We start from the raw sequence: 72,089 nt of genomic DNA on the forward strand, positions 1-72,089 counted from the left end.
CTGGCGACCAGTCACCAGCGGTGTTCCTCAGGGTTCAATTCTAGGGCCAGTCCTGTTCAATATATTTATCAACGATCTGGATGCAGGAGTTGAATGCACCATTAGCAAGTTTGCTGATGATACCAAACTGGGAGGTGCTGTTGACTCTCTTGAGGAACAAGAGGCCTTGCAGGTGGATCAAGATAGATTGGAGCATTGGGCTATGATTGATGGGATAAAATTGAACAAGTCAAAATGCCAGATTCTGCACCTGGGACGGAGTAATGCTGGGCACAAGTATAAACTGGGAGAGGAGTGGCTGGAGAGCATCCCTGCAGAAAGGGATCTGGGGGTGCTGGTCGACAGCAGGCTCACTATGAGTCAGCAGTGTGCCCTGGCAGCCGAGAGGGCAAACTGCATCCTGGGGTGCATCAAACACAGTACAACCAGCCAGTCAAAAGAGGTGATTATCCCACCATATTTAGCATTGGTGCGGCCTCATGTCAAGTACCGTGTGCAGTTCTGGGCCCCACAAATTAAGAAGGATGTGAAGGTCCTTAAATGCATCCAGAAGAGGGCAACAAAGCTGGTGAAAGGGCTGGAAGGAATGTCCTATGAGGAGTGGCTAAGGACTTTGGGCTTGCATTGTTTGGAGAAAAGGAAGCTGAGAGGCGACCTCATTGCTCTCTACAGCTTCCTGAGGAGGGGAAGCGGAGAGGGAAGTGCTCTCCCTGGTATCCAGTGACAGGATGCGTGGGAATGGTTCAAAATTGCACCAGGGGAGGTTCAGACTTGACATTAGGAAGCATTTCTTTACCGAGAAGGTGGTCAAACACTGGAACAGGCTTCCTAGAGAGATGGTTGATGCCCCAAGCCTGTCAATGTTTAAGAGGTATTTGGACAATGCCCTTAATAACATGCTCTAACTTGGTCAGCCCTGAATTGGTCAGGCAGTTGGACTAGATGATCATTGTAGGTCCCTTCCAACTGCGATAGTTTAGTCTAGTCTAGTCTAGTCTATTCTAAACCCAATACAGAAATATATCCTCCTATGCCAGACAATTGGCACGGGCTCTTCTCCTGTGATTACCCATGAATCCCTAATGACACACGGCCACCGTGAAGAACATGGTTCCCATCAGCACATTGTCTAGCAGGCGGGAAAGGCAGTTTCTCAAACGGCTTCTCACCTGGTGTGCTTTCAGTGCAATGGCTGAAAAAATAAGGTAAGTCACAGTTGAAAGTACTTGAAGAATATAGTTAGACATGACAGTAACTTTAGCACGTTTCTTGCCACCTCTCAACCATCACTTAGTGGCTCTCGAATGAGAACAGAAGCCTACCCTGTAAGCATTTCTAATCCACCTCCGGACACTCATTTAAGGTCCCTTGTTTGCCTTTGCCCTGGAGCAGATACGGAGTACCCAGACAGTTGGCTATGGATCGAAGGCAATTTAAGGAACCACCAACTCCAAATTAGGCAGGTCTCTGGCTGTAGCAGCATCCTTGGCGTTAACACACAGCATCACACTGAACGTGGCAAGACAGAAATGAAACTGTGAGTGAGCTAGTGCTGGGGGATGTACATACCTTAACTTGTTAACCTACAGGCTTGATGCCCAAATACCTCTTGAGATATAACCCTGATGACTTCTTTGTTGTGTTATATTAATTTTTTCACTGTGCCCAATGTGCAGACCATAGGATTTGTGTGGCTATGAGGACAAATCACTCACCCAGTGACCTTGTCTTGATAATCTTTTTTTTGACACAAAATAAATCTGAAATAGGCAGACATTCACCTATATACTTACATTATATTCCTAGAGTTTCAAGGAAATGTTAGATTACTGCATACGTACTGCTAAACTTTCGTTATTCTAACGAATAAGGAAAACAATATTCCACAATGTGGCCTTCTTAGCAGGGAGCTCTATGCTCAGCCAGTATAGATGAATTATGCTTGACTAGTAAACGTGTAAAGGAGCAAACTAAACAGCAGTTTCTTCTAAATAGTAACACCACAATTAACACAAGTGTTTCTCCATTCCTCTACAATATAGCTGCTTGTGAAGTCCACTTATAATAATGACATCTGATGACTTGCAGGCCAAACACAAAATAGTTATTCCATTGTTTTATATGAAGTAGAGGATAATTATTTTTGGAATTTTTATTAACAGACCTAGAAGCTGCAGTAGTTTATGCTTCTACTGACTCAGGTATATCTTGAGGCATCAAAAATGGTGGATAAAGGAGCAGTTTGGTTTACATTTTCTTTCCACACTGCTACTGCAGAGCTGGAGAGAGCTGACTCCCACTGCTCCTACAAAGTGATGTTATCCTTACAGCTACTTGTGTCGGCCAAGCCATATGGACCATGCATTTGAAGACTGACCTCTGTTCAGGTTATATTTTCACAAAATTTTAAAAACAACGGGTTCATTTCCTTTTGTTTATCTATTCCCTTGTTCAAATAAAAGAAGTTGAAATAATATGAAACATGTCAAGTTTTGCTATCAGTTGGACTAACTTACATAGGCATAGAACTATTCTAAGTATTTAGAGCCTTTAATTAGTATGTTTTCATAAATGGACATTTCTAATCTCTTTGGACTTTCAAGCAGATGTTTTTGAATTACAATCATTCTATTTCAAAAGACATCACTGGGCTTATTATAATATTTAAATAGTACATTCCTTTTGATCACGGTATTGTGACATACCTCAGACATCTTCATTGTTTGTGCTATTTCTTCAGAGCCCCAATGAAAGATGATATCGTGTTGGCCCTGAATCAAGTGGTTATGCTGGGCACTGCTCTGTGTTATGCAGTGTTTATTAAAATCAACCCTATAAACAATTTAAAGCTATTATTATTACACAGGAGGCCTTTAAATTAATTTGTGCTGACAGGGAAACTACAAACTCTGACCTGCTTCAGCAGTTTGCCTGAGAAAGCAAGAGCAACTTTTCAAATATCACATAGAAAATAAATAATTATGTTTTATAGTACCTGTTCCAGAAATTACATTTGAGTGAAGAAAATATTCAACCAAAATAGCAAGCGTGACCAGAAAGAAAGTACCGGGTACATTTCAAAGGGACTGGTCAGTTCACTTCCATTTCACTTCAGTTCAAATCTACCCTTTACATGACATATTACACACTATTATAGATGTGAGACTCCTCATCACTGCTGCAATACTATATTTAATAGAATTACTGGCACAACTGGGCTAAAAAGGAAGTGTTATTTCTGAACTGCCATTTGTATGCTTCTATTTCCCAGGAGAAACACATCTATTCTCTGAGGAAGAGGAGAAACAAACCTTTTAAAAATAAAAATGTTTTATGATTATTAGCTATTGTCTCTTGATATGAGTCAAAATTCTTATATGATAACAAGCATTCAAGATATATGAAAGGATAATTTTCATCTGAAATAAGCTTATCTCCACTCCAAGTAGTCTGAGCCTTAATTCAATAAACACTTAAGTGTTTGGTCAAGTTCAGAGGAATTTAGACGTGTGTGTCAGTCCCCTGCTGAAAAAGGTTGCTGTCCTCAATCTCCAAATATTTTTTTTTCTGTCTTGTTTAGCATCATTGCCAATGCTGTAGGTTTCAGACTCAGAGGCTGGAATGGGCACAATATGCACACAGTAAATTTAGTCAAAGGGGGTATTTCACTGCAATAGTCCAGACACTGGCCTGCAAATAGAGCAATGTCTTCGAAGATGTGAAGGCACCAGTGGTATCTGGCCTCTGTCACATGTATTTCTGTTTGCCTATGTATTTTACACAGAATGTATAATTAACCCTTCAAGGCATACAGGACATTAGACTTTCAATTCCTCTCTGCCTTTTTAAAATGTAAAAGAAAGGTCTGAACATACTCTTTTTTTCTGCTCTTTATAAACTTCAGAAATATCAGAAACAGGAGGTTTTACTAGAAAATAAGTTAAGTGTATTTGTTTAACAAGAAGTTAAACAAAAACGTCCTTTACTCAAAATGTTCATTTGTTCAGTCTTTGATAACAACACATTTTAAGCAGTCTGATTAACATCCTTTACTCTGAAAACCTCCCAGCTTCCAGTCATTCCTCAAACGTCATTTCATTGCCTCTCTATTCATTTATCAAGTTTTCTAGGCAATGGAAGACCCAAAGTTCTTACCAGTAAAAAAGGTGTAGAAAAATAAAAACGTATTTTGTGCAACACATTTGGCAAAATAACGACAGTTAACTCTACAGGTTGGGCTTTTCGCTGGTTAAATTCAGAGGCTGATTATTGTTATTGAAGAGTTCAGCAGTCATGACAAACAGATATGAAATTATTTCATTTCTTCCTTGAAATCTCACTGGATCCTGAACTAACATCAAACTCAGGATGAATTCATGGGGACTAATGAAAAGTAATTTTGTAATTTATGAACAGAGTGCAGATCCATCCTTGAAGCATATGTACAAACACATGGCCATGCCCCAGTGCAAATTTCAAACAAAAAATATGTTTCATAAGAAACAGCCAATTTGCTCATTTCTAGAGAACTGGCAGCCACTTTGACTTGCTGAAAGATCCAAAAAATATAAGTGCTGTGTTTAATCTAGCTAACAAAAAACAGGGATAAACTTTCCTAGACTAAAATTGTAAACTAGATGCAAATTGACAATAGGAGTGGAACTTTAATGAAGTACGGTATTCCCCACTGCTGAGGAAGTTAATTTGATGGATAATGCCATTCATTTACACATGGATTCATTTGCTGACTTCCTCCAGTGCAATGGCACTAGCTACCCTGTTGGAAGTCAGCAGTCAGGAAGGAGGGTTTTTTAAAAAATCATCTAAGAGAATTAGGAACAAACAAAAAAAGGAAAATCAATGGGACTGACACTTCTGAATCTCCCCAATGAGCAGTGGAAAGTTTTAAGCAGAAAGACTGAAACTTGAGAAAGTATTTCTCTAAGGCAGGTGGAAGTGAATCTACGATGCTCTAAGGCTACACAGCAGCCTGCCTAGTGCAATGCCACATGGGCGTATGGGGTCTATCGGTGAACTACACTCATCTCATTGGAGTAAGCCCAGCACAATTTGGAGGAGTTGAGGAACAAAGAGGACGAGTCTGACTTCTACAGTCACAAATTCCCAAGCTTTTTCCAAGCCAGCCCAACCATGACCTGCCCATTACCATTTTCTTCCAGTCATTCTATAGAAGCCCTTACAAAGCATTCAACAAAGCTGTGACCAAGCCCTTAGCTCTCTCTTGGCAGAGATCAAATCAATAGCACAGCAAATAAATTACTGAGTCAACAATGTAAATGAATTTCTCACTATATTAACTGCCTGACTATTGACTATGCCCTGCTTTATGCTATTTCAATCATCTTCAGGCAATGAAGCTCCAACTTGCTTGGCTGCTCGGTTTCCCTACCAAAAAAGAAAGCACAGAGTTTATTAATATCTCTGTGAATTACATTTGATTTTGGATTGTTTTCCATGCTATGTTATTTATTGTGCATAGGGTGAACAGGAACCTACTGGAATGGAGTTCCAGCATTTTAACAGCAGCAGCTGAGGAGAATTTAGGTTTTTTTACAGATGGTAAAATACATGTTTTCTATTTTTTTTATTTGAACAAAACAAAGGGAAGATTGAGAGAGAGGAAAAAGTAAAAATGAGAAAGAGAAAGACTTTTATTAGAGTCTTATGAAAACAGTTTGCCATGCATATTTTGTTTCAAAATGTATTAACTGTAGTCTACCAAGATCAGATCAAACTACAGCATAAAAAGAGCGCATTCGTTTTCTCTGTATTCGGCAGGATTATTCATATTTGTTGTTTCATCAGACACTGTTAACATAATAAATTACACATGTTACACTAACTGGCCTTTGCCAACATTCCTAAATTAGTCTTCAAAGAAACATCTAAACGATCTTCCACTGTAAAGGGAAGGAAATGCTGAATGTACAGTGCATTAAAAATAACAGAGCGGCATGATAAATGTCTGCATGCACATTCGTTTTTGCTAGCCCAGTCTGCCCAGAGACCTTTCATTGGCAGGGCTCTGTAGAGCCCAACTAGACCAACAGTGATATATTTGCCCAGGAAGTCCTTGGTTTAAGTAATGTCACCACTCTGATCAGCTGCAAAAGTGCCAATCTAAAATCCACAGTGGCAGAACAAACTTTCGAGAACAAAGGCTTGCCAGGCAGGCAGGTGCTGAGAAATATTAGACTGCTGCTGTATTGTTTAACCCCCTTACACAGTGATGAAAGAAACACTGTATGTGTCACTGAAGGCGATGATAATAAAACCTAATGATAGTAATAATGAATCCCCACTGTATGTCTGCAACCGGCTTTGCTCTGGCTCACGCCAAATCAGCTACCATTTCAAATTATTCCTGAACACAGGTGCTTTTTGAGGTAAGAATAGCAATTTATGCTTTTTCTATGTTCACACAAGTTAATATTAAAGCTGGTTTATAAGTGAGAAGACACTCAACGCTCCTATTCATGTTTGCTGGTAGATTTAGCTCGAGTGACAGAAACAGTTATTATACATGCCATCCCTTCACTCTTACTGGTGACTTACTGTCCTGTAGCAAGGACGGCTGAACAGAGCAGGAACTCAGTCCAAAACTACCACAATTCACAGCCCAGTCTACAGCCAAAACTGGTGACAGTCTCTGAATATGAGAGTCTCATATTCACAACTTGAATATGCCGTGCTCAGCTCCCCTTGCTTCACAAGCACCTGTCTCTTGGAGAAGGTGAAGATCAGTTGCAAGAATCACCCGTAGCTCTTACCTAACCAGACACACGCACGAATGAGAGCCCTTTATGTTGTCTACAGCTGTCATTTGACAAGACATGAATGCAAGCTGTATTTCAAAAGGCACACCTACAGTGCTGAATAAAACAGTCAGCCTTGGTCTCAAGACCAAATAGTGCAGACTATCGTGCCTCTATACTGCTTATGCTTAGCTCTCTCTAGACTGGATGTAGACAGTGTGATTTTACAGCATTAAACGTAGCTATGAATTGTAAGATGCAGAATGGGAACACACAGAAACATTTAAGAATGCACAACTTGCTGGAATCATGTTGGAAGACTGCATTAGCCGGCCTCTGAGTCTTGTCCACCCATCCCATCTGGAGACAGCTAACCCCACCTCACAGCATGGAGGAAGATGTTAGATCCAAAACAGAGCCAAAGTACATGCTAGAAATAAGGCAGGGTGGACAATCAGTGAAACAAAGTTACACTTTTGCTCATCATTTAGTACTGTTGCCATGGGGTTTGCACCATTTTAAATACACTCCTCTATAGCGTAATACCTCTACATTGGAATGAATGAATACAAACAAAACAGTGACAAATTATATGTCCAAGATATATCATTGATGCAAATACACCCTACAAAGCAAACCAGTTATGCTCAAGCATATAGGCAAGGAGTTTACTAATGAAAATGGACTTAGGTGTATACTGAAAATGTTTTGCTGCATCTGATCTTAACCTCCTGCAAGTAAGAAAAGAGATGTAGCAGGTTTTTCCATTCCATTCCATACACCAGAACAACTGGATCTTTTCAAGCTATTCTGGGAGCTCTAAGGTTGGGAGCTGACACCACTAAAGGGGTGAAATCCTTCAGCTGATTTCAAGAGTTTTTATTTTTTTATATTGGAAGAGAAAATAATTAACACACCATTCCCACCCATTCTGTCTGAGGTTTAAGGACATGGGCACAGACTATCCTCCTCACTCAGTGCTCCCTGTAACCTTTTCTAGGAGGAAGGAGGTGGGAGCAAACAGTCTCTATCAGCAAAACGTCCACACCATGAAGACACAGGTTAGCCTTGGGACTAGCAAATGTAGGATCTGTTGATTATTTCTTGTGTTGCTGTATCATTGTGTGCTGAAGCACATTAAAAGGAGAGTCAAAACCAGTGTTTGATTTTTGAAAACTCAGGATAGGAGGTTTTATTTCATGTTCAATTCCTACGGTAAAAGTCAAAGAAAATTTTTTACAAAAAATACTTTTGTCATGCGTTAAGTGCCACGGATAGGAGTCATCCCCATAGGAGTAGGAGTCATTGCACAAAAGTGAAGCTGAGTAGGAGTCATTTCACCTAAGTCTTGTGAAAAGTTAGACTCAGGCTCTTAATCCTCCCAGTACCCTTTATCATCTATAGTGGTGAGGTGGGGAGAGAGGAATCCTACCAGACAGAAAACCTGTTCAAAAACAGCCATCTAAGAGAAACGGGACGAATGAAAATCAGGAGATGCTTGTCTCTAACTTGACTATGTCTTCACCTAAGCCAGGTGACCAGCTGAGCCCACATATCTGACTCCGAGGTTCTTAAAGCAAATAAGAGAAACATGTCTTTTTTTAATACTTTCACTAAAGCTAAAAATATCAGTGATGTTTTGATGTTGGGAAGAGCAACAAAGGGAAAGCATTGAGAAGTGTTAGGATTGCCTACAAATGGACACATGCTGGAGTATTAACATCCAGTTCTTGTTTCCTCATTTCACAAAAGAGGTAAAAAATTGGACAGCACGTGGAGGAGAGCCACAGAAATTATTGGAAACCTTGGAAAAGGGCCTTACAGTAAGATTAAAGGGGTTCAATGTGTTGAGTTTAATAAAAACATCTAGTGACGATTTCAGTGATTACAATGTGCAAGTATCACCACAGGGAGAAAACACTGAGCAGTAACAGCAGCATTCTCATCTCACAAAAAAAGGCATAATGAGAGGTGATAGCTGGAAGTGAAAGCCAGACAAATTCAGGCAAGAATCAAAACACACATTTTTAAGAGGGAGAGTGATAACCATTGGACTGCACTGCCAAAGGAAGTGATGGATTCTCCAACTACCGATGGCTTCAGATCTAGACTGGACGTCTTTCTAGAAGATAAGCCTTAGCCAAACACAAATTGCTGGACTTGATGCAAGGCTAACTGCGTTAAATTAAATGGCTTGTGTCATTCAGGAAGTCAGACAAAATAATCTAAGGGCCTTTTCTGGCTTTAAAAAATCTATGGATCTATAAAGTACAACTGTGTAACTGTGAATTCTCGTCCAACAATAACACATTTTGATAAAATAAGATTTCCATAGTCCAGTGCTACATTAGCGGACACTATTCCAAGAGATCAGACTATAGTTCTAAAATTGAAAATGAATAAAGCATGACGACACGGTGATATTAATAACAATACCGATTCTCCATGTGTTTACAGGGTCAGTCAATAGAAATTGCAGCAAAGTCAGTGGAATTTTAGCGCCATAAAATTAGTATGAGAAAATAGGCTTCAGTTTTCCAGAACGGTCTCTGAATGTCATGGAAGTAAATTGAAAAATCACATCTATTCAGTTAACATTTGAGGGAGGAAGGGGGTATTTTTTGGCTATGCTTATTCCAGTCAATTAAAGAGTGACAGGGCGCCAGCCCAGGCACTGAAATTTGATCATCTACACTGTTTAACAGTTAGGGCAGTTCTTGGCACAGTTTTGCCTCTGGCCAACTAACACTTTCTGAAACAACTCTTTGCATCATTCAGGAGTTAGCATGGGCCAAGGACACCCCTAGCAAGGAGTCTGGATGTACCCATGCCTCTTCGGGGGAGAACAGAATATGGTAACATGAACATTGCCCCACTATCCCATTTAGCCTGCAGTTCAGGAAACAGCTCCTGGCATTAAATGCTTAGCAATACAGACGCAGACAGTGAGTTCAAAGTGTCAGCTGCTCTTCAGGAAAAGAGCTCAGCGCTCAATTCCTTCCCTATCACTGCTTCAAAATTATATATGTTTTATGTATTTTAATTTCATATATGAATTATATTGATCTATCTCTGAAGAAAATCAGCACTGTCAAAACTGTTCAACTGTCCTTAAAACCAAAAAGGCAGCTTCCAAAATAGACAACTGCAAATTCAACCATAACATTAACTTTTTGAAGTGACATATAAGGGTCAGATCCAATTAAAAAACAAAAGTGACTAAAACAAGGCACCGTTAACACTTAAATTCTGGGTCTTTCAACCTCAGAGTGGAATCCGAAGACAAAATTAGAGACCTGTTAGGCACACAGAGTTAAGCACCACGGAAAAATCACTCAAAAACCCCACACATTGAGAAGGGAGCCATTATATTGTCTTGAGCATAGAAGAGCATCAGAATACCAACCCTTCCCTAGAATTTAAATACAGGGATATAAGTGAATGCCTCTATCTACTCATAGCTTGGGATCTGCTCCTCAAGGCATACTGCTCTAATCATTTTGCTTCCCAAAACAACCACTCAAGGTTTGCTCTTTCATATTACAGCAAGAGGAGGCAGCCTAACATTAATATAATAATGAAGTAGCTAGATCTTTTGCTTGATAAATGGGAATGTCCTGATCTGGAGATAATTTTGGCTCAGGTTAGGAACTAGGAGAGTTCCTTAACCACAAAGCTACTGCTTACAGTATACAGCTGTCCTGCTGAAGTAGCCTTACTTCCCAGCATGATTACAAGTTTCATGAGGTTGGGAAGGAGCCTTACAGGAGCAAACACAGTTATCATCAGGGCAAGAATACCAATCTAGGGATGGATGCCCAGTGCTCTGGCCCCACCTGAGCTTTGAGGCTACATGTAAGTGTTCAATTCAATGGGCTAAAGCCCAGGCAGAACTGGAGTGAATAAAACCATGAAAAGAATGAAAAGGAAACATCAAGCTCAGTCCAGGTAAAGAAAAGGCTTAATAAAGGTAAAGGCATGATGAATTTGGCATATCCCTTTCCTTAATACTGTTCTAATTTTAAATAGTCTATTGTACTGCGCTGTTGATAGCCTTGTGTGAGCCAGCTAACGTTCAGCCAACTCAGCTGCATGATCAGTAAAGAGACAATGCTACCACACACAGGGTTATTTGGATTAGTGAATACCATACGCAAGTAAATCATCTGCCAGATGGCATCGGAAGAAAGCTGCAACTCTCTCACTTTCATTTCCACAGCAGCAAACAATGTTCCGTGTTTAAAATAAACTCTTCCAGATGAGTAAAAGATAAACTTTGTGGTGCTTTTTCTTGGTCTTCTCTTTGACTTCAGCTTTTTCCCTTAAAAAAAAAAACCCAACACAAAACCAAAAAAAAAACCAACCCACCTACTCTGATTGGTTACATTAATGAAAAATCCCAGTTTAGACCACCATAGTACAAAGCTGTCCCTCTAGGCAGCATCAAAATTCCATGCTAGTTACTGAACAAAAGGCAAAAATGAAATACAATATTTTCACTCATCAACTTCTGTCAACAGAACCCTTAAAAATGAACACCTACCACATTAAGCCATTTCCTGTCATTTTATGGGGTTTCCACAGTGAAGAACTGTGCCGCTTTGTTGAAACATGGTTGTTTTCACATTTTCTGCAGTTTTAATTTTTTTTTTTTAAAACAGCAAATATCTAGAATTAAACAAAAAAAAAGCAACCTCAGAAATAGAAACAAAATAACTATCATCAAAGCTTTTTAATTATTCTTCTTGAGTTTTTAGGTTGCCTCTCTTGCATTTACAGATGACGGCTCACTATCTCTTATTCTGTTCTACTGTCCCAGGACCCCAGTCTTAGCTGTGCTTCTGATACAGTTAGTTCATAATATCATCCAGCCTCCATAGATAATGTGAAATTATGATTTTTTTGGAAGTCTCGGCTTACAGCAAAATATTATGGACAAACACCTCCATAAAGCAGGCTTACATTGTTTTTCAGTACCTGCGGAGATGCATTGGAGACACATTTGGGCCTCTGAAGATTTGCAGGAGGGCAGACTGAATATAAGGAAAACAATGCTCCTGTCTCTTCCTTCTCCCTCCTCCCAAGTATTTTCAAAGCCAGGTGAAGTCTCAAGCAACTGGAACTACCAATGTCTTCAACTGGACCTGTAGGATATCCGCCCTTCAGAAGACCAAATGAAGCATTTTTCAACCTGCTGATTTACCCACGGGCTACATCTACAGTGCTGTATAGACAGACTTCAGGGCAGGTTGAAGTCTAAAATACCTATCCATATACACTGGAGAAGGTGTTGCTATTTGTGAACGAGTATACAAAAGGATACAAAACCTACTTGTTGACGTGCACGTAGGTTCTGGGTCTCCAGGTGTGTCACTTGCCTTTCTTCAGATGCTGTTCACGACCCATTTCTTGAAGTATCTATAAAGACCCTGACATTGCTTGTCTCAAGGGCAGATGGGATTTAGAGAGCAGATGGTCATGAAGTGACTTAGGAGGGGCCAAGGACACTGACCTACTGTTGGAAAAGGTTGCAACAGGACTTAGATAAACCGAAATAACATCACTCATCACCAAACTGCAGTCCAGGAGGCAAACTGACAAGCATTCCAACAGCTACAGAGATGGGCTGACATTTCTGAAGCATGTTGCAGGATACTTAATATATACCTAACACCACCACCCCACCCTTAATTTGTGAAGTATTTTTTGAAAAATGCCACACATACACATAAAGCCTCATTCATCAACCTTGAAAGAATCATCATCCATCTGGCTGTAAGAGTCCTACTGCCCAAACCTAAAGTCAGGAGATCAATATCAGCAAAAATATTTAGGTGTCTGACTCCCAACACTTTTAGTGGGACCAGGATTTCACACTGCTTGTTTTGGCCATGAAGCAGATGGCAAGAAATGCTCAGTACCTTGCTAAAGTGAATATTATAGATTTCAAGCATGTGACACCCTCCTGAATGTTTCATGGCAAATAAGCTATCGATTCCTTCCCTATCCAAATAAATTAAGTTTCTTTCGCATTACCTGAAAAGAAGTGATCATTCTTAAATATAGAAAGAAAGGGCTATCAACCTTGTTAGGTGGTCAGTGTGCCAGCCTTCCCCAAAAAAAGCAATTGGGAAAGCACTCCGTTCTCCATGTTACATAGGGCATTTGGAATCAATTCAATATTCAAATTAATTTCTCTGATCTGAATCCAATTACGACAGGTGTGAGGCTGCTAGTGGTAGCTAAAGCGGTAAGTAAAAAGTCTAGAGGGAGGTTGTCATTTTCTGTTATGAGAAATAGCAGCACCATTCTGGGACAGATCAAAAATAATAATTCAACTGCGGAGGCCTCCTGGATCGTTTGCAAGTCAATTACCCTCTAAGTGATTAGTTTGGAAAAAGTTATGTGAAAAAGGGAACAGGCCTCCCATTTTAAAATTATTTGTATGACTCTTGCAAGTTGTTTATTTTCTTTATAGCCTTAGGTGGAAAGAAATTAAGTGTGCTTGAAGTGGGAATTACCCACATATTTCAGCAAAAGCATAATCACACCGCACATTCACAGGGCTCAGGCTTTGAAGCCTGTGAAGCATGCACTTAGTAGGAAGCTTAGGCAAAGCAGGCAACTGCTAAAGAAAGAGAGGAGAGTTTAAATACTTCTGGTTTTATTGCATAATGGAAAAACTGATCATTTATCTCATTAAGATGGAGAATTTTTACTGGAGAACCCCTGCTGGGTTTATAAGCTTGCCTGCTGCATTGACTGTAGTAACTGAAAGAGCAGTGTTGTCCCTTTGCCTGGGGATAGATGTTGGCCTTTGTGGCAAGGTAAGGAAGGCAAATGGGTGACAGATTCAGAGTATTTTTTTTTCAAATGTACATAAGTCTCCCTTGTCTTAAACAGATGTGGCATATAAAATAAATATATGCAACTGCAATTTAGTTCACTTGCAGAAACCTCAGCTCTAATAGCTACATGTGTGCAGGGAGGACTGGTTTATAGCTAGGGCCTGGGACTGAGAATCAAGAGAAAGAAAGAAATTTTTTAAAAAAAGGAAATTATTTCTTTCTTAAACTCTTGGTCCATCCATGAGGGAAGTTAGTTACAGGGGCACTTTCAAAAGCACCATAGCCAAAGATTAATAAATTATTATCACAGAATCATAGAATCGTTTAGGTTGGAAAAGGCCTTTAATATCATCGAGTCCAACCGTTAATCTAACCCTGCTAAGTCCACCACTAAACCACGTCCCTAAGTGCCTCATCCACACGTCTTTTAAATACCTCCAGGGATGGTGACTGAACCACCTCCCTGGGCAGCCTGTTCCAGTGTTTAACCACTCTCTCAGTAAAGAAATTTTTCCTAATATCCAGTCTAAACCTCCCCTGGCGCAACTTGAGGCCATTTCCTCTTGTCCTGTCACTCGTCACTTGGGAGAAGAGACCAACACCCACCTCTCTGCAACCCCCTTTCAGGTAATTGTAGAGAGCGATGAGGTCTCCCCTCAGCCTCCTCTTCTCCAGGCTAAACAACCCCAGTTCCCTCAGCCGCTCCTCATCAGACTTGTGCTCCAGACCCCTCACCAGCTTCGTCGCCCTTCTCTGGACACGCTCCAGCACCTCAATGTCTTTCTTGTAGTGAGGGGCCCAAAACTGAACACAGGATTCGAGGTGCAGCCTCACCAGCGCCGAGTACAGGGGCACGATCACCTCCTTACTCCTGCTGGCCACACTCTTTCTGATACAGGCCAGGATGCCGTTGGCCTTCTTGGCCACCTGGACACACTACTGGCTCGTATTCAGCCGGCTGTCAATCAACACCCCAGGTCCTTTTCCGCCAGGCAGCTTTTTATGCTGAAGCAGTTAAAAAATGTTCTCATTAAGGCACTTGAAGCCTGTTTCTCTCGACTGTTACATGGAGATGTTTCCTGCCCTCGGCTGTGCCTGTGTGTTCTCCGGTTGCACAAGCAGAGAGTGGGTATGTCTGCCTGGATGCAGCTTTAAGCAACCGAGCTCAAGACTGAGCTCAAGCCCAACAGATCTGCCCCCAAGCCCAACATCTCATCATGTACCAAACAGGCTGAGGTGGCAGGTGACACTCTCGTCCTAACAACCCACTCTACTCTCAGTCCCGTGGTAAATCCTTGACAGCTCTTCATGTCAGTCTTTAAAAATAAGGGATTAAATTGCAACTGCACATGCATCTGCACACACACATTCTTATAGTCTTATTTTAAAATAACCCTTTTAGAGTACAGTTAGTCTGAAATGTTGTGGCCATACAAAATTTGATCAGTGAGAAATGGGGCCATTTGGAAGCATTTCTATTCACTGCTGGGACTGGCATAAGGGTGGAAAGTTTGCAAATAGTCAAATTTAATTGATGCTGTGGCCCTCCACATCTCAGCTATGGCAGTGAAGAGGCACTTCACCTGTGAAAAGCAAAAGGGCAGGGGCTATGTCCTCAGGAGTTGCTGTGCCCTGGACACATACCAGTTTCTAAATCCCCAGGACACAGGTACCGAGCGCTGGCCCAACACTGCTGATGGACCAAATATCAAACACTCATATTCCGACAATTTATCTAAGATAGCTGAAGGTACGCTTTGGCTTTTGAAAGAGTGGCTTCGTAACATTTATGTTTATCACAGACCTCAACAAAATCTTAAGTTCAGCTGTGGCTTCCTTGCGTATCTGTAATGTCTCGCTAGCAATGGGATCAGCCTCTGTACCTGCCCATGAAAGCTGCACTTCCATGGGCTTTACATGCTATCCCTGGTCACTGTCTGCTTCTTTAACTCCTTACTTTTTCCTTTTACAAGTCTAATTCTTCATGGGAAAGAAGTTTAATTCGAGGGTGGCAGTGTTCATATGGTAGTCATGGTGGAGGGAGGCATCTGCAGTGCGTCCCATTTTTGGCTGCATGCTCTCGGTATAAATGGTTTATAGAATAGTAACATACAGAGCTTGCCACATCTTTCTGGAGGCACTGTAATACTGGGGTGAAGCGTTAAGGTGCTACCTCCTCTTAAAGCATCCTCTACCAGCTCCAAGAGGAGACATTCAGCAGGCCATCCTCAAATCATACACAAATATCGGAGCTTACTAAGATTCTGTAGAGTAGGGTAGAGACACTTCCTTAGCCAAAACGCTTGGTTCTAACCTAGAATGAGCCAGCATTACTAACTGCTTGTTGAAATAAGGGCTCCTCTTCGGTTTTGCACTTCTATTTTGCAAGACCTGTTAACCTATGAGGTCTCCAGTTCCTCAATGCTACTAGAATAATGAAGGCATCACATAAACAAACATTAACAGCAATCTCAAGAGAGTAATCAAAGCTTTCTGGTCCACAGAGGCTAAATTACATTCAGCCTCAGATGTTGAAAAAAGCTTACCTTTTGGTAAGTTCCTAACAATCCATCCTTTCAAATTGTTTTCAGGCAATATTCATACAGGCACATAATAGTCCATTAAGAGTATCATGTGATCACTCTCCTACTCTGGAATGAGGGCTGTAATTTAGTTATGATTGCAGGAATGTAATCCCTTTCTAACAACGGCTCTCATTTCTGCTATGTTTCAAAAGAAAATGAAAACAAGCACCTGGTAGATGTATGAAGCATTACATGTCACACAGCCATATTACACGACTGGTACATCTTATTCCGCATCTCCTACTTCAGTACAAATCCACCTCTGCTCTTCAGACAGTTTCAGTGCAGTTCTTTACTACAGTATTTTCAGACTAGCCATCTTCTCCATTTTCCACCCTTGCATCCAAGGATTTCTTTGCAAGAGGTATGCACGTGTTTCAGCAGTGAAACAATACGGTAGCATTCCTTCAGTATTGCTACAGTAGTATTGAAAACACAAACCCGAGTTTGGCTCAGCTTCTCTGTATCTCTTTACAGACAAGTTCATATTAATAAACTTTTAATTCTTTAGCTAGCTGTTTAAAGGTGCTTCATGCAGCTATTTACAAGTATTCAGAATGAAAATCTGAAATGCAACACCGAAGATCAAAGCAGAATCTTCTCTAAGCATGTTACACAACTCCCTCAGGCATTACTTAGAGAACTTTGTTCAATGCTCAGAGTATACTTTGACAACACACCCATCTCTACACCTTGCCTTACAGCAAGCAGTGCAAAGCTCAACATGTTAACAAGATTTTAAAAACCTGCTCCATTCCGTGGCTCGCCTTGTGATTTTCTGGAATGCCACCTTCTGCCCCCACCCAAGTCACTCGCCCAGAGTAGAGTCTCACTGGTGAAGGGTAAAGATAGATCAGGTCCACTCCAGTGTGCAAAAGTTAAAATATGCTGAGTCTGAGTAAACAACCAAAGAAAGAATCTCAAAAATTTGGTTGGCTGCTACCTGAAGTCCAGAACTAATATGGATTTATAAGTAGGTAAAAAGGATCTACTGAATACATAATTTATTATTGATACTCCTCTCCTTGAGTAATAATTATTAAGAGAGATCACTCTAAATCATTCCTTCATATTTATTCTATGTATCTTAACTGCTAGAACATTTTATTAATGTAGAAAAAACCAAGTAGTCATAAATGTCGGTATGAACCTGTAAGTTGTATGAATTAAAAAAGAATAAAACAGTACAGCTTCATGTTATACCCATGTATTTATTTGGAGCCCATTTTATCTCCAGCAACCTTACATGACAGGCTCCCTAAACCAATACAGGTGAATCTTCTGCTTTGAAACAAGGCTACTGTGTAAAGACTGTGGGTTTCTGATACGTCTTCCACAGTGAAAGAATGAATGCTAAGTCTTTTTTTAAAAGATTTTTATTATAATCAGTAAGCTGTGTGAGACAGACTTATCTAGTCTCATTACTGAGTTGAAGTGCCATCAGTCAAGCCAAACACACACTGAAAAGCATATTCTCTTCAATCTAATCTGTGTGAGGTCTTGTGAACTTCGTATGCACACGATTCGTCACACACAAAGCCCTATCAAGACCATAATACATCTGTCAACTACATTTTTAATGAAACCCAAGATGTCTGCAGATCAAGAAACAGCAAGTTCAGCACACATGAAAATAAAAATACAGCTTGCACAACCAAGAGTATATACTCATTGAATAGCAGCAACATCACTAAAAGACATTGACTCTGTGCTTCACAGCTGAACTGTACATGGCTCAACAGTTTTGTTCACTGAAATGTGGGGCTGACAAGTCTTTGAACAGCACTCAGACACCTAAATGATTACAGTGTAAGATACCAGTAAAACTGTTTATTTCATTTTTCGTTGTGATGTCTCAAAAAAAAGAACAATCCTATTATTATTATGATCTATTTCCAAAACCTTTTTACAGGAGGAGTGTTCCACCATCAGTACCCTGCATTGTCCAGCCCAAGTACAAGTAGTGGAACATGACAAATATGCACATGTATTGCAAAACACAGTTTTTGTTTAATTTTTATTTGTAAAACATGAGTTTCCAAGCAGATTCAACCAGAAATTATATTCACAGCCTCAAACTCTATTTCAGACTTCTTTTGAATGCCTGTGTCTACTTAATAAAGATTGTCCTTTATTTCAAAACAGAGTTCCAGCATAAAACACTCCTCTAATACTTATTGAGCAAAGTAATCTGTATTCCCACAGCATTTAAAGTGAGAATTACACTGTTGCAAATATGTATTGCATAGTTATCTGCACTCTTTTAGCAGATACCCCCTGGCACTTACTTCAATAAACCAACCATCACTTCACTGATATCCCACAACTTCCTCGCAACCAAGTCATCCATGGCTTTGGGCAGGAGTTCCTCCTCTTTGCAGTCCCCAAAGTATTTTCCCGACACGCCTTCGACATCAGGAGAAGAGGCCAAATAAATAGAAGTCTGGGCTCCTTCCAAAGGTGTTTTGAAGAAAGCCCATGACACCAAGTTGAATAGAGGTTTTGCCAGCAAAGGAATATTCACATATCTGCCTAGATTTGTTCTGACAATCCCAGGATGAAGTGAATTGACGGTGACTCCTGTCCCTTCTAACCGACGGGCTAGCTCCCTCGCAAATAATATGTTAGCCAGTTTACTCCGACTGTAACAAAAGCTTTTATTGTAACTTATTTCACTGTTCAAATCTTCAAAGTTGATCTCTCCATATTTGTAAAGCTTTGAGGATACTACCACAATCCTGCTCGGAGCAGAATTTTTGAGGAGGCCCAGAAGAAGGTTGGTGAGCAAGAAGTGACCCAAGTGGTTTACACCAAATTGCATCTCAAAGCCATCCTCTGTCTTCATGTATGGACACTGGAATATCCCTGCGTTATTTATCAGAACATCCAGCCTTGGCTCTTCCTTTAATAGGAAAGAAAAAAATCATTCAGTTTTATAATTGTCATACAAAACATGCTATTATGCTTAATATTTCTCATTGGCCATTGTTAGAAAGAAATAGTTTCATTTCTAGTTTTCTGAATTGTAACTTCCTGATACTGTCTTCAAGCATTGCTGAAAAACACCCGTAAGTTGAACTACCACTAAACTGAGTACTTGACCCCAGCAGGATGCAGGTACACGAGAGTAGGTCTGATTCTACTTTTAATACAGGCAGAGAACACAATCAGCTGCTTCTCCAGGAGCAGCTTTTTCTATAGCAGTTCAGTGACAGTTTACCTGTGTGATGGATTTTGTTTACCTCTAAAAAGTAACCTGTTTATTGCACTGCAAAAGCACACGTTAATTTATGGCAAACCTCAGCCATAGGCAACGGGTCTACTGTGCAAAAGACGTGCAAATATGGAACAAAAAGTGTTAGCCCAAAGAACTAATGTCAGGGTTGAAGAGAAACCGTTACATTGTAGACCCGTCATCTCACTGGGGTGATGTCATGAAAATCTCCGCAAAACAATGTCCTCACAATTTTAAACACTGCCTTATTTTAAAATCACTGCACGTCATTGTGCTGCTTGGTAGAGAACTATGGAGCAGAACTCATCACAGAAAAGTAACATTCATGATCCTAAACTAAGCAGGTTTCATACAACAATCGCAGTCTAATAGGCCTACTCAAGAACTAAGGTGTGTTTATGGGATTGAGGCTTGAAACATTTAGGACATGCTCAGCACATCCTATTTGTTGGATCACTATTCTGGTTCAGGTCGGTAGAAAACAAAGACTCAAGGAGGTATGTTACGCTCTACAGAATCAGGAAACATAAGCAATTAACAAAGAGGGTGGTATGGATAATTTAAATACATGTATAATACATCATGCACCTCATGCTCCAGCATTCACTCAAAAATTAAGAGCTCTCAAATTTACCCAAAACAGTAACTTTTTAAAAAAAATACAGATTAAAGTAAGCTGCCTAAGTAAGTTCTGAATTCAACACTTTCACCCACCGCTGACAATGCTTGCATGAAAACTATTCACTTTATAGAAAGAGCAGCATGAGTCTTCTTTGCTGCTAATTCTTTAAACCCAGTGCAGGGACAGGAAGGCAAGCTGAGATCATTTTGGGTCATTCTGATGATAAAAATAGAGAACCTCAAAATTAATTTTGTACCATTTGCCTTTTATTTGACTGCCATTAGCAGCAAAGATACAAAGAGAGCAAAACCCAAATCTGCACTTGGCATTCAGTTAATGATGCTGGCATCCAATCACACAAAACATCAAGTACTTCAACCTCAGGCTGACTTCCGCAGGACCTGAGGTTGCTCAGTGTTTCATATAATTGGGTCCCTGAGGCATGATCCAAAGAGCATCAAACTCGCTTCTCCTCTTCACCCAAAGGGACATAACGGTTACTATCACTAAACCAGGACAGGACTGAAGAAATACTGACTGTAGATCTGCTCACTGAAGTGATTCTTCTTTGAGAAAAACATTGCTTTAGAAACTTTCTGTAGCATCTAACTGGAGGATTTATTTTGCAAGACTTAACACTTCAAGAAGCAAGAACTCCACGTGTACTATTTTCTGAGACTCCTACATTTAATAATCTAGAGTAACGTGACCAATGCCAAGCAGGCAGCTACTATGACCAAGTGCCACAGAGTGCACAGAACATTGCTTTGATGGGCAACACTATTCCTTGTAGCTTCTGAGCTCACTTCCATTTTCTCCATTTTTCCGTGGAACTCTACAACATCTCAAAGTCTTTTATTTTTTGCCGTGAGACTAAGGAGTGAAAGATGTAATCGCAGCTGTGCAGAGGAAAGCTCCCACAAATTAAGTTAGGCAGTGAGAGTGCATTGTTTCCCGATCCTGCCAATATTTAAGTCTTCTTCATTGCAAACAAAAAAAACACAAAAACCCCCAAACAAACCCCACAAAACCCCAAATAAACAACTCCAAAAAGGAGTCACAGGTTAGAGAAGATAAATAACAGAACTTGGGTGGAACAGCTCTTGCAAGTATTTCTTGAACTCACATCCCTTGCCATTCAGCTGCTGCTTTTGGAATTATTTTGACAATGAAAGCTAAAACACAGGTGTCAGCGGCACTCTGCAAATACAGGTGCTCTCTTCTTCTTCACCTATTTCTCACGCCAAGTCACTTGTACTGGCTTTACCAATAAAGAGATACTGACAAATTCACATTTTTTGGTATTTTGTACTATAAAAGACATAATTCTTAGAAGTTAGAGAGTATGACGGGTTTTTTGTGTTTATTATGCATGTTTTATACCCTTTCTATATGCATATTTTCCCAGAACACTGAAGCAAGATTAGACCTTATCACTGGATTCATATGTATGAATGTATATGAGTACAAAGAGCCCCACTAGAGAACTTAAAACTTGACTTTTTCCAGACATTTAAGTTTTAGAAAAGCTATTTGAAAATTAATGCAATAAAGTCTATGTTGTTCTTCTTCTCACAACAGTATCTGAGCATCTTTCAAGTACTTGAGAAGCAGTTCTCTGAGCAGCAGCAGAACTTAGCAAGCCTGGCTTCCCATGACTTTGTGTCTCATGGCTTGAGTAGCTAAATGTGGCGAGATGAGCGTCCCAACTGATGCTTTTCATGGGAATGGAATAACACCTCCAATGGTGCCTCCCTCTGCTCTTTGGTCTCTTAATAACACTGCCGAACTCATCTAGCAGCATTTCTGTCAGGACAATCAACTGGATGTCCCTGTTCCCCTCAAACTCGGGCTTTCACAAAATCTGCAGAAACTTTATATATTCAAAAATATCTGTCTACTGAACTCAGCGAGCACTGGCCAAGAGATTTGAAATGCCCGCGGGGCCAGTCTGGGGAGGAGGCAGAAGGGTGGTTGGACCTGTGAGCAGTGCACTCATGCGAACTTTTATTTCTCTGGAGACAAAGCTGAGCTGTAACACTAATTTAAAGCAACAAAGGCAGGTTAATTAAGAGAGAAAGGAAGACAAATCAATTATCTCATACAAAAACAAGTGCTTCCTTTTCAGAACGGAAAAGGACTACAATAGTTTGGACTAAAATAGCCCAAACTAGTATGAACTTTACGCGTCCAGGTGCTAATTCACGGCCAATTTACTTACACCCTCCTTCCAAACCCTGCGGTGAACTCTGCAACGTGCCGTAGCCCCAAACCGGACTGCCAGCAGGAGGAAGAGGCCCTGTGAACACGGAGCCCCGAGGACGCCGCCGCCACCACCGCGTGTGAGCATCCAGCCCACGCATCCCGTGTCCTCTCCCGGCCAGCCCGGGGCCTCCGCGGCGGGCTAATGCCGCCCTGTACCTGTCGGTATCCCCTGCGGGAGCCGGCAGGCCCGATGGGCCCCGGCGGGCCGAGCCCCGCGCCCCGCAGCCGTACCTGGAGGACGCGGTGGCAGAAGGCGCGGACGGAGCGGAGCGAGGCCAGGTCCAGCTCGCGGACCACCAGCTCGCCGCCGCCCTCGGCCTCCGCCCCCTCGCCCAGCTCGGCCCGGATCTCGCGGGCCGCCCGCTCGGCCCGCGCCCGGTCGCGGCAGCCCATGATGACGCGGGCCCGCATCCGCAGCAGCTCGGCCGCCGCCGCCCGGCCCAGCCCGCTGTTGGCCCCCGTGATGATCACCGTCTTGCCCCGCATGGAGGCCCCGGCCGCGGCCCGGGCCGCGCCCCGCAGCCAGCGCCAGGCGGCCAGGAGGAGCCCACCGCCCAGCGCCAGCGCCGTCGCCGCCGCAGCCATCCTGCAGGGCCGAGCGGCGCTCCGCCCGAAGTGGCCGCCCCCGCCTCGCCGCTCGGCGGCCGGCCGGCGCCGGGGGTGCGTTAGGATTGGCCAGGCGCGCCGCTGGGCATTGTGGGGATTGTAGTCCCCCGCCGCGCGGAGGAGGCGTGGTCCCAGCGCCAGAGGCGCCCGGGGGGCCGTCCCCGAGAGGTGCTTAATGAGCGTGCGGTCTAATGGGAACGTCCACCGGCAACCTGGCGGCCTTCCCGGGCCCAGCCTGGTCCCGAGGGCAACCCGAAGCAAACTGCGGGTCGTGGTCAGAGTTACCTCTGCACGGCTGCTGCTTCCTTCCCTGGCTCAAAACCAAGACGCGGCAGGATGTCCCAGCAGCAGCACGTCCCTCCGCCTGTCCGAAGGCCCTTTCGCTAACAGCAATGTCCACGCTAGTAAATTAAATGTCCTGGGGGCTGCTGTTTGGTGCTGAAGCGAGCTGGCGCAGAACAGCCTCTTAAACCCCAACACATCCAAGCTGGTTCTTGGCTTTTGTCCTGAAACATGGATGGGTGTCGTCTGGGAGAGAGCCAGCTGGCCTGGGCCAAAACCGGACCAGGGACTGTTCTAACAATTTTAAAATTAGAAGACAATGATAACAATTTTAAAATTAGAAGACAATGATAACAATTTAGTGACATAGAGGTGATCGAGTGCTAGGGACCAAGAGCGTTTCCTGGTAGCATTTAGTTTGCTAGCAGAGATTTGACCAAAATGTATTAACATCAGTTTCACAGACGTCACTCCATCACAGGGAAAACAGACATTAAGGGCACTGTAATATTTCATTACCAGTCTTTGAGTCTCATGGCAGATCAAATGCTTCTGCAAAAGCCACGTTCAACTCTGCCTGCCTTGGGTCTCCAGCTTGAGATGCAGAGGCTGGAGCAATGGATGCAATGGTGCCAGGGAAGGCTCCCAGCAGAGGAATGCAACATCTCTGCTGTTACACTGCAGCAGCAGCCTGTGGCAGAGCTTTGGCCCAAGGCTGGGGGCTGGTTAGCACTCTCCCACAGCTTGTGAGCTCCCACTAGGCAGTTTGGAAGCAGCCATCGTGTTCTGGAGAGTTAGCATGTACGTGGACTTTTCCATGCCAGCTGGCCTTTGTGCCGATGAAATGTTCTGGGAAAGTTTAGGGTATAAGTGGAGTGAGACAGTATGTCAGAATGGCATGCTGAGACCAACCCTCATGGTGCCTTCAAGAACAGATTTCTTTCTCAGGTATTTCAGCAGGTTCTGTGGCTCTGGGTCAAGTTGGACTGTGTGTTTGAGCATAGCATAGTTGTTAGTACATAGCCAAGTATGTCTTGATAGCCTGCCTGCATGTTGTAAGCAGAAGTGATGCGCTGGGGGAGTGTTACAAAAGTCATTATGGTGGTGGCTGCTCTGATAGCTACTCTAGAGTCTAAACGTACCAGTGAGCTGACAGTCAGAACTGCTGAACACTTGCTTCTAGGAACAACTTCAGCTGAGTAATATTAGCTCAGAGGTAGCCTGTTTGAGGTAACCAAAATTAGTGGACTTCAGGACCAACGGAGTCAGTCCCATCCCAGTCTGGTAGAAGGGAGGCTGCTTGCAGAACATATGCATACGTCCACTCACTCACCTCACAAACACACTCACATTCTTAAATATGTCTTAAATATGGTCTCTTAAGTATTAGCATGCACCCTAAGTCCGTCCAATATCTATACCCAGAGACCCAGGCACCAGCTCTGATGCTGGCTTTTGCCAGATGCTGGTCTCTTCCTGTTGTCCAGTTTGACGTGTGCTAGTCATTCACATATGCAAATAATGTGGGTCCCTCAAATAGCTAGTTTGTCCAATAGCTGGCACCCAGACTGGACCTCTCCAGTTGCTGGCATCCAGACCATTGGGTCCCTTAGACCTGACAACTTAGTTTTGTATCCTTAACCCAAAACCTGTTTTCAGCCATTATCTTCATGTCATGTGTCCAGACCCCGCCTTTACTAATCACAGACCTTGATGAACCCACCCAAGGCAAAATGAACCCATTCAGGGAGTCAGGAGTGGCCACTGAGTTTCACTGACTCAAAATCCTTTTCATCCTAGCCCTGGGACAGTTGCTAGTAGAAAAGTACGGAGAGATAATTAAAAGGCAACTGAATTTTGATCAAGAGCAATGTAAGTTAAAAAAAGGTGTTTGACAAGAAAAAAAAAGGCAGTAATAGAGTTCACTGCAGATTTAGGAATACGATAGGGACAATGGGCATAGAACAACATGGATTAAGAGAAGTTTGGGATCAGGACTAGGGGCCAGCATGCAGGTGAGTAGAATCCAGGAAGACAACAGTCTGTTGGGGAGACCAGAAACAAGCTCGGCTGATAATGAACGTGTCTGTCTTGAGTCAAGACGCAGCACATTTGGGGAAATGAGTAAGAAACCCAAGAGGAAACCCATGAACATTTCGTCAGGTTTCTCATGGCTGGTCTGGATGTGATAACCCTTTGAAATAGTAACCTCCCCTTAACGGTCACATGTCGATGCTACCCACAGTCTGTTCACATTGCTCCAGTCTGTTCTGAGGCTGACTTCAGCTCATGTTATAGCTGAAGAAATGTATCAGATTTTTCTGGAAGTATCCTTACCGTGTCTCCTCTGACTGTCTGTCACACTTCTCAGGCAGTTTAAGGGCTGTATAGGTACCACATCTAAGCACATTGGATTCACTGAGAGACCTCTTCTGTCCTTGTCTTCACCACAGAAAAAACTTTCTCTCTCCCTTCTTGGCTCTTCACTCTGTTGTGGGACTCATGGCTACACTAAAGGGTATTTTAACCATTGCATCTGCTTGTGACAGAGATGGCTTTTGGCATCCTTAACCTGATGTAAAAGCCATAACCAGTTTGAGATGTTCTTCCATATGCTCTGTTCATAGTAAATCATATCTTTGGGAGGTGCTGGAGCCATGCACACTTCTGCTGCCTAATGACCTTGCAGCCAGGGACCATGAGAAAGGGACAGTAGTTGCCAACGAGATGTCAGAATAAGAGAACCAGGAAATGCCCTGTTAGAGGAACAGATTCATCCTGTAAGAAATCCTCCTGGTGGGAAGTAAAGAATCTGCTATTCAGCATCTGGCAGTGGGGACTCTAGCAGTCATCTCTCATATACCTACTACTTCAGAAGACTATCAATGTGTTGGAGAGGGCACTGCCTCAAGGATCCTGCCAGGGTTCATCGGTGGTCAATCCAGCCTTGAGTGCAAGGAGCACTATGCAAAGGAGCTCATGGGTGACAGTGATCAGAAACTGCTCATCTAGGCAGGGATGACAAATGCATTCAGATGTTGTTGGTCCCAGATACTACTGAGCAGGGTAACTGAAAGTCATTTTTTCTCCTAAGACATTGACCTGCTTTACTGCTTTCTCTACCCATCTGTTGCACTCAGAGAGACAGGTGTGTTCTGTTTAGCAATACTGCATGCCAGCGCAGGTTACAGGATCTGTCAGAAGAGCCCAAGAGGGGTACCTGAGGATCCTCCTCAGGATGTAGAAGCCCTCTGATTCCCATGTCCTTAGAACAGATCACAGTCCAGGAACACAGGAGGACACATGTTGGAAGAGATGTGATGATGATCATCTCCAAATCTTCATCTGACATGTTTTGTTTCCTCCAGAGGGTTGTTTCACTATGCATGACATGCTAGCCTGGAAGGTGAAAGGATGTCTTGGAGGTGTGAAGGAACTGGGGAACATGGGTTTATTATGTCTTGGTAGCTGGTGGGAGGTATCCAACATGCTCTGAGGATATGTTCTCCTGTAAAAAATAAAATAAAAAATAGTCAAGTCACCTTCAGGATCTTATTTCCAACACTTTTGTCCATGGGGATTGGTAGCAGTAGGAGACGTTCCCGTTTGTCTTACCTGGACTCTTCATTGTGATGTGGTGCATGAACCAGGAAGCTATGGGAACAAGGACTGGCTTTGCCTGACAAAGTTCTGTTTCCGCACAGAATTAGATTTGTTATCATTAATCCTCTTCCAGGTTTTGGCTGGGATGACAGTTTCTTTTTCATGAGTCTGTCTCCCAGTGTTGATAGACAGGACAGGATAACAGGCTGATAGACTGGACAGTCCAGAACCACAGGACTCTTCTCTATTTCCGCTATTGAAAAATGTTATATGTTGTTGTAACTGTGACTGGCTTAGGGTTGTGAGGTGCTAGGGCATATATTCGTGGTATCCTCGTAAGCATGAAAAGCAAGGGGTTTTGTTTGGTTTTTTTTTTTGTTTGTTTTGTTTTGTGGGCTGGAATGCTATTAAGAAACAATTCTGGTCTATGTCTACAAAAATAGAAAAACCTTTCCCTCAGCTCCCATCCCATTTCAGAGGATTTTCTTCAAAATGATTATTTTGGTCTACTAGCCAAGCTGTGCCTTGGAGCAGAAGACAATAACTGTAACGGGCAGAGACTACTTGGCAAGCCGAGTCTTCCCAAACATCCAGATTAGTCTGGAAGGCACTTGCATGAACAAATAAGGCTCTGGTCACCCAACATGCTGCCAGCTGGATATGCAGAGAAGCAGCCGTCAAGCCTGGGATGGTTGCCTGACAATTAAAAGGCAGTGTATAATCTGAACAAACGTAGAATCATAGAATGGTTTGGGTTGGAAGGGACCTTAAATATCACCTAGTTCCAACCCCCCTGCCATGGGCAGGGACACCTTTCACTAGACCAGGTTGCTCAGAGCCCCATCCCACCTGGCCTTGAACACTTCCAGGGATGAGGCATCCACAACTTCTCTGGGCAACCTGTTCCAGTGCCTCACCACCCTCAGGGTGAAGAATTTCTCCCTTATATCTAATCTAAATCTACCCTCTTTCAGTTTAAAGCCATTACCCCTTGTCCTATCACTACATGCCCTTGTAAAAAGTCCCTCTCCAGCTTTCTTGTAGGCCCCTTCAGGTACTGGAAGGTTGGTATAAGGTCTCCCCAGAGCCTTCTCTTCTCCAGACTGAACAACACCAACTCTCTCAGCCTGTCTTCATAGAAGAGGTGCTACAGCCCTCTGATCATTTTTATGGCCCTCCTCGGGACTTGATCCAACAGGTCCATGTCTTTCTTATGTTGGGGGCCCCAGAGCTGGACGCAGTACTCCAGGTGGGGTCTCACGAGAGCAGAGTAGAGGGGGAGAACCACCCTCCCTTGACCTGCTGGGTCACGCTTCTTTTGATGCAGCCCAGGATACAGTTGGCTTTCTGGGCTGCAAGAGTGCACTGCTGGCTCATGTTGAGCTTCTCGTCAACCAACACCTCCAAGTCCTTCTCAATGCATTCTCCGCCCAGCCTGTATTTGTGCTTGGGATTGCCCAACCCACGTGCAGGACCTTGTACTTGGCCTTGTTGAGCTTCATGAGGTTCGCACGGGCCCACTTCTCAAGCCTGTCAAGGGCCCTCTGGATGGCATCCCTTCCCTCCAGCGTGTCAACCACACCACACAGCTTGATGTCATTGGCAAACTTGCTGAGGGTGCCCTTGATCCCACTGTCCATGGCGCCGACAAAGATGTTAAACAGCGTTGGTCCCAATATCGATCCCTGAGGAAAGCCACTCATCACTGGTCTCCAATTGGACATCAAACCGCTGACCGCAACTCTTCGAGTGCAACCATCCAGCCAATCCCTTATACACTGAGTGGTCCATCTGTCAAATCTATGTCTCTCCAATTTAGAGACAAGGATGACATGCGGGACAGTGTCAAATGCTTTGCACAAGTCCAGGTAGATTATGTCAGTTGCTCTTCCCATATCCACCAACGCTGTAACCCTGTTGTAGAAGGCCACCAAATTTGTCAGGCATGATTTGCCCTTAGTGAAGCCATGTTGGCTGTCACCAAGCACCTCCTTGTTTTCCATGTGCCTTAGCACAGTTTCCAGGAGGATCTGCTCCACGATCTTGTCAGACACAGAGGTGAGACTGACTAGCCTGTAGTTCCCCAGGTCTTCTTTTTCTCCCTATGATTAAGAATGTAAATTCTACTATGTAAATTTAATATGTGAATTCTTTGTTTCTCTTGACACATGCCTTAGTGCTGTAAGGAATGACACTGCAAGAGGTAGTCCTCTAGTACTATGTGTGTACAGATCAAAAAAGATGTAAGAACTGGAAGCTCCTAACTATATCCTGGCCAGTAGGTTTCATTTTTGCTGTAGGTGGATGATTGATTGGAAATAAAGGTAAACATAATAGACCAGATGATTCGGTTTCCAATTTATTCCTGATTTACATGTTTATCCTGTCCGGCATGAGACACTCACCTTCGGAGTCCCACAGGGATCAAGGATCCCATTAGCTTTTTCAGCATCAAGCCTGAATTGCTATGTTCAATGAGAGTCAAATGCCAGCAATATTTGCACAGCATATATCCTTCATGTTTTTCTGCACCTAACATCTATAGCTCTAACAGCACATGGATGAAAAATAGCTGATCATGTTCTGCTTCAACAAGGCAGGACCGGTGTTCCTGAAATTTGCAGCCATGCTTTTGTGGTGAGGGTACACATGCAGTTTATATTCCACAGCTAAGGAATATTTTTGGATTCCTTGCTGATTCTGAGCTCTCACATAAAAACATCTGCTAATAACATTTTTTTATAATCTCCATTTGGTGAGGTAACTCTATCCCATCCTGGCAGACAATGACCAGGCCTCAATTATTCATGTCTTCCTCACCTCCTGGCTGGACAGGGAAATGTGATACATTTTGGGCACAAAGCCTTTAGCGCTTACGAAATTCCAAGTACACCAGAACTCTGCAGTGCATCCCATCAACAACACATGCTGGTGTGAACACATAAAAACCTTTCTAATGGTCTCTATTCAAGTTTCACCCAGGATCAAGGCTTTTGCCTTTGTTTTCAAAGAACTTTATGGCTTAGACCCAGAACATTTAAAAGATTGCCTATGTTTCTGGGAAGGAAACCACAATTAATGCAATGAAGCTTTCTGCAATAACAGGACAGTTCATCTGGACAGAAGAGACCAAACTTTCTCAGAGGCTAATGTGAGATTCTGGAGTGAATTCCCCCAGGAACCACAGATCATCACAAGCCTTCACCAACTTCTACTCCCACTGCAAAGTACATTCTTTCGGTTTTGTCTCTTCTAGTATAAATACACAGCAGCAATAAAAATAAAACAGGACACTTGTTCCATTAGGGAGAGAAAGAGAACAACACCACCTGACAGATGTTAGTTGTGTCATTTGGAAGGCACTCAGATACATGGATGACATTGAGATACAGGAACTTAGCATAAAAGAGGTAGAATAGACCTACGGTGTAAGTTTACATTAATTCATATTGCAACAGGCACCTGTCCCCTGGAAACTCATCTGAGGTTGCCAAACTGAGCTCATGCAGATCACGGAACAGCTGTAAATCCTAAGTGAATCTAGTCAAGAAACAAGGAGTTCCATCAACAGCGTTATTTAGGGTAGGTTCTCTGCTGTTACAAAAGTACACTCTAAAGCTTCAGTCTTTGTCCCAGTCAAGATACTCACAGAATCTCTGACTTCTCCCCAGCTCTATGAAATCTGTTGGGACTTAAATGTCTTTGACACTTCTAGCTCTCTCTCAAATTTGGCTGAAAGTGGTCACTTCTGGTTCTAAATAACCAATGGAGGCAAGAGACACAGAGACATAAACTCTGCATAGGAAATTATGCTAAAACCTTTACAGAGAAAAATGACAATGATGTTCTGTAAAGCCAGCTTTATTAGAACAGGAAAACAATATAGAAAAATAAAGGGTTCCTGTAAACACAAGATCAAATAAGGTAACATTTCACTGAAAGCTGAAACCTTGTGATAACAAACCTACTGAAGACACATTTAACAAGCAAACCACCAACAGGTAAACACTTATATGTAAACTGTGCTTTTGGTAATTTCAGAAATAACTGTCAAGGACTAGCACTACAGCATGATTTTTGTTATAAATAACCCATCAACAGTTTTTTAGAGAATATATAACTGTTCTTTCTGTCTTTCAAAATATGTCTCAAGCTATAAAAACAGGACAAATCTTTTCCTAGTATCAAAAACACAGTGTTAGATCCAGACGGATAAAAAACCTAAACTGCTTAAGAACGCTATTAAAATAACTCTATTAAAAACTTACCTATATTAAAAATATTTCCTTTAAAGGCTGTTCTAGCCAGAAGTTAAATCTTTAAACATAGTGCTTACAATATACAAATGTAGATGTTTTCAGGCATAACTATTGGTATATTAGAGGCTGGCTGAGCTAAGAACCTTATCGTTAATGGTGCCATCCAGTCATGCAGATTTGTGGTATTTCTGAGCAATGCCATAGGGAACATGTGCAGCTATGGTGCCTAATTTCTGTGCTCCTTCAATGTGAAACATCTGGTCATCAAAGAAAATGTGAGGGCGGATTTTCACCAGGATTGGTCCTTTAGGAGCTCCGGCTAGGAAAAGTGCCTCATCAATCTCCAGACCCCAGCTACGAAGAGTCTTCAGCACTCTGGCTCCAGAGCTTGCCGCACTTCTGGCTGTGACCAGGAAGGTCCTTATGGGACAATTTAATCGTTCATTTTTTGCATAGAACTTCTTCTGGAGTTTCCCTAGGTCTTCCAGAAAACCTTTCAAAGGACCCTGAGTACGAAACACCAGAAGCATATTTAGTATTGGTCCACAGATCCCAAAATCATTCTTCTGCTTTATTCCAGATTGCCAGTTACATACAGGATTCCTTCCCTAATACTATGCTACTCAGCAAAGTCTCTATGTAATGTGTCCAAATGCGTTTGCACCCTCGCTAGGAAGCCACAAACTGGAAAAAAGTTAAAACCGTAATTCTACATGGTATGATCAGTAGGAAACTGATTCTCACTAAGGCCTACAAGGTCTCTTCCAATATAAAGTTATAACTACAGTCTTTAATAAAATGTTCTTTAAAAACACTTAACATTTTTATTACGAACCATGACGTGCAATTTTTTTTTCTGTGCAAAACCCAGTAGGAGACCTAATTACATAGACATCACTGAACTCTTTCCAGATTAATGACAATATTAGAATTACACTCCAATTAAAAGAAGTAAATGATAGTTTGGGTCAAATTCCAATATATTCCACTGTCCAGTAGTTTCATAAATCAAGCTTTTATTCTGAATTTATACCATTTTTAACAATAGCAGAATTGGTCTTTCAGTTTAAGCTAATGTTAAAATATTTGCGATTTTCAGACAAATGGCATAGTTCTGCTTGGGAATAAGAACAGATATTGGCCTGTTTCAATAACCAGAATATCCAAGTGTTTAAAATTAACGTTACCTACACAATTTGATCAAAAAAATAATCAAGGAAATCAGTAGTAGCCTTTCCTTTTTCTAATGATACAATTAAAATACAACTGTAAGTCACTGTCTTATATATGCAGTTCTCTCAGTAAAGTGGGAGATCTAGTGAAAGGACTGCAGTGGTGGGCTCTTTTATGTCAGACATGTATTTTAAAGATTGTCCTTGGAAAAGGAAATAAACAGGGCAATCAGCTTCCACAAAGAAGAATACATACACACTGGGGAAATTGGAGAAATACAGCAGCAATGAAAATTAACAGATGTTTTGAAAACTCGCTGATTCAAGAAGTACAAACCTGTGCAAGAGGCTTATTTTCATTCAGCTGTTCATGTTCAAAAAATCTGTCTAATCCTTGCTCTTTGACAATCTGTTCTGATTCATCGGAAAAGAGAACCGCATCCCCGTCAAATGCCACCCTCAACTGTGTATCCGAATAAGCAACATCTTTGTTGGCAGTGAACATCGTAGCTGATGCGATGCCTGAAAGTGCATCAGAGAACCTCAGTTAGCATGTCCTGCAAAGTCATTCATTAAACTGTCAGCAGTTCAGTTCCAAAAACTTATTTTTGGTGACCTTTATATACGGTGAGCAGAAACGATCACTAAAGCTAATTTGTAATGGCTGTTCTGTAACACATATGTATGGAAGCTGTCCCATTGACATAACTTCTTAGACATGCTTCCTTCTACTTCCATATAGGAATATACAAAAATGGTCCCCAAGGTGTGCTGCAAATGAGACAAAGCAGAAAATTCCAATGAGACCACTGAATCAAACTATTTGTTATTTTTTAACTCCTTACAAAACAGAAGTTGGTTTTTGTAAGTAAGTCCTATTAAAGAGATGACTCTATTCAAACAGAAGTTGAAGAGAGGTGAGTAGGTGTGTATGGGAGTTCATTTCTTGTAGCATGGGAGAAGAAAGGTGTGACAAAGGTAGAGGCTGATTAAGTTGTCATTATCAGCAGGCTGAAGGGTCAGAGAGGAACAATACAGAGAAATAACCTCATTTTATCTGATTAAGTAAAAATAAGTGGTAAGTCTGCACCATGCAAAGTTGTGACTTTCTGCATTTGATGAAGCTGCACTACTTTCTGTGAAAGACACACAATACATTAATTTTTTAACAAGCTCAACGGAGAGGTGACAAAAGAAAGTAAATTCAAACCTGCTTCTATAGCTTCTTGCACTTTTTCAGAGTCTGCTGAGAGGTACAAGTTGGTAAGATACGCAGTCAGGTAACCAATAGGGCTTTTTCCTCCCGTCATACAGAAACGTTCAATTGTTAAGCCTATACGAAGAACAGCACAGCAAGGTGTGACTCTGCCTTGACACTACAAACCTGTAAAAGGAACTTGTGAAAAGGTACACTAGCCTACAGCTGACAGTAAACTTAAAAAAGAAAAACATGTTCACTGTAATTTCAACAAGTTAGACAACTTAAACTGACTACAATATTTGATCAGCCCTTCCTCCTTGAGAATTTTTTTTAAAAAAAACCCTCTAAGACAGCAGAAAAACTGCTGTGAAGGTATATGTATAGGGGCTGTAAACACCAAACAATGAAAAGTTTAAGGGCTTCTTCTCAGAAATTAAGATTCACACCTGACAAGTTAAATCTAGAGCTTTAGACCAAATTCTGTTTAACGCTATGTCACTTATGCTGACACCCAGAAATAAGTATCATCCTCTGAGGAATGGGTGTCAGTATCAAAGAAGCTGCTTTTACCAAGGTCAGAACAGGAAAAATAAAATTAATTCATTTCATTATGTAACAGCAGGCAGTTCTACAAGGTAGTATTTATTTTACTTACCATAGTGATTGATGCTGTTTATGAGTCTCACTCCCACTTGGGCATGGTTATTAGTCATCAGAACAATATCAAATCGTTCTTCATCATCAGGGTACAGCTCAAGAAGCCGGGCATTGACATGCTCCAGTGCCTGCAGGTCAAAAATGTGGAAGTCAATAGACAAGTGGGATGTGCCTCAGTTCTTAATCACTATGGGTTTAGTGATAGGACTGTCCTGAAGGAGAATGTGAAATACCTGACATTTTAACTTGGTGAACTTGTTTTATTCCTTTCTGCTCTGCTGCTCCCAGCAACCATTTGACGGGGTTCATTTGAAGGGAAGCAAGTAAGTATATTTTGCTAAGTTACAGATTTTAACTTTATCATGGAAATCCTTTTTCTTGGGACACCATGATTATCCAGAATAAATCAATGCATTGCTGAACATTATCACAATCCCGCTTAATATCTTTTTTTTTTTCTTCTCCACTTGAAACTTGGACTTCCTTGTCCACTTGAAAATTGTTCGTGTGAAATCAAGGAGAAGGTGTAACGGAATTTATACGTGCAACTACTTTTTTTGCATGCACAAATGTGAATTTGGGCCACATACTTATGCAAAGATTTACTGACACAGCTCAGGTGGTCAGGTGTCAAAGACTGTCCTTAAGTAATGAGTACAAAATCATATCCTGTCAAACATGATTACCTTGGTGATTTCTAATGGCAGTACTGAATGAGACAGATTTTGATTCATTTGAGATCTCTCTAAAGATAATGGGCCAACATGTTATATCCACAGTTCAGCATTCTTATTTCCTTGACCTTTCATCTGCTTGTCTCTCTCTGTCTCCATCTGTCCTCTCATCTTATTTAGAATCTTATCCCTTTGGAGTAAGACTTGCTTTTTGCTCTAGGTTTATACACAGACCTCTGCTTTGGGATCTTGGCCCTTGAATGGAATTCCTTGGGATTACAACAATAATTAATCATCAAATGAACGCAAGATGGGTTGATTTTCATTAAAGAAGCTTTGAAAAGTCAGGCCAGTTGTTAAGAATTAAAACATAGATTTCATAATTAAATTCTGGGAATCTCACTTTAAAAAGCACAGCTACGTCACGTGGGGCTATGCTTAGGAACACTCTAAGTGAGAGCCTGGTAAGGGGCCTAGGGAAAAATCTTAGTATGTGGTCATAACCCCTTTGTACCTTTTTTCTTTTCGTACTCTATGTAATGCTCTAGTGCACTACCAATTTCTTAGAGTATTAGAGAATAAGGGGGAGTGGAGGAGGGGATGCCATTTTCTTGTCCAATGCCTGTACATTTTGCAGCCCAAGGAGATCCTGTCCTGTGATTAAGATTCTTAAGTGCTACAAGCATGAGATACAATACTTTTAAGTTAGTGTCTTAAAGATTTCAATAAAGGAATCCAAACAAAAATATATTATTTCTTTTTGCCTTCTTTGTCTCCAAGTAGAAAGTACCACCCAACAAACCCACAGTTCTCTAGCCTAATGATTCCTGTGACTAAACAATTTACGAATCTCTTAAAAACTACAAAGAATTCAAACGCAAATAGCATACTGGAAGGAAACAAAGGTCAAGGCGTATTTAGCTGGGCATAGCTAACAGCTCTGATTTTCAAAGTGTGAGGAGTTAAACAGTTAAATCTTGCTTATATTCAAAGTGAATTTGACACTGAACTCTAACAAATCTCTTGAAAACTGACTGTGCTAGCACTGCTGCTATCTCTAGCTGCTACAGATAGGAAAAGCTGCAGTAAATTCACTAGTCAGCCAAGCCTCACTGGGGAACAAAGTGAATTATTTTATGACAATGCTTTTATGTTAAAAACACCTTTACTATGCTTGTGCTATTAATGCTATTAACAGCTATCTGCTATATTTAGAACAGCACGGGTATTGACAGAAATAATTTTTCCACTATGTATTTCCAAAAAGTGATCAGGAATGCTGAAAATCTTTTAACTTCCTGAGACTAGAACAGAAGCAATGGAAATCTACTCTTAAAACCTGAAGGAAGTGTTCTGCCACAGCTCTACTGCCAGCAAGTATGACTGCTAATTATGATTTAATAAATTTTCTAAGACTGCTGCGGTAGACGTTATCAAACAATTCTCCATGGACATAAAAAGAACTCTGTAGATGGCATTTTTTCAAGTCAGTCTCACTAAAACATGTGTTCCTCTAAACCATACATATTTTTAGTGGGGTTTTTTCTTTTTTTTTTTTTTCCTTGTAATTTCACTTGCTTTCCATGCTGGAGGCTGTTTACCTTGGCCATTTCTCTTATCTCATGCAATGAAAGCAAAATATTCCATTTCACCTCTGCTTATACCCTCATACCCAATTAGGGGATCTATTTCTTTTGCTGGTCCTCAAGAACAATTTCCAGGGTGACAATGAAAGCAAGGAAAAATTAAAGCTCACCAAAAAAAAGAAAAAAAAGGTTCATTTCTGAATAAAGTAATTCGAATAATATTGAATCAACGTTATCTTTAATCATAGTAGCCCTATTGTAAGTGAGACATAAAAAAATGGAATGAGGAACTAAGATGTTTTGGTTTTGGTTTTTTGGGGTGTTTTGGGAGGGAGGAGGTTGCACCAAACTTAAAACAATTTGGCGGCCTATCTTAACTGATGGTCTTAAAAGGAAAGGAGCTTCATGCGCCCTGTGTCCAGCAGAAAATGCAGGTTGCTCCTTACTCACACCTCAGATGTGAAGCGGAGAGCCGGGGGATACAAAGCGGGATGCTGGGGGTGAAACTCCGCTCCCGGTGATGCGAGCAGTACGTGATCTCCCGCAGGCGTTTAGCATTAGTGCCGGCGGGAGGGGAGAGGAGGGAAGGGGAGAGGAGAGGAGGGGAGGGAAGGGGAAAGGAGAGGAGGGAAGGGGAGGGGAGGGGAAAGGAGAGGAGGGAAGGGGAGGGGAGGGGAAAGGAGAGGAGGGAAGGGGAGGGGAGGGGAGAGGAGAGGAGGGGAGGGGAGGGGAGGGGAGGGGAGCCCGCAAGCCCATGGCGACGCAGCGAGATGCGGAGGTGATGCCGGGCTCGGGGGCCGAGGCGAGCTCGCCGCTGAGGGAACAACTCCCAGAACGTTTCCCCGGGGCAGGATTATCTCCGCTCGAGGAGGCTTCGGGCTCCTCCCCTTCCCGAAATTTGGCCTTGCCGCATCCTCCCTGCCCCGCCGCACCCCCCCGGCGGCCCAGCCCGCCCCGGCTCGCCCCGGCCCGGCTACCTTGACGAAGTAGAAAGCCGGTCCGGGTTTGAGGGTGACGTTCTCGTTGTCCTGCTGGTACTCCACGTACTTCTCCACCCCTTGCTCTTCGTAGATCCGCCGCTCCTCCACCAGGTCGAAGAGGGCTCGGGAGGAGACGGCCACCGTGATGGCGTGCTGGGGCTTGGGCTGCGGAGCGAGCGGAGGGTAGCGCCGCGCCGGCCAGCAGCCCCCAGCCCTCAGCCCCCAGCCTCCGGACCCCCACCCCCGGCCCGCCCGCCCGCACTCACCGGCCGGGGTCTCTTGGAAACCAGGTTGTCGTAGAAAGCCTTGGCGGCCGCCCAGTCCTGCTCGGCCTCCTGCAGCCGGACCTCCGCGGCGTCGCTGGGCTGGGGCGCCTCCGGGCCGGAGCCGCTCATGGTGCCTGGCGCGGGCAGGCGGGCGGGGAGCGGGCGCGGGCGACCGGGAAGCGGTGGCGGCGGCCGTCCCCCCGCCCCGCCCCGCCCCGCTCGGGCAGAGGGAAGGCGCCCGGGCACCGGCTTTCCCTTTCGCTCTGCCGCGCCCCGGGGCCGCCCGGACCGGCTCGGCCGCGGGCCTGCCCGCCCCCGGCACTGCCGCGCCCCAGGCGGCGTCTCCGAGGGGCGCCGGCCGCCGCTGCGTCCGCACCACCGGCCCCGTCGGGCAGCGGGGCCGCGGCTCACACCCCACGGGTCAGCAGGGCCGCAGCATCTCTCCTCATGGCGCGGTCCGAGCGGTGGGCAGAGCCAGAGCTGCAGCCCTTCCCCGCAGCCGGTGAGGGGCGGCGGGGCGCAGACCTGCGGCGCTCCCTTCCAGCACCCGCTGTGGCACCCGCTGCTGCTCTCCGTAGAGCTCCGAGCAGTGCTGCGCACAGCTGCTTAACGTGAGGCAACAGCCTCCAGCGCTGATTTTATCTACAGCATGAGAGATTTATTATTTAGATGCAGTGGCTTAACTGATTTCCCATTGACTGCAACAAATTTCCAGGAGATTTCTTACATAATACAGCAATAATGTTTCTAGCAATCAAAATGGGGTGGGTGTCAGTGACCTGGGGTCCTTTGTTCCACACAGCAACGCTGAAAGTACCTTTTAGAAACAGAAATTTGGACAGCAGTGTTGAGGATGTATGCTGCATGCGCAATAAATTGTTATTCTGGCACCTGTTTTGGGTGGTCCTAAAACCCAGAATCCCACACAGGGCTGTGGGCTACTTATCTAATATATACCTCTCTGAAATGCTCCCGGCTGCCCCTGCAGACGTGCTTATCTGAACCACGGCGAAGTTCCCCAAACTGGTGAGCTGGAGGAGAGAATGGAAAGTGAGGAAGGAAGCGGCTTTCCTCCTGAGCTAGGTTGGGGTCTGGCACAGCAGACCCACAGCCTTTGCAGTTGTTGGTAGCCAGTGACTCAGTGGTATCTGTACGTCATAGGACATGTAAGCACCATCCAAAAGACTCTTAACGTTTTGAAGGGAGACTCTAAACATTGCTTCTGACCCTGATCACTGCATAATCTTTATCAAATTGTCAAGTCTTTCTGCCTCCATCCCATATCCGAAAAGGAGCATAATTATTTTTGCTACTTTTGCCTGGTTTGTTTTGGTTTTGGTTTTTTTTAATGTGGCTTCTCAGAGAAAGGAGGCTTATGTGATTATACCATCTGTCCATCATTCCCCAGTGATGTCCAGTTTCAAATGTATTTGTGAGAAGGATAAAGATCTCAGAGAGATTTAAATTCTTAAAATGTTTAATGAGAATCAACAGCAACATGCAATTTGTTGCCCTGCTAGGGGAAGGACTGTAGTGCAAATGCAGCATATTTATCTGCTTGTTCTTCTGCTATGTAATAGCAAACAAGTACTCCCTGGCTGATATGCCGTCTCCAAATCTGCCACATTGCCTATTGCCCAGCTAACCAGGGAAGGATCTGGAAGCAGGGAAGTGGTGGAAACTGGGAGGTTGGAGTAAACGGGAAATGGGAGTTGATCATACTGGTGAAGGGGAACTGGAAATATGAGGTAAAAGTGAGAGGTACTGAGATTAGTGTATTAGGAAGACAGATGCGAAGAGAGGAGTTAGGAACATTGTAGGTGGCTGCTGTCATGGGAAGATGTAAAAGGCATAACATAAATTTGAAAAAAAATTATTTTAGTGGCTCTGCTACTGATAGATGTGCTTGTTTTCCTTGAATTTTGATCCTGAATATTTCACTTCAGTGTCTGTACTCAGAGCTGTAGCATGAATACACCTGCTCCCCTTCCAGCAGTCGGGTCAGGCACATCCCTGCTTTCCAACCCTCTTCTCCATGAGCTGCTGCAAGCCTGTCACCAGGCTGAGCAGACAGGATTGGGAGAAGCTGGAAAAAGGGTTCAAGCCATAGAACAGCTGCTCCTGGTCCCAGTCACCACCACTGTCCTGCTCAGAGTCTTCAGCGTCAGTCTAAGAAGGTGATCTCTAAGAAGAGACTATCCATGCATCTATTCCTGGTTAAATACTGCAGGTGGGTCCATTGCCCTTGGAGAACAGGGGAAAAGAACAGAAGGAATCAGGAACCAGTTCTCTGGTGGTTACCAAGCTGAATTGTCAGCTCTCCATCTGTGTGAACCAGTGGCAATACATTTTGCAGAGTTGTGCCCAGGTTGAATGCTTGTCCTGCTGTGTTCCCCACCACCCTGCATGTACTCAGGAGCAAAATCAGAGCTCCTCAAGCATGGTCTTTGGTTTTATTTTTGTTCCCCTCCCGCCTTTTCCACCCAGGAAAAGAGTCATCACTCAGGCAATGAAGACTCTCTATGGGATCACCCAGCTAAACCGGTTTCAGGGCACAAAGGCGAGATGCAGGGAGTTGTGATTCAACTCAGCTTTGTCTCACCTTGACAGATCCTTATCTATGCAGAGATGACTTGGGGGGAGCTGTGAAACGGCTCAGCCCGGGGTTGCCTGTACAACTGAAACCGGAATGGAGCTGTGAGTGATCCCTTAACGAACAAATCGCCCCGAGTACCATTCCACCACTGTTCAGTAACTTTGTGTGCTAGGCATCACTAAATTAGCCCTACAGACTAAGGAGCCATCAAGGCACCAGAGATAAACATTCACGCATAATCCTGCCCCCACCCATCAAATCAGGGAATAAAAACTGTAAGGTTTGGGCAGAAAAGTGGGGAGCCTTTTTCCAATGATACAGCTGGCCTGTACGAGATTCTTTCCCCCTTGTCCAGGACACTGCACAAGGTTACTTCCATAAAAACCGGCAATAGTGGCATATTGGACCTGTGAGTGAAGTTCAAATAAATTATTAATTTGAACCTGACAGTGAAGTCTCTTTCTCTCCGTCACAGACTCCGTTTAACCTTTGCAAGACACCTGAAAACTTAAAAGATGGTAACTTGGTACTGGGCCCGAGCAGTGCTGTTGAAATGCTGCTGCTGAAAGCAATGCTATGCTAACATAAATATTTTGCTCCCCAGACCCCCATGGTATCTCTACATAGCACTCAGCTGTGTGAACATATGCACTGAACTGAGATGTCTCTGTTCTGTACGCGGTTGCTTGCTGTTGACATACCCTCCATTTCCTCTTTTGCTGGAGATTGTGAACTGAGGGCCTAACGTGAAAGCCTTCCAGCTTCAGCACCTTATAAATGAAATCTTGACGTGCCAAATGCAGAGTGTAGCAGCCTTATCTACATCTAAAAAATGTAGTAATGCCCATGGGGTTCCAGGAAAGGGCTATGTCTTGCTTTTACTGAATCTCCTGGGGAGTCTGAGAAATAGGAATGGATCCAAAATTGAATGACTTTGTGGCTTCCAAGCTAAGCTAGAAAGGAAAGAAATTTTCTGCTATTGCCCATTAATTTGTAGGGCATTTGCATTTAAACAAACAAAAAAGAACGTGTGTTGCTATCTTTGTATGTACTCTTTTTCATAGTAAGCGTGCAGCAAAAGTAAGTCATGCACATACTCTGAAGTCTGTTATAAGTAGTAGAATGAAAAGAAAGTTCCTCTGCCTGAGCTGCCAATATTTTTCCTATGTTAAGAACAACCACTAAGTAAGATTTATATGTTCTTGTTCAAGAAGGAGCTCAAAGTGCATTACTAATTGAAAAAAAAAAAGTGTCTTTTTTTCTTCTTTTGATACCTGCTTCTATCTGGAAAGATGTGAAATAGTTCCAAACATTTAAAATAGTGAGATCAGAAGTAAGGAAAAGACTCTCAATGGAGGGACTTTTTCTCCCTTTAGATGTATGGATCCTAATATGTATTGTGCATGGCTATATCACAAACATGTAGACTCTAGGGCCTAACTCTCCCAGAGTCATGTCAGGGTCACTTCAGAGTGCGATTGCACTGACATTTACTTTATATATGCATTGTGATTTTCCATGCTGAGACCCCAAGACCCGTAGCATAAGTATGGTGTTCCCAGAAGGAAGGAACTGAGGGGGCTTTGAGCTAGGTCAGCCGGCCGTGGCAAAATGTGTGGCAGCACTGTCACATTACAGCTGACCTGACAGATAAATAATTTGGAAACCCCTCCCATTTGTAGGTGATATAAATACTTTTAATGCAATCCTAGAATTCAAGACTTGATTCATTAAAACAGTTAACAACTGATTTTCTATACATTTACTACAAATCCTCAATGTGAATCTCAGGCAGTCTGTATTCCTTTGGTTGCCTGCCTCCTGTTTGAGCAAACTTAGTCTAAAACGAGCAGAAATGACAAAAAAGCAGTTGGTTTGTGCCAAAGATGTGCATGATGAAGTTGAGTCGTGCCTTGAAGGCATACGTATTTATGCTGAAGAAATCTTCCCATTGCATCAAACCCTTTGTGTTTGTGCAGCAAAACAAGAATGCAAAAACCTGTGGCATCACATCATAATCTATGGCAACCACCTTGTGTCTTTTCCTGGCTTTGCTTTGCTGCTGGTCTGTCTTTAGTCATATATTCATTTGCAACAGCCACATAAATTACCTAGTGACATAGATCTTATGTTCTTCTAAGGTGATCTATTCCATCTCCATCACTTTGAGCATGACTCATTCCAGCGTTCATGTGACAGGTTAGGTGACAAGCGATGATGAAGCACAAGTACAGAGGATTGCTACAGAGGCATAAGGTTCACTGAGCTGTGATCTCTTTTCCCTAAGCAATCCCATTTAATTATTGCAATGGAAGTTTCATTTCTCCTATTATTGAAGTTTTCTATTCCTTAATCTTGTCAGGATGAAATCAGCAGCCAAATTGTGTCTTTTGCTTTTTGGAGATTTCTTCTCTAGAGGGCTTAATATAATTTTTCCTAGAAAAATATAAGCTATCATGTATCTTTATAGAACTGAACTGTCTTCCTAACTCTTCTGAGCTGAGCAACAAGTTATGAGCTTATTTTACCCCAAGGAAGGCTCATCACATAATTGCAAGCTTTTAAAACAAATCAAGTAGAATTCTGAAATTCAGAAAAAATACTATTTTTACCTAGATGTTAACTAAAGAGGTAGAAAAACAGTGCCTTAGCTCCAACACTGAATACGCCTGCCCCAACTAGTAGTTTGCCCCAGGAAGAATTAAGAAGCATTCAGTGACTTTTCTTACAACAGAGCAGGAGTCCAGCTTCAAGCAATCCTGACCATCTTGCCAAGAAGAACGTGCAATATGACAAACAAGATAAGAATACAGTCTTGTTGAAAGTCTGTGATCAGAAAAGGCTCAACAAAAAGCACATATGCTATCACAAAATAATTACATTGGTGTTTTTTGAGTTAGAAAAGAATCAGTTACAAAGTCATAACTTCTGCATTAAAAAAAAAGAAAACCAACAACAATAAAAATAACAATAATAATAGGTTTAGCTGGTCAGGATTTGACTTTGCAGTATTGGAATTCCTCTGTAGGAACTTACAGAACAGACATAAAGACAACACACACAAAAAAAGGTGCGTTGCAGGAAGGTTTGTCCCTCTTATAAGCTTAAACAGAAGGATATTTGCATTACAAAACAGCCATACGTAAGATAGAAGGTGGATAAATTATACACGCAAGCCCTATGAAGTTCCTAGCTCCTACTGAATAAAAAGTACAATATCATGAAAAATTTTAAATTCAGTTCTGTATAATAGAGACAGTTGTTTAAGTATTTTCCATTATGCACCAAGTATCCCTTTAATAACCGAAATAAATGGATGCTGTAGTCATGCAAACAGCTCCACACAGGGACATGTCTGTGCAAGACTGAGACCTAAATGTTGAAACCCTGTTGATTCATTTTACCATAACAAAAGAAGTTAAACTATTCTAAGATTCACTCTGGTAATTACATGTTCTATTCTGCATTAAATACCCATGATTTAGCTATTAAGTTGTGCTAGCTTCCACGAGGGTTCAAGTTAAGTATTAAATTAAGTTAAAATCTTTAATGAGAATATCATACTGAAAAAGATTCCTAGGTCACATTTTTGTGTGCTTGTACAAAAATACTATAGATATATCACTTAATCCCTGTTGCACTATGCTAGTTATGGTTTAAAAGAAGTGAGAGAACAAGCAGGACTGTTAGATGTGTTCCCCCCCTGCCCTCCCTCAGCATATATAGAAAACCCATTCAAGCAAAGTGTGGTTTCCCACCCATTTCCCGAATGGTAGAAGGTATCAAACAATGTGCGTGCTCGAGTGACACTGATGGGGGCTACTGCACAGCCCCTGGTGCGATGGCTGAGCAGTGCCACAGGCTTTGGGCAGCAGCAGCAATGGCAAAGCAGAACCATCAGAGCAGAAGAGTCCACTGATTGTGTTAGGGCACTGGCTGTCTTTCACACATATATTGCGAAAAACAGATCCACTGTTTTCCTAAAACAGAACATCTGCCTTTCCTCTTTACATACATGTGTATTGGGTTTGCGTGGCAGTGCTTTGGTAGCAGGGGGGGCTACAGGGGTGGCTTCTGCGAGAAGCTGCTAGAAGCTTCTCCTATGTCTGATAGAGCCAATGCCAGCCGACTCCAAGACGTATCTGCCACTGGCTAAGGCTGAGCTAATCAGCGACAGTGGTAGCGCCTCTGTGATAACATATTTAAGAAGGGGGGAAAAAACCGGGAAGCGGCAGCCGGAGAAGAGAGGAGTGAGAATATGTGAGAGAAACAACTCTGCAGACACCAAGGTCAGTGAAGAAGGAGGGGGAGGAGAGGCTCCAGGCGCCGGAGCAGAGATTCCCCTGCAGCCCGTGGTGAAGACCATGGTGAGGCAGGTTGTCCCCCTGCAGCCCATGGAGGTCCACGGTGGAGCAGATATCCACCTGCAGCCCGTGGAGGACCCCACGCTGGAGCAGGTGGATGCCTGAAGGAGGCTGTGGTCCTGTGGGAAGCCCATGCTGGAGCAGGCTCCTGGCAGGACCTGTGGAGCCGTGGAGAGAGGAGCCCACGCTGGAGCAGGTTTGCTGGCAGGACTTGCGATCCCGCGGGGGACCCACATTGGAGCAGTCTGTTCCTGAAGGACTGCACCCCGTGGAACGGACCCATGCTGGAGCAGTTCGTGAAGAACTGCAGCCCGTGGGAAGAACCCACGTTGGAGAAGTTCGTGGAGAACTGTCTCCTGTGGGAGGGACCCCACGCTGGAGCAGGGGAAGAGTGTGAGGAGGAAGGAGCGGCAGAAACAACGTGTGATGAACTGACCGCAACCCCCATTCCCCGTCCCCCTGTGCCGCTCGGGGGGGGAAGAGGTTCGGGAGTGAAGTTGAGCCCGGGAAGAAGGGAGGGGTGGGGGGAAGGTGTTGCTTTTTAAGATTTGGTTTTACTTCTCATTATTCTACTCTGATTTTGATTGGTAATAAATTAAACTAATTTCCCCAAGTCAAGTCTATTTTGCCCATGATGGTAATTGGTGAGTGATCTCCCTATGTCCTTATCTCGACCTACGAGCCTTTTCCTCATATTTTCTCTCCCCTGTCCAGCTGAGGAAGGGGAGTGAGTGAGCGGCTGTGTGGTGATTAGTCCGGCTGGGCTTAAACCACGACAACATGGCAAGTCTCATTCTAGCCTTACCCTATGGTGTAACTCACAAGTAATGGGACACTGACAGACTGGGAGACATGACTTTCGTTTACATAGCCAGCCCTCCTGCTACTGTCCTTGAGGACAAAGCTTTTTTGTTTGGTTCTTATGAGTATGTGGTCTAAAAAATACACTTTCTAAACAATCCTAGGCAATGAAGGGTGGGGATATAGTCAGAAAATGCACAAATTGCTCCAAGCAAGGGGTGTGGAACGGTGTGATTATACCTATCAATAAAGGAGACAAGCTTTAATTGCAGCGAGAGTGCTTTTGACTGCACAGAGTTACCACACAGTTCCAAGAAGAGGATTGTAAGTGATTAGTGAAGCACTCCTGAGGGGGAAAGAGGAGCCAGAAGTGTAAATACAAGAGGAGATTTAGGGCTTCTCTAAGCTATGGCTTCAAACCTGTCAGCAACCTGCACACAACATCTCTGTTATTTAAGTTACGACGTGATTCTGTTTTGCAGAGAATGTGTATCCCATTTCTGGTTCAGGTCCCCCCCCAGCTTTTGGTGAGTTAAGCATTTGGGAGAAAATGAGTAAGGACTAAAAGAGATTATAATGTATTATTGTTTGTGTTATGCTAGTTTCCAAGGGCCTCAAAAATTGGGGAGCTGTTGTGTTTGATGCTGTAGGAACACACAGGAAGGCGGTCCCCATACCACATCCCTCCACGCCTCTGGAGTCCGCTCAGTAGAAGGAAGATTATTTTTGCAGACCTTTTCAAGCTCAAGCATTAAGTGTGAGGCTCACATAGTTGCCCTTCTCCGCACACTTTCCCACAGCCGGGCTGCCGTCTCCTGCATTGGCAAAGCAGTGCTTCAGTCCCTCTCCTGCACTTGGCCCCCACATAGCCCAGAACACTGGGCTGACCTAGTCGGTGTGACCGCGAATGGGAATTGCCCGGTGCGGAGGGTCATGAGACGAGGTTGTGGGATTCAGCTGCAGTGGAAGGTGAGATCCACACTCAAAAGCTCCTTGTGCTATGGCTCCTCCTTTCGTCGTGTAACTTAAACATTCCTCAGACATGTTCATCAGTTCACACTATGCGTGCATCGGGATAGAAAATACTCCAGCAGTCTGCTTTTAGTTCCCTTGAAAGAGACTTTCAAGTTGTATTATTTACATCAAAGCAGTATTTACATTGCTCTGTTTTCAATATTTTTCTTGAGGGCGTGGAAAGATAACAATACGAGTAGCAATGACAAGAGTAACAACAACAGTAATAACATAAAAGCAATGTTTCCAGTAGGAGGCTTTTATGATGTATAGTTCCATAAATGTCTACATCACAAAATCCAACCCTCATTTTATGTGGTGCTATAAAATCACAGAACAAAAAGATAAACTCAATGGGATTTCAGTAGGCCATGGATCATATAACTGGGTGATCTGAGTTGTATTATCAGCTTCAGCTCCTGACTTTGAACAAAACACATAAACTGTCCTGCTTTCATCCTGTTTTCCTTCCTGTACAGAAATTTCCAGGTTGGATGCAATCATTATGGTCTTCCACTGTAGAGACAAAGGTATGTGTAGAAGACAGTTCATTCCCCTGAAGGTTTAACTTGCACCCTGGATGCTCTTCCCTTTCACTTGGAGAGCCTAAGCTGACTGTATTGCTGAGGTCAATGCCTTGGGTAAACCTGTGCATAATGCTGGTGAAGTGGAGGGGAATGAATCCAGACCTCTGAATCCAAGACATTTAAACAAGATTAAAGTTCAGTCCCTCCAAAGGTACTGCAGGCTTTTTAACCTGCCTGGCAAGCCCTGTGGAGGATTCAAAAGCTAGAAGCTACAGGCCTACCAAAAGACGGAGAGTCTGTGAGAACTGTGGTCGAAGGTAACCCAAGGATCTTCACCCGCGGATCGTCAAATTAGCTGTGTTGGGTACTGGTGTGTCAATGTGGCAGCAGTAAAGAGCACAGCACACCTAGCCAGTGTTTTTACAACCTAGGCTGGCCCAATGCTGCTGTGCCTTTCCTATTAGTATCGGACAGTTCAGGTTTGTCCTCATGGGTTGAAGTTAAAAACTTGACAACCTCCTGCTGCGTTACCATACCTTAACAAGTAGTTTCTGTTTTTCCGAATTACATATTCTGTGAGTTTGTTGGGCTTGTACATCTATTACTGTGTGAAATTCAGTGGTCTGTGGCATGAAGGAGGTTATACAGGTTGATAGGACGGATCGTTCATGTGTTTAAACTCGGTGAACCACTGTGAGATGGGATTGAGTGAAGTGTTTGGAGACACTCAGAGACCGTGAATGTGCAGGGAGCAGGGGTCTGGCAGTTCCCAATGGCCTGTTCAGATTTGCTGGTTCTCTGGTGACAGTGCTACCACTGCCTGCGTTTGGTTTTAATAAAATTGCATTGAGTGTTTTCGTGACCTGCAGCCATGTCCTTTTATACTGCCCTCTGCTTGCAGAGGCTGAAAAGATTATTGTAAATCAGGACTTAGGGGATGTTGGGGTGCAACTGTTGAGTGAGGTGGTGTCGTGGTTTAAGCCCAGCCAGACTAATCACCACACAGCTGCTCACTCACTCCCCTTCCTCAGCTGGACAGGAGAGAGAAAATAGGAGGAAAAGGCTCGTAGGTCGAGATAAGGACATAGGGAGATCACTCACCAATTACCATCATGGGCAAAATAGACTTGACTTGGGGAAATTAGTTTAATTTATTACCAATCAAAATCAGAGTAGGATAATGAGAAGTAAAACCAAATCTTAAAAAAACCAACACCTTCCCCCCACCCCTCCCTTCTTCCCGGGCTCAACTTCAGTCCCGAACCTCTTCCCCCCCCGAGCGGCGCAGGGGGACGGGGAATGGGGGTTGCGGTCAGTTCATCACACCTTGTTTCTGCCACTCCTTCCTCCTCACACTCTTCCCCTGCTCCAGCGTGGGGTCCCTCCCACAGGAGACAGTTCTCCATGAACTTCTCCAACATGGGTTCTTCCCATGGGCTGCAGTTTTTCACGAACTGCTCCAGCATGTGTCCGTTCCACGGGTGCAGTCCTTCAGGAACAGACTGCTCCGGCGTGGGTCCCCCGCGGGATCGCAAATCCTGCCAGCAAACCTGCTCCAGCGTGGGCTCCTCTCTCCACGGCTCCACAGGTCCTGCCAGGAGCCTGCTCCAGCATGGGCTTCCCACAGGATCACAGCCTCCTTCAGGCATCCACCTGCTCCAGCGTGGGGTCCTCCACGGGCTGCAGGTGGATATCTGCTCCACCGTGGGCCTCCATGGGCTGCAGGGGCACAGCCTGCCTCACCATGGTCTTCACCAGGGGCTGCAGGGGAACCTCTGCTCAGGCGCCTGGAGCACCTCCTCCCCTCCTTCTTCACTGACCTTGGTGTCTGCAGGGTTGTTTCTCTCACATATTCTCACTCCTCTCTTCTCCGGCTGCCTCATCCCAGTTTTTTCCCCCACTTCTTAAATATGTTATCCCAGAGGCGCTACCACTGTTGCTGATTAGCTCAGCCTTGGCCAGTGGCAGATCCGTCTTGGAGCCGGCTGGCATTGGCTCTGTCAGACATAGGGGAAGTTTCTAGCAGCTTCTCACAGAAGCCACCCCTGTAGCCCCCCTGCTACCAAAGCGCTGCCACGCAAACCCAATACAGGTGGCTGAGCTGGTCCTGAACTCATCCCCTAACAACATTACTGCAATACGCACCGCTAGGCACTAGTCACAAAATTAAGGCTGAAAATCTGGTGCCTGGCTAAATTTCAGTTTGGGTAATGAAATATTGTAATATACTGTGTAGAAAGTAGAAAAGGCAGTGAAGAGTAAGAAAAGATTTCCTGATTCTATTTCCTTGAATTCACAATAATGTGAATATATATACCAATGTATATATTAAAACCAATTAGATTTCTTTTGTTCTCCGTTGAAGTCGGAAAACTGTTAGAGAGGCTTACTCAGATAAATTTTCTCTGCTTTCCAGACTGAAGCTAATGAATGTGTCTGTCATACCAGAGCTTTTCATGATGTTACCCTTGTCTCCATGGTGGTGTGTCTTTACAGCCTTTATTTTGGCGACTCCAGTTGTCCTTCTCTGCATCTGTTCCAATTCCAATAAGCCTTCCATGAACCAAGAAACCCAAAACTTCATTGAGTATACAAATGTCTTACCAGGACTTCTTGGAATTACATTTACCAGAATACTGAACATGTTATTTGGATTGCTGCAGGTGGTTATGAACCTCCCATTCTTCAAGGCTCTGTACAAACAGACATAAACCAAATGCTGTGTCTCGAAAAGCTGTCAGTAAGCAATTGAATAGGAATAAGAAATTTGGGCTCCTTTCTAAGCCTTGCCTTGTGTGTCACTCAGTATTTATTCATTTTATTTTAGCTGTATTTACTAATTATCATTGTTTCTTTGTTAACAGCTTTTGTTAACCACTGAGATGCTAGATTTCTTGTTCTTTTTCTTGTGCTTATGATCTTGTACCTTGTACCATTACCTTTCATCTCATTTTTAATCTGAGAGTTTTCAAGGTCATTCAGCCTTACTGAACAAATAAAAGCAAACATGGTAAGATTTGCTGTCTTCTCAAAATCAGGATTTTGACTAACAACTAAGGTCATTAACAAAAATTAAGTAAAATCACATTAAAGAACGACTCAGGCGTAATTAGCAGCAGCCAATGAGTTTCCACATGTCCTATTTAGCAATTCCTTCCCCACCCTAAAATTCTTCTAATAACATCCAGTTTTACATATAATATGAAAATTATTCAATAATAATTCATAAAATATAGTGTCATATCACTTAACCAAAATCAACTTTTCTACAGACCTTCAAGAAGATTAGTTTTGAAGTACTTCCTCTGTATAAAAATCAGATATTAATGAAAAAAATGTTTATTTGTGCATGACCTGCCTTTGTTACATAAATTTATGCAATTTTTCTTTCTAGTTCTGACTTAAGGCTTTGAATACTACTTAGTATCTTCAATTTATTTTCAGCTGACTCAATAGTTGTTTGATAAAAATCTATCTATAGCTATTTCTGTAGATATTGCTTCTTTAATACCCTCAACATTTATACTAATCAAGTAAAAATAACATTACGTCTTATCCAGCTAGGAGGTATTGATGAAATCTGTTGTTTATCAAATCCAGAAGTAATTAGCGCTTATCGTTACTGGTACCGTTTGTTCTTCAGTCTGTATCCATTAATTCCTACCATAATGACACAGTTCCTGGTGATATTTATATCTCTAATAATATCAAAGATATTTGGATATGGTATTTCTCACTGTCTTCTCTAATCAGTTTTATAGTTTGCCTCTTTATGCATGAACCTCTTCCACATGACATCTTTCAATTAAGGTCTATGGTAAAAATTCTGTCTTTCCTGCCAGTAGTGAGATATTTTCATCAGAAGAATTTCACTCTTCCAGAAACTGGCTTCTCTGTCCTGGAAGAGGCTCAAATGAGCCACAGCAGATCTCCAGGGACATAGTTTGAATACAGCCCCATAGAAGTTAAATCTTTAACTCTTAACAGACCGTCTCAGAAATGGAAAATGGCACAGGAATAACTGGGTTTGTTCTGAAAGGGAAAAGTTGCACTCTATCTAGGCAATAGATTTCTTCTGGTCCTGTAAGAATTGTCTAAGTTAGAAACCCTGTGTATAAGTCCCTCTGATCTCCAGTTCAGCTAAATTTCATCAAATTATTAATCCGCACTGGTATTGAACATCAAAAAAGTGCCACTGAGAGCAGGGAAAAAAATATAAATCATGTATTTTGTTGTAGCTTCCCTCACCATAATAGCTTCCGAGTAGTACAAAAGCATTGGTCAAAAAGCTCTTGATACTCTAGAACAGATTTTTCCTTTTTTTTTTCCTGTGAGTTACGGCATGTTGGCAGGAGGTTTTCGGGCATCTGGGTGAGAATGGAATATGCTTAGTGCACATTACATCTTCAGAGAATTCTTGCCAACTGAAGTATATCTCTCCTGAGCATGCGTAAACAGATTTTCCAAAGTCTCAGAACTTGGCAAATTTAAGTTGATTTTCAGAAGTACAGCAAAAGTTAATGAGAACCAAACAATGTATTGTTTCCAACTGCATTCTAGGAGGCAGATTTTGCTGGAGAACAAATTTTGCTGAAATAACTTTTCTCAGTCCAGGTTGAATTTAGAATAATAATAATTAAAAAATCGCAAAGAATTAAAGTTTGGCAAAGTGGAAAATACTACTCAGCTTAAACTATAGCTATTAATACATATTCTGCCAACAAGGTATTCATTCCAAAATGGAAGAACACTTTGCAGCTGAATAAAAAGCTGTGAAATAACTGGTAGCCACGTTCTTGGGTTTTATTTAGTGCCAAGAAAAAGACTCTAAAGAACAGACCATGCACTGCATATGATTCTGATGAAATGCAAAAGAAGGTAAGTAATCAGTTAAATTATAGTACAAAAACATAAATAGAATCAATCTTTCAGAGGATTTGGACACCAGTATCATAATATGTCCCAATAAAGACAGGTATTGTAAAAATATGTGAAAGCAGCAACGATAAAGTTTGTCATACAAACCATTCTGATATTTTACAAAAAAATAATAAGCTGTAATAGGCACTTGTTTTCCTATAAGCCACTCTGAGGCATTTTTTGTGAGATGGTCTCATGGCGTGTTGCATCAATAGAGAGTTCAAATCCTGTTACCATTTCAAAACACTTCTTCCTATTTCAGTCTGTATAATTGCAGTGAGGTCATCAAAATTCCTGATAGATTCAGCTATTTAAAAAAAAAAACAACAAAAAACCTTCTTATCCCAAACAGACTTTTTCCAGTTTGTCCTAAAAGTCCTTCTTTTTTTTTAAAAACCAACCAAGCCAACAACCAAACCAAACAAAAAACCCTCTCCAAACTAGTCCAGAAGCATCTGAAATGACACAACTACAGGTTTGATTCTTGTTGTAGGGTTTCAGGACAGCATCAAATGGTATTTTCCCCAGCAAATAAGCTACCCCATTCAGTTCATAATTCTATTGAGGGTCTAAAAATGAAGTCGTTTATTCAATGAGTGCAGAACAGTAATTATTTGCTTGCATAGGATCCTCTCCATCTTCCAACAAAATCACAGAGGTGCTCCAAGCCTCTGTTTCTCCCTCTGCAGCTGCCAGGGGCACTCCGACTCCAAAGCACCCATGTTGTGCTAGGATAGCTACTCCTCATCCCATGATGCCTGAGAGAAGCCTGGCATCAGGACCTCCAGGACACCCAATTCCAGCTTTTGTAACTGTTTGCAATGCAGTGGCCACTCTCAGTTTTTAAGGATGCATGTTGAGTGATAGGTAATGTGTATGTAATGAGTAAGAACACTAGAGAGTTTCTGGTGCTCCAGCTGCTTTCCAGTATGACCATCTCCTTTCCGTTAGCGGTGAGACTGAAATTCCTCCTCACTCTTGCCATTGGATTTTAGAGTCTTTTTGCATGACCTTATGGAGAATGAATGAAAAAGACATCTAAGACCTTTCAAAGTGTGTTTTTCTACACCCAGCCACTGCTAAAATAATAATTATATAATGGTTTTAGTTTCAAATTTCCTGCCAATGACTTTCCTACTATTCTAGGACTGGCTTGGCCCTTTACTTTGAGTTTATTTTGAAAGGTTGCAACATACTTAAGGAAAAGAAAAAAAAGCAAAAATATTTATATTATAAAGTAATGAATGTGTAAAATATGATATGTGTAATATAAATCATGAAGATGAGATGAATGATTATTGTTTCTCTAGAAAAATGTAGAGTTAGAAAATACAAACAAATCTATTAAGGAAGGCATATACTTTAAAATGGCTTGCTCACATTCAGAAGAAAAGAATGAACACATTGCTTCACTAATGTAGAATTCTGTCTTTGGTTGTTTGTTTTTCCGATTGTTTTTTAAATGTAGACACATGAAATAACTGGAATATAACTGTGAAAGGAAGGTAAACTGATGAAAGGATTCCAAGCGCAGAGCTGGATGCAAGTCTGTGAGGCCATGGTCATGTTGAATATGTTGAGAAAATGATCTTGCAGCTGGTGCTAATGAGGAAAGAGAGGAAAGTAAAGCCTTCATAAACCTGTCCATTAAGAAATGGTCTTGTAGCACATGGCATGCGGTACAAGCCATGCTACTTCTGCTTACATTGACTGGCTGGTAAAGCCCAAGCTGGACAGTTTGGAGGTGCTCCATTTTCTGATGCTTACATATTTTACTGCTGATAGCCACAGGAATACTCATTTACCGCTATTTGCTAAAAAGCTTAATTTGAAGAGTCTACTCATGCCAGGATCAAGGCTTTAAGGCAGAAGATTTCTGCATCCAGGTCTCTGGCGACACCTTTGCCTATGCAACCTCAGTAGTTTACAATATCAGGGTGGATATGGAGCAGCAACAATATGGAGCAAAAGTAATTTATTGTTAGTGATATCTCCATCATTTAGCAAAGGTAGCCTCAGACTCTTTGACATATCTCCCCTTTCCCATCATGTCCAGTTACATCTATTCAGTATTTACTCCTGGAAAAAATGATGTAGATAACAAGGTGATTTTATGTGACGTTTTGCTATATTTCTTCCTAATCTCCTGACAATGAAATATATCATCTGAGTTTTCCACTTCAGCAGAAACATTTTTTCTAACAGGGTGTTTTACTCCTCCGTAACACTGAGATGATCAGAGTCCTGGCAGGGCAGTTGTCTGTCCAAGTGCCAGCAGAGAAGCTCCAGCCTGATAGCAGACTCAAAATTTCAGGTCTAATGGATGATGGTGGTGCCAGCACGTGTGTCTTCCAGGAGATAGGAATGTCGATCTCATGCTGCGGCAGGATTTCTTTCCCTTTGCAACGGCTGTGAGGAGCAGCAGCAGTGGCATTGATTCCAGCTGCTGCCGCCCAGCTGAACGCCAAGACAGATAAACTGTGGGATGTTCTTAACAGCTCCTCCATGAGGTAGTAAGATAAACATGAGAAACATAAGGAGATATTAAAGAGTAGATGATAATCCATTTTCAGGAAACAGCATTTCTCCAGCAAAAGTGGCTGAACTTTATCAAAGGGAAAACTTCTCCTGGAGGACTTGCCAAAGTAAATCTCTTTGATGCAAATGGTTTAAGCAAAGACATTCACCTTAATCTACTGTGCATTGACCTGGTCTTCTGATATGGGGAATAATTACGGGTGTTTTCAGAATTGCTGTGGTCTGCAAATCCTCCAAACCTAAAATGAGTACTTATAGTGTTCCCACTTCACCACTCTGATCTTAAAATGACCTACATTTCTCTTGAATTGAATAATACCTAATGCCTTTAGACTTTGCTACTTGAAAGGACTTCACTGCCTTGTGAAGGACAGATGAAAAAAATGCAAGTCCTCATTAACAAGTTTCTTTCAGCTTTACAGTTTTATTATTGTGCCTGTGCTAAAAGGGATAACATCTAATAAAATGAATGACCCACAAATAACTTGCCCAAAGGGTAGTACAAAATGGAGAGGAAAAGATGAGTGTTTAGCTGTTGAAATTAGTATTTTCATGCAGATTGATCTTTGTGCCAGTTTGTCACCCCAGACATTTTCAGTTTAGTTTATTTGTGTTACAGTAGTAGTGACAATGTGGTTGAATATAGCCTCTGAAAACAGGATCTCTGCCTGTTTCATTTGTATTTTACTGTTCTTTCATTAAACATTTCTTCATCTTTGCAGAGCCAAATTCTTACAACAATAAATCAGAGACACCTAAGGTTCTTGCCAAGTCAAATATCTACAGTTTCTGGCAATTATGTAATTTCCAGATTTGCTACAATGGCTCTTGCTGATAAGTCAATTGTCATAAAAAGAAATGTTCCAGACCAATCTTTATTAGGGTGTCCTTCACTGATCTGTGTAAAATAATCCCCCTCCTGCCCCACTCTCATTTAGGAAAGAGAAACATAATTACAGCTTTTTCCCTTGCTTTGAATGACTCTTCATCATAACAATTTATATCTGGAAAATGTCACAAGAAAATGTGAAAAAGGTAAGTTTAAACCAAAGAAATCAGTCACTGCTGTTATTAATAGAACAGCTCAAAAATGTTTCCCATGATGTGTTATAATGGCTCTGTCTTATAATAAAATTTAACAGTGATGTATTTCCCTTGTTCTCAAGTTGATTTTGTATTAGAAGTCCAGACAAAAGTAATTTGTAGCAAAGGTCCCTGATCCAATGTCTGTATATGGAAAAGACTCAAAGGACTTCATGCCCATTTAAAAGCCCTTTAAAATGATTAATGGCTAAGTGCATTACAAATTATCAAGTATTTCACACTGACAAAACAGAGGACTCGTTATGAGTTTTGGCCAAATTTTCCTTCCTTAGTACTTAGAGTATAATATCACACAAACAGTAATGGTGAGCACCCATTCAGAGGGGTGATAAAGTAAGGGCAGAATAAAAAAAGCCCAGCATTTTTTGCTCACTTTTGCTTTTTTAATGTAGGTGTTTTATATTTAAAAGGGTGCTTGCAATCCGCATTGTCACCTCTACTGCAAAGCATTCTTTGAGTCCTTCATCATTTTGGTGGCAAATGAGGAAGAACAAAATGAAATCCCAGGACTTAGCTGCAAGTTCCCAATTTCTGGTCATACCTGGAAGTGATTCTGGCACCAACTCTGAAAAAGAAGCCTGTCCCTTTCTGCACTTAAAACCTAATGATTTATTTTCCAGCTCTCATTATAGTTTTTTCTTGAGTAAAAAGGCAAAGCTGGGATGAATAGAAATGGGGCCTGTCCTGGCTAGTGGAGCTGGCCAACCTCATTCCCCATGGTCCATTTGAACTGAAGTCCTAAAATATTATTGTTGGTTTTGCACAAGCAGAATTGTGTAGTATTAGCACACAAACAGACAAACACAAAGCCCATGTCTTTCATCACTATTCAAAAAAGAATACTCTTATTACAACTTGCATTCCTTGTAACTACCATGTTTGCCTCCGATGGCATTTTGGACTCCTCGGTGCTGGTGACGGCCGTGCAGGAAAGCAGAGATATCTCCACATGCAGCAAGCCCAAACACAGCAGTTCATTCATTCAGGCCGCTGGGCTGGCATCCCCAGAAGGCATGCTCAGGGCATCACTCACTTCACCTCTGAAAAGCTCCCTCTTCCAGCAGCAGCCAGCGCTCAGAGAGCTGGCATCGTGCCTTCCAGGGAACTGCTGGCCGCCACCTCCTCTTGAACTGCCACAGAGGAACACCCAGAGCCCAGTCCAAAACCTGTTGACAGCTAAGAATATATCGAATTATAATAGCTATTACATATATTTAATGACAGTAAGTTTACACAACTTTATTAGGTCATACGCTTATTTTATGCAGAGAGCTGCTAGCTGTTAACAAATGTGCAGAACTGCTGATTCTATATGTAAGATCACCGGTATCTTTTTTGTAGTTACAAGAGGTTTGAAACGCACAGGAAAAGCAAATAGAACTGAATTGTCTACCATCTCAGAAACATTGTGGGGGTCATAACATGGAGGAGACTAATTAATCATGCACAAGACACGGCCAGCCTGTGAAATATCACAGAACAAAAAAATGGACCTCTGTATGTCTGTTTATCCATTAACATATTATTTTCCAGTTTCTGTCTCTTTCTGCAAAACATTGGTTTTTCCTCCATGCGTGTCGTGCCTTGATACTGTGCATATAACTCAATAACTCTTCTGAAGTTTGGCAGGTTTCCAACTGCCCTCATGTCATCTTTATGAAATTTGAAAACATTAGGGTTGTACATATTATCTTTTGAAGTGATGATGTGATTCATTATCCTGCAGCTCTCATTAGCCACAAGGGGCTGAGAAATTTATATCATGCGCAAACTCAACTGTTTAGTGGTTTGTCCAGGGGCAATGCTAAGGTCAAAATTAAAAATGCTGAACCTCTCTCTTCCATCTTTCATGCTCCCTGCCCTCTCTTTATTCGCATGTTCGATGTAATAAATAAATAAATAAATAAATAAATAAATAAATAAATAAATAATTTTTGCTCTTAGGTATTTATAGACTTAAGGAAAAGTCTCAGCCAATAGAAAAAACCCCAGTATTCATTCAAGCACTCTGAAATTCATTACAGTGCTAATATTTTAGGAGGTATGTGAAATAATTCCATTCAGGTCTTCCATGATACCAATGCCAACAAAATATCACAATACCATCAAGCTTTGCTATACGTTGTAAATGAAGGCTTAGTGAGCTTTCAGGGGGGCTGGTGATAAGGGCAGGGGTGGTACTCCACTGACTAATCCCCCACCCTCCAGGGTTGGTCAGGGACTTGTCTCTGGGGCTTAACCTCCAGGCTGGCATCTGCTGTACTTGTGTCAGTAAGTCTTTCTCTGCTGGCTGGGGGTCCTGGAAGACTTTTCCAGCAAAATTTTCTTTCTTCCCACTCTTGCTAGGATGCTGGGATGGACAGGTAGGTCCACACTGGTAAATAATACCAGACTGGGGAAGGACTCAGTCACCATCCCATGATTACCCGTAGTGCTTTGCTGGGCATGACGGAGCTGTGCCAGGTAGGGCTCTTCCCAACCATACCCAGACCTGCTGGGGGGCTTTCATGTGGCAGATGTGGCTTCCAGTAAACTATTTCAACACAGCCACTCTGCTTTTGGAGAGAAGATATTTTACCCCTGCAGACATGAGTTGTGCCATGCCAGCTATCCTCAGAATACAAGAATAGCCCCCAAACTATTTTTTGTTGTAGATATGCCATAAAATCCCACTGAATCCCACTGCTCTCCTCTGCTGTAGCATCGTGCTTGGGAAAGAGAGGAGCACACCCAGCTGGGGGAAAAGAATACTGTACATGGTCTCTCTTCAGCTCTTCCCACATCCAAGTGCTGGAGCAGAGAAGGAATTCAAGGAGTCTTATCTGTGCTCTGAGACAGCAGCGGAGGCAGGAACAAAGAAGTCACAAAGGGACTAGGAATAGGACACAAAATTAGCAAAGTGAATACAGCAAGTCTATTAACATCTAATAATTCTGGCATTGTTTGGAACAGGGGATATTTAAGACCATTTCCATGGTATTAGTGCATCTCCCATCACGATATTCAAGTATTAAAATATGGATTATAGCTAACATTAAAATTGCCCGCATGGGACTCAAGAGACCCTTTGCACTTTGGTGAATTACAGGAATGCTTTCAGTGAAGTAGATTGATTGATGCAAATAGGGCAAAATCTCTTAAATTTATGGATAACACCATAATACAAGCTAGATCTGAGGGATTTTTGTGTGTGAGTGTAAAACTATATATCTACAGTTATCCTAGCAAGTAAAAACATTGGTTTTGCAGAACAGTTATCTTTTGGGTTGGTGGAACTGACATAAAGTATCTCAGCAAAAGCAGTCTTAAGAGTTGCAGTAGAGCCAATATCTTACAGCTGTGACTGTGCTAGGAGAACTGCCATCAGTATGGTAGTAAAAAAGAAACAGGCAGGAAATAGGTTTCACATTCTGGCCAAATGTAACAGTATGGAAAAATATTTATGTCCTGAATCAAGACAAAGAAGTCAAAATCTAAAAACATCATGGGCTGTAAATCCAGAAGAATTGGTTTTGGTTCAGATCAGCTGTAACATTTTGTTTTGGCAATTTGGGAACGTTTTGGATGTTTTCAGTATATACTTTGTGATTTAAGTTGCTTATCTTTCTCTATGAAAAGTAATTTTGAGCCATCGAATGGTCATTTCTGGAGACAAAGTCTCAGTTACATAAAAAAAAACATTTGCAAATGTTTTTCAATCCATTTCGCAAAACCAACATTTCCCCTTGAAAAAACATTGTATGAAGTAATCAATATGTTCTAATTTGAAAAGTAGAACAAAAACGTTCCTGACCCACTCACTGATGTATCCATTATGACAGCAGTTTTCCTTGGTAAATGAGGCTTGGAACAATTCGTATAAATTAGACTCATGTATGTGGGTGCTGCAGGACTGACAGTGATAGTTTTATGTATTTTGATAGTTTTATAAGCTCTGCCTTTATTTGCTGGAGTTGGTTGTTATTTTTTATTTTCTAACAGTATTGGGGGTTCTTTCTGCCACGCTCACAGACGTCAATGAGCAGAGCTATTCCCACTATTTAATAATGATATTGGATTGGCTTTAGGTTTGAATTGGACAATTATGGCATCCTAAATACTAAGAGAAGGAATTTAAGGAGATAGGGCAGATTGGAAATAAAAACTGGAATGGGAAATGTAAACATTTTTGCAAAGTTGTATCCCTTTTTGGTGGCTTGCAATATTTAAGAAAAACACATCTGAGGAGGCATTTTGGCAGAACTTTCTGATATATATTAATTTTGCTCTGGAGGATGACATTCTCTCATTAACACATGTGCAGAACACCCACAAGTCTGCACGCAAGACATTTGCTGATGTTCACAGCAGAATTAATATTAGCTGAACAAAGTGCCATGTAATTAATAGAGGATAAATGATTAACAAATGTGATACTAAAGTTAAACCTGTGATAACAAAGGCTAACTCTGGACGCGGCAAACTGGTCTTCTTATGTTTCCTCCATGGTTGGCGAAGAGCGGTGGATTCTTCTAGGGGATGATTCAAAGCAGAAACTTCCCATAGGGGCTCTTTGGCTGAGCCAACATGATAGGACTGACAGGTCCTACAGCGAAACCTTGCAGGCTCTCGGTTCACGCGGCACGGTGGCCTCATTCCAGCTCTGCGAGGGGAGTAGACGGGGTTGCGTTTCATTTGCTTGTGCATCAAGATTTCCTTCCAAAGGAAATGCAGGTCCACAGGTAGAGAATATCACATATCATTCCAGTTTATTCCCTGAAGGGAAAAATCGTGGGGCAAACTGCAAAGCATCTCTTTCCTGCTGTACGGATGCATCTGGGGTGCACATCCTGGGCTCAGGATTGCAAGGGGCACCTTGGAGTGCCCTCATGGCATTGCAGATTACCCTCTTGCTCTCCAGGACCTCCAACTCTTTCAGTCAGCTACAGATGAAGTGTAGGGTGAATAAGTACTTACTTCCGAAGTTATGTTCTGGAGTTTCTCTCTCTCCAAACTCTGAAAAACATAAGCTGTGAACCAGTTATTGTTTCTTTATCATGTGGAATGAAATCCAAGTGCCATTGAGCTAAGTCTTGCCTCTTAAGTCTGACCACGCATATCCTTTAAAATACGTTATCTCCTGAAAATAAATTATGGCATCGTTTGCTGATGTTTTTTAAAGACCAGCTTTAATGATGACCATGTCAAAATAAACCTTCTCTGGAGACTGCAGATATTTAAAACCATGACCAAATCAGTACTGATCAAACTGTTTTGCTTGATCTGGAAATATTAGACCTCCCCCTTTGCAGCTATCTGTGAAATGCTTGTTTTTATACACATGTTAGTAGAGTTTCTGGAGTATTACTTAAATAGTGTTATTATTCAGCTTAGTTTTACCCCTATCATAATTTTCACTGTATGGTCCTTTGCTGCTGTGCTGTAACAGCTAGCAGCAAATGACTTTGCAAAAATGAAGAGAGAATCTTGAGGCCATTATGCTTTCTTATTCCAAATGTTATTTTATATACCTATAGAAATTATATGTTGGCTAAACCATCTGCTAAAGTCATGCACAAGCTGTTATTTAACAGGGTCTGCAAATGATCAGATACAGCCTCACAAGCAGGTCACTCAGTCACAGCAAATTACAAATGCGTTTCAAATAGGATAATTTGACCAGCTGAAAGATATATAGAAATACTTTCTGAGGAGAAAAACACTAGAAACTGCTTGCCCGTTACTAGGTTTTAAATTTGAAAATATCTATAGAAAGAGACTGGTGTCCAAACCACAAAATACAGAGCTGGATTTTAAAATCCTTGAATTTGGGGGATCTGGTCTGAAGCTTTAGTTCTGCTTATTGTTGAGGGGGATCTCATTTGTGAAATTCAGAGCTGCATCTGGGATGGGATTGGAAATAAATGCAAAAATGGGGTTATTTGCTTCCAAGAATCTTGGTTCAGTCCCCGCTTCTAATTATTGTCCCAACTGAGGAAGCACTGATCGCTGATGCACATCATTCAGGAACTCAGTACAAGTATACTTGCACAAAAGTTTTACTTCACCCAATTGGAACCAAATGCAGTGCTTGCAGCCAGACCTGATTTGGCCATGAGTGAAAACTGCTTACAGCTCTGCAGAATGCAAAATTGGATCTTTAAGGTTAGCAGATTATGGTTTCTACAAGTGGTCAAAAGGACATCACTTGTCCATTTGAACTTTGACTATGAGAAAATAGTCTGCTACTAGTCCATCTTCCACCAAACACTGTTACAAAATGAACCAAAACTCAGGAGTTCTTTGAAAAGTTATTATTTGGTGGTTTTTGGTTTTTTTTTTTTTTACATTGATTTTCTATTTATTTCCAATAGTAGCAAAGATTATGGAATGACTTGTTCGTATCTCTGAAAGCTTTTGAAATTCTTGGCTAATTTCAGCTAAATGTGACAGTGGTAGACCTACTAAAGATACCAGGTTCCTACAGGTTTCAGGTTGGGGCTGTTTGAGAGTCCTGTTTGAGGAGAAGGCTGCAATGTGATTGTCAAAGAATGTGCCTTATGAGTAAAAACCTGATGAATGACAGAGAGTGTCAGTCATTGTTAACCCTTTCTGAGGTACTGGAGAATCCATCACCGAAATCCCAAGCCATAGGAAATCAGATTGAATTTGTTTTGTTGCTTTGAGCACTACTACTTTTTTTTTTTTTGAGTTTTAAGTAATTATTATGTTCTGTTTTGAACCTTATTCTTTGCACTTCTTAAGCTTCACATGACATTTTCACTGCAAAAAACTCCTAAAGCTGTAAAGTGAAGTCCACTTCTTAAGTGGGTTCACAACAGATCAGGAGCTGATTGAGTAAGGAACATAAATATTTGTGAACAGGTTCCTAAGACTCTGAACTTGTTCCTGAAAATGATGCTGCTGCTTGATTTGTTTATATATAAAATATAAGCTTTTAAAAGAACAACTGCTTTAATTTATTCAGCTGTTTGGGGAAGGAGAATCCATTCATGTGAATTGGAAAAGGAATTGGAAGGCACTCTTTGAGTTTTATGAAGCAAATAGTATGTCTTACCTACTAGGAATACCATAGGAGAAAAAAAAATAAAGGCAGTATGTTTCAATTAATTGTAAACATAATTTATCTCTTCCTTCTCAGTGATTTTTTTCAGTTTGAAAACTTTGCTTCACATATTTTGGGAAGAAGGCTAAAAGAAACTGACACAATGGATCAGATCTGTTGTCTACATAGTCCAGCAGCCAGTACCCAACAGCAATCGATGACCAGAAGGAGATGCTTCAAGGGAAATTATGTTTCATCTCCTCTTTTCTCAAGATGTCCCAGCATAGATCTGTTTTAACATAATAATTAGAGATGGGTTTGTGCCCAGAATAATGAGGTTTAATATGTCAATTATACAAACTAATTCTGCACAGAGGAAGACAGGATGCAGGGATTTTTTAAAGGGCTTAATGCTGACCTGATGATTATCCAGCTTGAGTCAATGGGTTTTATTTTACCATTCAGCAATGGTAGAATCACAATAAGAATGATTGGGTTTTTTGAAGACTTCGCTGCAGACAGGCCAGCACTCAACGTGCCTACTCATTGCTCACTACTGAGATTTCATTGTTGGACACACTGCAGAGTATGCAACCTCCAATTAACTGGAATTGTTTTTTTTTAATTAAAGCTGAAAAGTAAAGATGACCTGAATAGAATTTTGAATCCTACCTCTCTGTACTTTATTGTATATATCTATTTTTATCATCAAAACAGCAGATGGATCCAATACTGGAAGGGGCCTTTTCTCTGTTTCAGACATTCCCGAATCTCATTAAATCAGCCTCAGGATGTTACTATTAATATGTCTGAGCATTTCTCCGATTTGCCCTCAAACCTAAGTTACAACCTTAACCTAGCTCTAGACACTATCAGCCCATTCCTAATAAAAAATGGACTTTCTTTATCACAATGCACAGTTTTATCAGTCATGGTCCTTTGAGGACAGATGTCCTAGCATAATGCTAATTCTCTGGTCTTTTATGATCTCTCTTTTGTAATTATCTGAAAGATTTTTACAAAAATCATTTATGACATATCTGTGAAATACATGGTTGATATCATATTCTTTATGGACAGTTCAGACAAGCAAAGCTTGTCTGTTGCACCTAAGAAAAAATCCTGAAACCTAGCCACCCTATTTCTGTGACCAGAAAAAAGTTTTTTCACAATAGCTGAGTTGCTAATATGATTTTTTTTTTGTAGTTTTTCAAGCTCCTGTGATTTCCCTAATAGCCACTTGGAAAATGAAAGGCAGTGTGAATATAAATCAATGAGCTTCTCAATACAGAATGCACGGTGTAGGAAATAAAGCTATTTGATAAGGGCACTAGATTAAAACACAGGACACAGAGATTCACCTTGCTGATTAACCACAGCTTCCTGGGGGTGACCTTGAAAGCCACATAAACTCTTTGTGGGTAGGTGTCCCTTCTGGTTTAGAGGACTAGTGGGACTTCTGATTTTGTAATTTCTTGTCAGTCTGATTTTAAAATCTTTGAGGACAAAGCTGCCATTCATTAGAAAACACAGTATCATCCCTGATCATCAGGCTTTGATCTCAGCTGGGACTTGTTGATACTACTAGAATGCAGATTTGAAACAACATCGTAGGAATGTTACGTATTTCTCTTGTTTCGTAATTTTCCTGCTCACAGATAAATTGACTAATAGGATGACTTATGTTAAAGTTTTGAAGTCTTTCCCTTCATCTCTTGGAAGCCAAAATACAGTCGCTAAAGCGTAAAGTGACTCCACATCCTGCACTGTTTCTGCAAATGGGCCCTTTCAGAGCTGTAGGAACGGCCGCAGCAAATCCTTTGGGCTCCACGCAGCACTCGCGGCGGGACTTGGCGGTGAACGGCCACTGGGTGGCTGCCCTTCCCTTCGGCATCTCCCAGCCCGGCCCCCTTCCGCCCCCCCGTCCCGCTCGTACACGCTTCCTAAGATGAACAATGGAAGGATACACCCGAAATCTGGAAGTATTCAGAAACCAGGCTTCACCGGTCTCTTATTTGTACACTATGGCCCATTGGCCTGTACATTGAAAAGTTACAGTGCTATTGGGAAACACCATCGAACAGCAGTAAATGTGCAGCGGAGAAAGGGAAATACAGAGATGAGTTAGCAATAAAGCGAGCATATTCTGCACATTTATCTTGTTAGTCTCCATGTCCTGGCCACTTCCCAATTTGAGCACTTCTGCTGGATATCCTACTGGTTCACAACTGTTTCGGATTTTGATTCCCTTTCCTATGCTGGCATTCACCAAGAAGCCTCCTGTCATGTTCTGGGACGATCTCCTGGTTACTGATATGGAGAAGAAGGGATTCTCGCCTCCGCCACCTGACACGTCTTCATCTCAGCCCTACCAGGAAGATGATCTGTTATAATACGGAGGCTACGTGTGTGAAATCATCAGTGTAGCTTCATAGCATTTCCATTTTCCAAACCAAACTCATAACTGAAGGTCTATTTAAGCTATCTCCAAAGAGCTTTTGACTGGTGCTATAGCAAGACAAATAATATTAAATGAAAAACAGCACCAATGTGTGCAGAGTAAGCAGCTCAGCTACAACATATCCCATGGTACTGTGCATGTGTTATTTTCTTAATAATGAATGCTGTAAACTGCCATGTACAGTCCCATTGGACTTGGTAGCAGGCAAGCTTTGGGAGGAGGGAAAATGTTCAGATTAAATCTGTTCCTGTGCTTATGCTGAAAAGTGATGGTCATGACTGGTTCTGACTGATGCTCCCTAGTCTTCAATATCTCTTGGGTTTTTTTCCTATTAACTGGAAGAAAGTAAGGAAAAGGCATAAAATAATTTTTTTTAGTGAGAAAAAGAAGGTTGCAGTTCTACAACTAGGGCATTGCTGCAAACAGAAGGTGTAGTATCTTGGAACTCGCGAATGTTTAACATTTAAAAAGGAGAAAGGAAAAAACCATGTTAGTAATTGTGAATGTGTCAATAATACTCCAGCATGAATGGATAGATATGCCAAGAAAATACCTACCCACCACACTCCCATTTCAACTAGAGAAAAAGATTTATGTTGTGGCTGACAAAAGTCAGGACATTGCAAGGGAAGGAGAAAGCAAGCAGTATGTTAACAGAGCGAAAGAAGTCAAGGAGCTGATTCTGGGGTTTGTATGCAATGCAATTTCCAGTCTCTTAATGCAGCAGGAGTGAAAGAAGGCTTCTCAGTCTAAATATAGTACTGGCTGATTGCTATGTGCTGTGCAGTCATGCTGAAAGGTTGCTCTCCTGATGGCCATGTGAGTGGGAGGCAAGGTCTTTGCAACCACGTGCTACACTGTTATGCATTGCTGTGCGATACGATTTCCTGTTGTATTGAGTAATTTGTGCCAAGAGCTTGCAACAGGTAAAGGCTTTGTTTCGGTCTCTGCAGTCTTGGCAATCTCTGCTCATGGTCTTTAAAAGAGAAAGTTTAGACGAACATCTGACTTTGTGATTTAAAGCTTTCCTGCAGGCTAAGCGTTCAGCAGCTCTGCATTTATTCACTAATGCCCCTGTTCATGGGGCATTATTAGTCCACAGGGCCAGCTGCAGCTGTGGTGTGAATGGCAGGAGGGTGCCCTGGACAGTCCTATGGCCTCTCTCTCATCGTGTGACATGCAATGGGCCTCAGTGGGGAAATGCAAGAGAATGAGTGAATGGAAGAAGAGGATTCAGTTTCTTGATTGCCATAAACCTGATCCTGTCCTTTAGGTGAAAGGGTTATCTTTGGGCAGGTGAATTAACTCAATTGTATCTTGATATTTCTGTCTTTTAAAATGGGGATAACATATCTTATCCATCCCTGTAAAGGCTTTAAGATATCTGAATGAAAAGTGCTACTTAAACACTGGATGTTATTTTTAGAGCACTCTGCTGCCTGACTATGCCAGATGCAAATATTCACTCCTCTTTCTTCAATAAAAATTGAAGAAGATGGGACCAGAAACTTAGGCCATTTCTTGAGCACCTTTGGACACAGATTTGCGGCTAATAGTGCCCTTTCCTTTGGAACAGCATCTTCTGAAGACAGGGGAAATACTATTCCTTCCTTAATTTTTGTTTTCTCATTGATCTTCTTTGCTTCTGCATTGATTAAAAGTAGCGCTCTCTAAGAAGAGGTCAGAGTTTCTATTTTGTTGGTTTAATTTTGAACTTCTGGGTCTTCCAGGTTTAAACTGTAAGAGTAGTGCCCATATGATACAGCTGCTTGCCATATGTGTTGGAGGGAAGAACATATGATTGTGAGGAATATGATGACATCCGAACCGATAAAACATTCATCCCAAGGTGAATGGGTGTATCTGTTATATATTTAGGCATTCTCCTTTACCAGCAGACTTAGAGCAATTTAAAAGCATAAAACCATAAAAGGAGGAAAGATCATAAGGGTTTGTGGGGGAGACTGACAGAAATGGAGGGGAGGGCTTATCACGAGCTGCAGCAATGAAAACAGTGGGAGGTATATAGGTGAAGTGGAACCACTCCGAAGTTCTCCTTCTTACACATCCGTTAGAGTAAGAATGGCTGGTTGCCAAAGACTTTTTTATCACCAGAAATATCAGTTTTGCTATTGATTGCCTTTTACTCCCTTAGAAAAACCCTGTCTTTGTTCTCAGTTTGTTTTTCTATCCCCCATCCTGTGTTTTGCTATCAAAGTCCAAAGCACCTCTAAAATTGGCAGCAAGTTAACACGATACTGACGTAGATCAGCACAGCATATCCTAACAGCCCAGCCTAAGATCATCCTATGACTTTCACATATCATAATAGACCATTGTCAGATAAACTTATATCTTTGCCATATGTAAAGAAAGAACTCAGCATAAAACAAACCTATGCCTCTGGTGCTTCTTTCCTCGGGGTGAAGCTTCTCCCTAGATAGAAAGGAAGAAAGCCCTGTTTGGACCCTTCAAAGAGAGCATCAGTGGACGTGAGCAGCGTAGAAATGTCCTTTGGAGGCTCCATAGAGCATACACATCTGGGCTTTGAAAGGAAGCACATAAAAATTTTCCATGAGCAGTGGTACTGCTCAGCTTCCTTTCCCTTTCCAGCTTTTTTCCTCTGGCAACATCATCTGCTGCTACAGTAATGCTGAGCCTGTTCTGGTCAGCCTCTGCTGTGCACATCATGCCTAGCTGAATTAGTAGACAGTGTTTTTTATCCCCTTGAACTCCTAATCCTTTTGGGAATCTAATACATCTAGATATTTGAAATATAAGAGATCTTTTGAGATTCCAGTAATATTTTTTCACTTGGCAGTGTTATTCAAGCATGGTGACCATCACATGACTGTAGATGTCTTTCAGTTTTTTTTTAAGCAAAGAAAAAAATTAATTACCAAGCCAAGTGCTATATCATTTAGAGGATCAGGTATGAAGAATTTGTAGAAAATCCAGAAAAGCAAGTAAGTAATTGACAGCATATCCAGTAATGAATAACTAAGGCACATGTTTGAGCACAAATACGGTCCTTTAAAATCTTTAATTTAAATGGGAAGCAAAGTCATTGGTCTACTTGCAGATCACTCAAACCCCATCATATCCAATTACTTTAAAAAAAATAATAATACAGTGGGTGGCTAGATCTGTTTCGGTACTTGTAAGAAAGCTGGAAAGTACTACACACAGAAATTTCAAACACGATCTGACTGAGTAGAATTGTTCAATGTGTAGTATGATGCTAATGTGTAATGTAATTACAAATGGACTGGCCCAACCACATGTGGCTGGGGCTGCGTTGGAAGGTATTTAATGGCCAAGAAGTCCAGATCTGAGAGGAGAGTAAATACACTGTATAATTCCTATATCAAAATGGAAATAGGTATTTGTATGCAACACCTAATACAATCAGAGTTTGCTGGTGTTTTCTTCAAGGCAGCAAGTTTAATAGCTTCTTGATGCTTGCCATATGTACAGTCTGATGTAGATCATCAGCTGGAGTGCTTCATGCTTACAAGGCATAGTGGAACGTGTATATTTGCAGTGCCATATTAAAACTCAATTGGCTGCTGCTTACCCTCAGAACTTCATTGTAAGCAAGACATACGTTTTAAAAGAAAAATCCGTAAAGATGTGTTTATGCTCCAAAGTGGAGCTTTAGATAGACTTCTAGTGGAAGACTGAAGCAATTTCAGAGTAATTAATGGGCTTCCTGTGATCGTTGACGTGATCTCACCCATAACTAATGATGGTAACTTGCATGCACATGAGATAGATGTGGATCAGTCATCCAGCATGGCAGATACAGCATCTAGTTAAGATATGGAAGTAATGGCAAGTGAATCTGTATGGGAAAAGGAGTACTTAAGTAAGCATAATGACTTCACAGGATAAAAAAAAAAAAAGGATGTGCTATGAAGTTCATAGGTTTTATATTTTTCTTTCTTGTTCTAAAATCATAATTATTAGAACATCAAAATTTAATGGCATTATATTTATAATTTAAAATACCAATATATATGTGAACATATATCTCACAAGGCTTAATGCTAAATAGGATGATTGTATCATTCAGTCTAACTCTCTGTGTATTTCAGTGCATTAATTTTCATGCAGAAGACCCAGCTGGAGGAGGGAATCCTCTGTACCCTCGCAAAGTGCTGTTCAGTCCCAAGGTTGCCACCTCTCCAGCAGCAGCCAATGTGTAATGTTGCAGAGGGAGGAGAAATGCACCAAACCAAACAACCCAAAATAACGCACTAGCTAAACAGAAAATGAGCAAATAAACAAAAGGGCTCTTGAAGTAGTTCATTGGGATGGAAAAAATGTTTTTCTGATTTCTTCAGGCAACAAGCTGAAGCATGAGATTGAACCACAGCCACTGTCTGAGCCCAGAGCAATTGGTACTCTTTGCCTGCTTCAGCAGCCCACACACCCCAAACTCTGTAAGAATGGAGATTTACTGAATCTATGCCCAGAAGAGAACCATAAGCCCTTAATTTAATGCCTATAACCTTAATCCCAGCAGCTGCCTGAAAACACACTGTAAAAAGGTGCTGAACTCTTCCAATTGATGAGGATGTGATCATCTCCCTTTAGTGTCTACCCTGTTTAATTGTCCTCACACAGAGAATGTCTCTTCTTATTACAAGGGTTATTTGTCTAATTTGACCTTCCAGCTCTGGATAGATGTGAGCGTTTGACAGAAGGCTTATGTCGGCAGTTCTGCTCATCTCTCACCCATGCACTTGCGTGCCATGATAGCTCACCCAAGCAGACAGAAAACCTTCACAAAGGCCTTGTTTAATAGCGAGAGAAACAAAATACAGAAAGAATGGAAGCACTTGCTTGCAGTTGTCTGTAAGCTAAGCAAGTGAAAAGCAGAAATTGGCTTTAATTGCAAGCTTTTTAACCATCAGAATGATGTGGTTAGGGGAATTGCATAGATCTCTTCCTAAGTGAAATTCAGTGGGTGTGAACGGATCCCGTGAATACATCGCTAAGCCCTGCCAGGACTCCACCAAGAAACAGTACATCTCCCTGGAGCATGGCAGACCTTTCAAAAGCAGTAAATTACAGATTTTGGTCCTTAAAGGACTTTGTTCATCAAAGCTTTACATCTGCAGATTTAAGCATTTATACAAGTAAGGCTTTTAGCTTATATTATTTAAATAGGGCTTGGAATGTTGTAGGCAGCCAAAATTAGTCTTTCCTCTTAACATATGGCATGGTATGGAATAACAGGACATTTAAGCCTTTAATCTTGCTAAGTAGGAGTGAGAGAGAGAAATCAAACATTTTTAAGTCAATAGGCAGCTGATAGCAATATTATAAGCATGTAAAGTACAGCAGGTAGCATCGGAGAAGCTATGTTTTTCAACTGCAAGGGAGAACGGTTATATTACGGATTGCTTAACAAAATTCAGGTATTTAAAAAATCCCTTAGAATGAAAGCTAACTTACACATATAAGACCAATGACTGCTTTTAGTGCTCTGCAAAAACGTACATTTAAGTATGCCAAGCGATAAGGAAGTCACACAGATCCAGTGTGTGACAAACCATTATACAGCAAACCCACAGACGTCACAGGCTTTGTTCATAAAGTTAAGCACAGACATTCACTTTACAGAGCCAGAACCAAAACTTAATTTTCCATAAGTTGTTTATTCTTTGTCTTAGAAATTTCATGAAGCAGAATGAAACTCAAAGGTTTCATGTTCAGCTTCAGGCCCTTCTAAAGTATTCATTTGAATTCAAGATGAAGAAAATCTCTACAAAGTTTTCTCTAGGTCCCCTGATTTTTCATTTTGGGCACAGTAGATTACATTCCTGATCTTGCAAACACTTAATGCATGTTCTTAATTTTGTGCAATCCTTTGATCCATGTAACCATAAAAGTTTACTCTCGTGTGTTAACATTTGAAGGACCAGGCATGTCAGAGTAGCAATATGTGTTTACTCTGTGAAATAAAAAGGAACAACAATACCAGAAGCTGGAGCATTTCACAATCTGAAACCAGACTAATTCTCCTTTGGGGCACATCTAGCAAATCTCAATTCCCACGCTTTTCTCCAAAGTAGTACTTGAAGTTTAACTACTGAAGTAACTAGATAGCTACTTTGAATCAGGATGTATGTTTTCAATGGCACAGCTAAACCTGTATCTTTCTGCAGTAAAGGACCTCAGGACAGTTTTGCTTCCACAGTACGAAGGTGGTAAGAGACACGGGACTGCCCAGGTGTGCCTGGCTGGGGCAGACCTGCCAGTGAGGGGAAGGAAGGTGGGGGAGAAAACGAAGGCAGAATTAAAAGGAACTAACTTCTCATTAACACAGCACGTGTGATTTGCGTCACATGAGAAGGGACAATTCTGCAGCTGGTCATCACTGTTGGGGCTGCATCCAGCCTTGTTCTACCTACCAGAAGGGGGAGAGAGTGGCACTGTGTAGGCAGGTTTCTGCTGGTGCGATGCGACATCAAGTCACTGCTATGTAGGAGAGAACAAACAACACAAAACAAAACATGCAGTTGCCTCTGTGCAAGACCTATAGGCATCAGTCAAGGTGTGAATGGACTCTAAACAAACCAAATGGATAGATATCGTCCCTCTTCCACCGCTAAAATCCCATTTGTTTAAATACCTGCCATTTGTTATTAAAGCTGTGCCAAATAGAAGATTGCATTCGGTAAAAGATAGAGGTAATGCTTTTAATTAAAACAGATTCTTAGAATGTTTCATTTGATAAAGAAGTCGCAAGATAACTTTGTTCCTTAGTGGGGCAGTCCTGTTGATTTTGTATTAATCCAGTGGATTTCTGTCACTTGGAAAAAAACCCAACTATAAAGTGTTTGATTACCCTTTTATCTTTATTCCATTTTCCTCTGGCTTCATTTTAAAAAATAATTTCCTTATCTGCTGTGCAGCCTCTCCTCAGTCCTTGTCAGAGACGTGTTTCTTCTTTGACACTATCAGCGTTAGTACATTTGCTGAAGTTAAACTATCTGTGTTGTCTAGAAAGCAGTTACTTTGCTGGCTCTAGACTTAAAAGAAAAGGGAAAAAAAAGTTGGCAAACTGCTTTTTAAATGATGCATGGTATTT

The 72,089-nt window shown here is 41.9% G+C and overlaps 2 protein-coding genes across 2 annotated transcripts; both read right to left on the reverse strand.

The window, feature by feature from the left end:
• Window positions 1-17,744: 17,744 nt before the first annotated feature.
• RDH14 (retinol dehydrogenase 14) lies at window positions 17,745-23,026 on the reverse strand. Its single transcript, XM_059832569.1, is given in 3 exon segments — window positions 17,745-19,111; window positions 22,563-22,949; window positions 22,952-23,026. Coding segments are annotated over 3 exon segments (1,080 nt in total). The 3' UTR covers window positions 17,745-18,493.
• Window positions 23,027-30,738: 7,712 nt separating this feature from the next.
• NT5C1B (5'-nucleotidase, cytosolic IB) lies at window positions 30,739-37,761 on the reverse strand. Its single transcript, XM_059832574.1, has 6 exons — window positions 37,618-37,761; window positions 37,349-37,516; window positions 34,110-34,239; window positions 33,464-33,586; window positions 32,591-32,775; window positions 30,739-31,587 (listed from the first exon to the last, which is right to left on the reverse strand). The coding sequence occupies exons 1-6, from the start codon at window positions 37,744-37,746 to the stop codon at window positions 31,249-31,251; spliced, it is 1,074 nt and encodes a 357-aa protein (XP_059688557.1). The 5' UTR covers window positions 37,747-37,761; the 3' UTR covers window positions 30,739-31,248.
• Between the last annotated feature and the right edge of the window lie 34,328 nt (window positions 37,762-72,089).

The sequence above is a fragment of the Gavia stellata genome, chromosome 2 (assembly GCF_030936135.1).
Source record: "Gavia stellata isolate bGavSte3 chromosome 2, bGavSte3.hap2, whole genome shotgun sequence".
Classification (NCBI taxonomy): domain Eukaryota; kingdom Metazoa; phylum Chordata; class Aves; order Gaviiformes; family Gaviidae; genus Gavia; species Gavia stellata.

Excerpts from the sequence above, each read along its gene's own strand:
- NT5C1B (XM_059832574.1), bottom strand. The coding sequence starts at position 37,746 with ATGAGCGGCTCCGGCCCGGAGGCGCCCCAGCCCAGCGACGCCGCGGAG. Across the intron at positions 37,517-37,617 it reads TTTCCAAGAGACCCCGGCCG|CCCAAGCCCCAGCACGCCAT; the intron begins GTGAGTGCGGGC and ends CTCGCTCCGCAG. Across the intron at positions 32,776-33,463 it reads GCAAGAAGCTATAGAAGCAG|GCATCGCATCAGCTACGATG; the intron begins GTTTGAATTTAC and ends ATGCACTTTCAG.